The 72,089-nt window shown below is 45.7% G+C and overlaps 1 protein-coding gene and 2 long non-coding RNA genes across 4 annotated transcripts; 1 reads left to right on the forward strand and 2 right to left on the reverse strand.

Annotated features, from left to right (window-relative positions):
- Positions 1 to 797: 797 nt before the first annotated feature.
- Positions 798 to 9,297, reverse strand: LOC139061375 (uncharacterized). Its single transcript, XR_011515411.1, has 2 exons — positions 9,155 to 9,297; positions 798 to 1,273 (listed from the first exon to the last, which is right to left on the reverse strand). It is a non-coding gene; the product is annotated as an uncharacterized lncRNA (long non-coding RNA).
- Positions 4,003 to 7,425, forward strand: LOC135902293 (uncharacterized). 2 transcript variants are annotated; one of them, XR_011507053.1, is made up of 4 exons: positions 4,003 to 4,081; positions 4,184 to 4,313; positions 4,948 to 5,010; positions 7,205 to 7,425. It is a non-coding gene; the product is annotated as an uncharacterized lncRNA (long non-coding RNA). The 2 variants fall into 2 exon arrangements; XR_010564481.2 differs by lacking the exon at positions 4,003 to 4,081 and having other exon boundaries at positions 4,088 to 4,313.
- A 1,286-nt stretch (positions 9,298 to 10,583) lies between the features above and the next one.
- Positions 10,584 to 18,576, reverse strand: LOC135902251 (uncharacterized). The gene is made up of 8 exons (XM_065432239.2): positions 18,421 to 18,576; positions 15,157 to 15,346; positions 14,880 to 15,086; positions 14,725 to 14,775; positions 13,419 to 13,514; positions 13,066 to 13,119; positions 12,167 to 12,369; positions 10,584 to 10,790 (listed from the first exon to the last, which is right to left on the reverse strand). Exons 2-8 carry the CDS (start codon positions 15,344 to 15,346, stop codon positions 10,584 to 10,586), a joined length of 1,008 nt encoding a protein of 335 aa, XP_065288311.2. The 5' UTR covers positions 18,421 to 18,576.
- Positions 18,577 to 72,089: the final 53,513 nt, after the last annotated feature.

The following is a 72,089-nucleotide window of genomic DNA, read 5'->3' on the forward strand; positions in this document are numbered from 1 at the left end:
AAGAGGGAAAGGCCTGTCCAGCATTTTTTGCAATGAGTGGCTGGCCTTTACTATTTCCAGTAAGGTCCAAGGTTTAGCCCACTGGTAGCATGAACACACCAGCATGTGTTTCCACAATAGTACACCACAGTGACGTTATCACACAATAGGCCAGTATGTGTTCATTTCACAGATAGAGCACGGCAGAACACGACACTAGCATAATGCAACAGGAGCAGCTTGTTTGCTATACATATGCACAGCATGCTTCAGTGACGCCCGTATATGTCGGGGTCAGTCCAAGCTGCAATTGCAGGATAAAAAAGCTAACATATTTATTTGGTCTTTTGAGGGTTCCTCTGAATCGCCACTAAGGCATGCGTCGCAGTCTTTTCATTCCTTGCGCTCAGAAACAGGAAATGGCTGGGATTCTCACAGCCATGCAAAGAGGACAGATTGTGGACACTTCACAGTAGGGCTACAGTAAGCGTGGGATTTATGCAACAGTGAATGTGCCACTTACGACGGTGGCCTACAGATACAAGCAAAGGATTCAGGATCCTCCTTGCGAGCTAGGTCTCAGGCAGATGAGCAAGACTGCAAAACAGTCAAATTTATTCCTGGCAAGCCAACCGCTTCTGTGCAGAGAAATCTGGGCAACGATCCCACGGAATACACTGCCTTAGCGTTTCACACATGCATGTGGTTTTTGCCGCTTGTGCACTGCATTGTGCACGAACCATGCACTGGTGTGTTTATGCTAACAATGGGTGGACATGTAGATGCACATACAGAACAAACAGAAATACTATGAAATATTGAGGTAAAAAAGATCTTGCGTCTAATGTAAGTATTTCGCACACAAGTTTTGTACAGTAGCAGAATAACAGCATTTCAGAAAACCATGGCTTTGCAATGGTAGCAATTTCACCAATACAGAAGACTGCCATGACATTAAAAAACAAAAACAATAAAAAGTTCTCGCACACAAATTCTGCACAAAACTATATTGATGGAGCCTAGCAAGAGCATGACTTTGCAAGTGATTTGACAATGCAGATGACAGGCACAATCCTTCCAATGCATGAAAAAAAATTCTGCAATTGCACTGTGCAAAGTTAAAAAAAAAATCCCTGAGTAGCTGCCTCTAGTCCACGAAACATGCCTTGGCGTAGCCCAGCAGATCCCCTAAGTTCCACCAGATGCACACGCCCACAACCAAGCAGCCTCTGATGCCTGTGCAGTCTTCAGGTCATAGCTGCAGTGCTTTACAATGGAATGGCCTCCACTTATTCTGCATGAAAGTAAAAGAGCAGAATGATAAAAAAATGTGAGGTTTGGGGAAACAAACGAGTACAAGCCTGCTTTGTGGATAATGATCAAGCCATTGCAAAATCAACATCCTGCTCATATGAGTGGCAACCTGAAGGGGCCAGCCATGCTGTAGACAGCTGGTTTTAGCTTTCAAAGCGCACTTTTGCAGTCAAATCAGATGCAAAAATGCTGTGGCACTCATAGGAAACGTGCATGCATACAGCATTATAATGCATCGCACTGGTCTCCCACTCTGTTCTAATCTAGTGTACGTCCCTACATTCACTTCATTCAGGTACACCTGTGCTATGAAGATTGTTACTCATGGGAGAGCTTCCTGTTTATACAGCAGAAGTGGTACCCATATTTAGAGATCAAACCTGCATGCCAAACCTCTGTGGTGCATCATCTAAGCTGCTGTATTCATGTACACTTGGGATAGCAGTTGGCAAGGGCATATTTAAGAAGTATGTTCAACATAATCCCTCTCCCAATCCCTTTTTGATAAACCTGTTAGTGCTGTGAGTGTTCGTCCCACCCACACAGCAAGTTAGGCTTATGTGCTACGAGTATGACTGCAGCATGATCCTAGGTAATACGCAACTATTAGGTCTTTTTCTTTTCATTCTTAATGCAAAAAATGCACAGGCTTGACTTTAATACACCATTTATCACTTCTAACCTAAAATCACAGCTGATGCATGCTGAACTAGAGCTGTCTTTTATGTCAGCTACATTCACGGAAGGCTCCTCTAAAAGCAGAGACTGAACTATGTACACATACATAAATGAAGTACAGACAACAGTAAATTTTTAATTCAGAAAACCAGTTAACTACTAGCAGTGTAGTCATACTGGCCTACATTTAGGCTGCTTTAAAACATCAGTCTTGATCACAATGCAGAAGCTTGAGCTAAGTATTAAACAGTTCCAACTGAGCCATGCAACTCAGTTGGAGAAACCCATGTCCATTTCTAGTGGAAAGCCACTGTGGCCACTATTATGATGTGAATTCATGTTGCTAAGTGGTAACTTAATTTACTTATTTCATTTTTTGAGTTTTTTTCTAAAAGTGCCCAAGAACAGCTATTATGCCTTAATATTGTTGCATTTCTGTTACACAAAGAACACAAAACCAAAAAATAAAACATCTCAAACAACAGCGGTACAAAGTGCAACAAAAAATTGAATTAATCAAATACACGAGCCAGATAATGAGCAAATAGTAGAGCTAATATATCAAGATCACGATGCAAGGCACTTTGTTGTGTTACAAGAGATTGTTATAGCGTTAGAGGTGCAAGAGGAATTCGCATATAAAATGCTAGGATTAAGCAATTTAGGGCGAGGCATGCATAACGTTACAGCTCACAGTAACTGCGGACAGGAGAAGTGTTTGTGAAGTAATCACGGTATTTCCGCCTTATTTGTAGGGGTCTAATAAAATACATGCGCAGTACACACTCGTAGGCATAAGATACACGGCGTCCAAGAAATGGATTGTACAGGACACAAATGAAACATCACTGAACACATACAATTTTTGCAACATTAGTCAGTCAAATTAATACAGTTCCATACAACAGAACTAAACTTTAGCTTCGAGCGGACAAACAAAGAATACGAGAGAATAACACAGCTCACATTCGTAAACTCTTTACTCTATTTACTCGCATAATGATCGCACCCCTGAATTTTGTTGTCAAAATTTGATTTTTTTCTTTCCCGTGTAATGATCGCCCCCTGAACTTGTCACAGCGATATGTTGTGTGCCAAGTCCAGCTAACGATGATCGTGCTTACCATCTGTCGAATGCTATGTGAACAACTCTTGAAGACATACCAAGTGATCTGCACACACCCAACTTTCTCTTTCTTAACAGATGCCTCATTTCATTCCTTTCATCACTTTCCACACTTCCTTGAAAAAAAAAAAAGCTACAACCAAACTTGTCTCGGCTTTATTATTTGTAGGCTTCATAATGGTTTTGGTCAACAACAACACAAACGGCGCCTTTCGATTCTTCTCGTATGCACTCGTAGGCACGCAACAAATCGCGAGTAGCAACAATAGTGGTCACGTTTGCACTGATACGTTAGAAGTGTACCCTATTAATACACCGACGCTCGTAACGCAGCTAAGATATTCGCCCACCCCACGAAACACAAAACCTCTTAAAAACTTCTTGAAATGGCTACAAACGGCTATAGACGTCTTGGTCTATGATAAGACTGAAAATAGAATTTCTTCTAAACATAACCTCAGCACTTGGAATATGCTAGCATATATTCTATCTGCGGCAAAACCCACTACGGGTGTCACTAGAGTCTGTTTTGGTAAACGCATTCAGAATGTCTAACTCAAGAACTTTTCTAGATCTTTTTGTCTAAAAGTGCATAAAATGCCAAACGACGTGTTAAATGTGCGGTTACCGTCAGCCGTCGACGTTAGCGAATAAAAGACGCCTCAGACAAATCGAACTCGTTCGAAGCAACATAAGTTAATTGGCTTTAATATTAAATAATTTCACACCAGAACTTCAACAATCAAGGGCGTGTTATTGTTTTCCATACAGGGCGCGCACGCGACGCCTGGAAACCATTCTATGATCGCGCAGCAGCAGGAGCGAAATGCCGGTGTTGCACAGCGGTGTCACAGAGCCACCGCGCTGCGACCACTTCGGCGGCACAATCTAAATTTGTCGGACATCTCATTCTGTGCTGGAAACACTGGGAGGCAGGAAGTTTGAAAAAAACGGCCACTCCCGCCCGCAATGTCTCGGTCGTGGGTTCGTTATGCCATTTGTTCAAGCCGTTCTGTACATTTATACTGGACATTAACTGGAGTCATTTAGCTGTGCTGATGCTGTTTGCCGTGTGTTTTGCATCAGTGCTTCGTGACATCGGCTGTATTGCGTGTTTTCGCCGACGGCTTACTACCACAATGGCGGGATCTGCGTTCGCCGCCTTCGTGTCTCGGTGCGTCTTTGTACGTCGCACGTTCGGATAACACTTTTTCCGGTAAGTGAAATGCATTGCGCTTCGTTTTTCGTCAACAATGTGAATATGTTTAGGTGTTACCCGCGGCAATTCTTGATATATGGGCTCTCCTGCCCTGCGAGTTTTCGTCATTACTTTTATACGAGGGTTCTGCTTGTGTTCAGCCGTTCAGCACTACCGCGCTCCACGACTTCCGCAACAACAGTCAGAACTTTGCCCTGCTTGTTAGCCTGTGGTTAACGTAGCACGAGCCAACCGAAAGGAGTGCATTCGAAGATGACGCGCTGGCTGTAATACTGAACCAGACTGAACTCGCCTTATTTTGTGTCCTTTTGTACTTACGTGTGCGCGCGTGTGTCAGTGACTATGCAGTTTGTAGCTATCACACTTTATAGCAAAACAAAAAATATAACTGTAATGTTTACTTCATCTATACAATTCCAAATTAAATCGTCTGCTGATGTACAAATTTCACTTGTTTTGTTCTAAATAAGCAGCAAAACCTTTAACCTAGTAGGTGCTTCATCTGGGAGTGAAATCACGACAGCTTAGCATTTATTAATGAATGAATGTGACTGGGTCACCTTATGTGTAATTGCAAATCTGCCTTTCAACTGACTTGATGCTATCTTATTTTGTCCCTTTCACTCTATAGACGGCTGGACATCCTTCTTGTACCTTGGCGCTAGCTGGATGACGGGACCTCATCATGATCAGTGTAAGCCAATGTACTGTACCCTCTCTGGTCCTCCCAATGCTTTTTATGTGGGTTAAGGCCAGGGAGCGCTTCGTGGTAAAATAGCTAGTTGGTGTCACACCAACGGCCATTTTTTAGCTCTGGTCCATTATAAGCTGCCACTATTATAACCAATTTCTCAGTGCCAGTGTACATACACAGTTCTACTAATAATTAGTTTCCCTAAGCCTTACAAAATTTACCTGTAGGTAGTCATTGCTATGTAAGAACTCACGAATTAACTCTGCTGTGTCATAGAAGTATTCCATACATGAGTAAAAATTTTCTACAACAGTGTACATTATACCTTGCTTCCTTAATGCACAAATGTATTCAAGCCAAAAGCGTAGCAGTTTGGGCGAGTTGGTATGTCATGACTGTTTTAGGCTTGTAGCGCAGCTCGGCTTGTAGCGCTCACTCTGTTTTCCCGTTCCCTTTGATTACCTCTACCTTATTCCTTTTTTGCTCTTCCGAGCTGCGCTACAAGCCTAAAACAGTATTCAAGCCAGTATTTGATTAGTTTGGTATTCTAAATGTTTCCTGTGTGATTTAGTTCCTTTACAGGAACTTACTGTACAGCATCAGCAAGCAGTCTCATTTAAGATTTATGTGTGCTGTAAAAGGTGTGCTTTGCCGCTAGAATTGATAAAACATGGGCCAAGGCTTCCATACAAGGACAAACTTCAATTTCGTTCTACCACCATAAGCACTTGGCTGGTGCTTGCAAAATGAATCGCATCAAGTAGCTTGTGCCAGACTGTTTTTTAACCTTATTGTGAGGAGATCACAAAGTGATCTGTGGATGCGCGTGCGTCTGAGATATAGATTGCGCTGCAACATATGTGCGTGTAGAACAGGCATGATGCTGAGGGTTCCAGCAGTTTGCAGAGGTGCTTTTAAAATTTTGTCATGACTGCAATTTTACCTGTGCTGTTTTTTATCACTTATTTCAATAATATCATTGGATGTGTTATCAGAATTTATCAATCTATTTGCCCTGGCCCATTAGCCTGCCACATTTGCCTCTTCACTAGGTGGGCAATTATTCTGCATGGACCATTACTTGAATACACCTTTTTGTGTGCAGTAGCTTCTCAGTTGCAAGTCAGCATAGATGCTCAGAATTACCTGAGAGTATAGATACACTGATAATTTGCCACCTATACGAATCACTTCGCACTTTCTCACGCAAACAGCATGTTAACACTTCCAAGTCAGCGGGCAATGTTATCGTTTGATCACATCATGAGATACTTTCAACTTTGTATGAAGCATCATCCAAGGTGTTGCATCATTTGTGTGAGGTATTGCCCGAAGCCAATTAGGGTCACTTGAAAATTTATCAACAAAAGTGATTGATCCAGCTAGGAGTGTTACTTTGGAACACTACTTTATCACCAGTCCTCCTTTGCATGCTACCTGCTTACTCTGTACTGTGTCATGTTTAAGTTTGAAAGAAAGGCAACAGCTAGGCAGCGCAAAATGCCAAACTTGCTTTTAGTTCAACAATATAAGACGCTATTTAACTTAATTAAGTTAGTACATCATTTACCTGCAGAGTGAATTACTGTTTTAAACTGATTATATTTTGCAGGAAGCTTCTCAGACTTGTTTGACAGTTGATAAGTGGCTTTTTAGCCACAAAACACCATACAATAATTTAAAGGCTGATTTTGACTCTGCTATGCAACTTAATGACTATATGCCAGGAACAAGGCCTCTGAGTTGAGGCGCTGGCTAACACTCCCAGTGTTCTACTAGGACACATAAATACCCAAGAAAGTGGATGGGAAAACGACGCCGCTGTAGCTCAATTGGTAGAGCATAGCACGCGAAATGCGAAGGTTGTGGGTTCAGTTCCCACCTGTGGCAAGGTGTTTTTTCATCCACTTTAATTTCCATTAATTTATTGTTTATTTAATTTATTAAGCACAAGTAATTTCCCCTATGTTGTCCTTGGTGTCAGTGTTTGTTGGCTTCTCATGATAGGAAATATACTAGTCATTTTAAACATCATCGCATACATACCTTAAGATACCCGTAATTTAAGAGAAAGGAATGCTTAAATTTATTTTTAATGTGAGCCAAACTTCTTACGTAGCACATATTGCTAATTGAAGTTCCAATTTCAACATTCCCATTTCCTCCCTTGCCCTTTTCTTCCTGTTCTGTGCAGGTATTGCTTTCCTATGTCTACAAGAACCGTCACGGGTGGCCTGTGACAGCAAGCTTTTGTGGGCAGCCAGTGCTCTCCTACGAAGGCTGGCCTACTCTGGCAGCGGCGGCAATCATCTTCAAGATTTATCGATGATCACCTTTGCTGCTATTTGTCACTCTTCTTAATTACACTTTCTGCATCTTTTCTAATCTATTAGGTAATAAAGTATGAGTATGTGACATGGTGTGAAGTTGATGCCTTGCTGCATTTTAGCTTGCAATCACCTTTTATGCATGAAAAGCTCATCATACAATTTATGAAAAAAAATAACAGCATATTATGATTTATCTTTCAGTATCTTGTCACATGCAACATACAAGGAATTCACTAATGGATGGTATGCCGAAGAACTGGCCATTATTTCTGCGTGATGCTGTGCAAGCATTTGGCATTACCTTACAAGAGGCACCCGGAAAGTAAGTTACAATTTACTTTTAAATGAAGCATGGACATCAGAAAAAATATATTTATATTGCTAGTTAGAGTGGTTTGCAGAGTGTTTTTCCAGATGTGTACTATCCTTTATTTCTTAACTCATTGCAGCACAGTGTTCTGTTTCGTATACTGGTGTAAGGCTATTGTGCCCCCTGTAGCTGAAACCAGGATATAATTTTCGCCTGAACTGCAGCATCACTGACAAAATTTTTCTTTGCTAGAAACTATTTCAATTTGGTGGAGACCCAGCAGGGCGAAGTTTTGTCAATAATGGTGTGTTTCACGCAGAGATGTTCTTGTGTAGGTCAATGAGTGAACATTGGAAGTATATCAGCATACAATACAGATCTTATTTGATTTGCAAAATAATTCTGACAGGTGGCATTCAATTGATTGGTCTAATTAAAAAGCACAAATTGACCAATGAGGCTGTACTACACTATTGCCATGTTTCACATCTGGAAAAAATACCTCTGCGTCACTCTATCCGACAATATAAACTATTTTTTTTTCTGATGTCCATGCCTCGTTTAAAATAAATTGTAACTGTGGGCAAACGTCGTGTTACTGTAAGAGCTGCCGCAAAAATTTGAGGGAATGTCTAATAAAAGTCTTCAGTTGTTCTTGTCAAGCTGTCCATTAGCCAACTTTTAGCGTAACGTTAGCAGGGCTAACTGAAGTACTTCTAGACGTCCATGGCTACAAAATGTCTTGATCAAGACAGCTACTAGGCTTTTGAATTAGCCGTTGAAGACATCTTTTAGACATCAAATAGCTGCTTGCGTGTTTTGTGGGACCCTTAGCAGAAACGTGCCGTATTAGGATAGCAGTGAAGACAAATGCTGCAGTTTCCACAGCGTGCCCGCCATGTGTTTCTATGTCACTGGCAGCTAAGCGTGCCCCTCTCTGTTTCTGTCCTCTCAAATTGGACATGGCTACGCTACTGTCGCAAACTTGCCGATATTAACGATATTATTCATTACTGATACGGAAGAAACTGTTTCAATGCACGTTAATGTACTCACAAGAAGAAAAATAATCCCGTTCAGCTTCCTCCGCCGGCCACCATTTTTGTTTTGATGTCCCGAACTGACAGCAGCAGCTGCCTGCTTGTCATCCCGCAGCAAATGCGGGATGAAAAAAAGAATTCTTTTCGTGGGAAATTTAACCTGAATTGCACCCCTGAATTTGCATAAATTTTTTTCACAAAAAAGTGCGATCATTATACAAGTACGGTCATCTTTGATATAAGGCCTAACTTTCTGTAGAATGCATTAACGATGCTTGAAGCATGTTCTTCGAAAGTTAGCCGGAAGTCAACCAACATTTTTTAATCACGCTTACAACTCGCTCTTCTCTAAGGAATGTTATCAAGTGAATATTCGGATAGTAAAGGGTACATTCTGCGATTAAAGAAATCAACATGCGGCACCGCCTCTCAAGCTGCTGAAAATCGGTGGGGTAAAAGCATACCTTGAGGCAGGCAGACCTCAGCGCTTGGCTTCTTATGGCTGCCGGCCCTTTCTGGAGCATGCCTTAGCCACGATTTGATGGTGTCTTCAATATCGTTAGTGCTGCCTTCTGTCATCCGTCTTGCAGCAACTGAAATAAGCAAGTTCCCACTAATGGTGAGAATAGCAAATATACCTTGGGATGTTAAGATGAAGCTTTACTTCACTAAGGTATCGTATGCGCCTTGTACGTCCCATTGTTTTTTTGTGTGTCCATGTCCTTTATGCACAACTGTACATACGAAGCTATAGCTCGGGCCCAACTCTAATGCTGTGAAGAAACACCTATGAAGCAGCACCTAGACTGTTTTGTATGGGGTTTATTGAATTTGCGAGAGAAAATTAAGGTCTAGTCACTGCTGGAAGCAAAATTTTGATTTAGGGTGTAATTTTTTACAAAGATTTAAAAAAAGCTTTACAAATATATAACTCTGCATCAGACATATCGCATTTCAGTAAATTTTATTTTACATAGATCACCTAAAGCAGACAAAGTTGAGGGAGAAATTTGCAGCAGCTTACATGAACTTGTTAGAATGTCTACACGGGTTTTGGAAATGTCCTATTCACTAATAGGTAGTATATTTGAGATCGATGTGAAATGTAACAATTTTGTCTGATTTAGGCGTACCGTTAGGTCCAGCTTACAGAATTGCAATAAAATGAATTGCTGAGATACAGTTATGAACTTCACAGTTTAGTTCAAATTTTGTAAAATTTAGGATTCTTGTAAAACATTTGACGCCATGAATTTAACTTTTTCCTTTAAAGGTAACTTCATGAATTTCATTGCAGTGACTGCGAGAAAAATGATTTCTGCTTTTCCATGTAGTTAGATAGCAGCACCCGAGCGAAAGCTTCCCTTTAAGAAAAATGCATAAAAAGAACAAAACACATAAAAGGCAGACATCACTGTGTAAGAAATGGAACTTGAAAAGCTCTAATGAAATCCCAACAAGCAACGCTGGTGATATCTTTTAGACTTACTGACAACTATAGACTAGGTAGCAAAATAGAGAGCAGAATGCAACTAATCCTTACTAAAATACCTCATGCTAGACACTATATTATTTTCATCAGCCACCACCAGGTGATCGACAACACACCCAAAAGCTATCATTACAATAGCTCAGTGCACTGGAATAAAAGAACTTGTGTGGCAGCAAAGGTGATTGCTCAACACCACCAGCCTTCGCTAACATCGTGTCCACTCATATGAATCGCTTCCCAGTAGCCAGCGATATACGAGGACCTGGTGCAGCAGCAGTGATGCTGTAGTTGACCCAAAGCCACACTGCGCTTGGTGTGTACTATATTGAACTGTTTGCACTAAACCAAGGTGTAATAAAAGGCTTAATAGCTGTCTATCGAAAGCATAAATTAAGTTCATCCTAGTGCTCGTACTCATTAAAAGATATAAACAGAAGTTTCAACTCACCAGTAATTGCAGCTGTAGTCTTCAGACTAGAGAAACTAAGTTTCCCCTTTCGGCCAACCCACGAAAAAAGTGTGGCCAGGTCATCATGAAGGGTGTACGCAAGAATACGCTTTGTCGCTGCACTGGCATTCCTCCCTCCAAGGTCTGTGAACTCGTGAACCTGCAAAAAACAGATTTCGAGTAAATGTGTGCGATCACAGAAAATGAAAACTAAATGTATGGCTATACCAGTTGGAAAACGCCTGCTGCATGGCATCGTTGGCAAACATGTTCACAAAAGAAGCTGTCATGCAGCACTCTCATGCCATAGAAACAGCAAGTCTTAGTGTTATTTTCTTCAGCATACAGCAACTCCAAGCAAAGAGACCTATAAGAAGTTACGTATTCATTAACATGGCCTTGTGGTGCAGAAGACTAGGTGTGTCTTCTTTGCACTCTGCCAAGAATAGCTGCTGAAACCATTCCACTGCACAATCAGGCTATTACACAACTGCCACAGTGGCAGAGACTGGTCAGCGGCTTCCTGTTTGCTACTTTCCACTAATGTAGCCACATTTCTATGCAGAGCATTATGCATATGCATCAGCTCACACCTAATCAACAATACCATGCCATAGGTAGGATGACACAGTTGATGCAGCTAAGCGACATGTCAGGGCTTAAGGTCTGCATATTCCCCAAGCAATTTTCAAGAAAAATTGCCAATTGGAAGATGCAACTCTAAAGACACGGGGGTAAAAAATAACTAAATTCTGGAGTGTTATGTGCCAAAACCACGATGATTATATGGCACACCGTAGTGGGGGACTCCAGGTTAATTTTGACCATCTGGGGTCCTTTAATGTGCACCTAGCATAAGGTACATGAATGTTTTTGCACTTCTTCCCCTTTGAAAACACCTGGATAAGGTCAATCAGACCACCTGTGATCAGTTCACTGTGTAGCTGTGTTCCAAGACATCAGCTTTACAGAGTAGATGGTAGAATAGTGCAATGAAGAATACCAGCGCTGTAATGGAGGGGTGTGACAGATTTTAATTTCAGATATGTAGAGATGTTCTTCCTTTGCTGGTAGAAATTTTAGCATTCCAACAAAGCAATAGCTCATAATTATGAATTCAAGTGTATCTAAGCTCAGAAGTTGCTGGAAGATGTTTGTAAAATGCAACCTTGCCAGTAAGTATTTTGTGCATTGGGCTTATCTCAAGTAGGGTTTATGTTGGCGCATACTGTCGTGCATACTTTAAGTCATTCAGCATATATTAGTCGTAACTGCAAATGGTTTTCAGTACAGACACAGAAATCTCATTCTTAAGCATACATTCGGCAATTGCAGCGTGCATTGTCCCTGTGCAAGTTATGTTCGCAAGATTATTTCTGTACAGTTACACTAACCTCATATACACTGACCTGTTTCATGCAACAGCATGCAGTTGTAACTACAAGCAACAGGGGCGTACACCACTGAATATATATCTTTTTTTTTTGCATTCAAGTGCTCTCTATTGTCTATGCTAAATTCAGGAAAACTACGTACCAAACTCGCAGTCTTCTCTTTGTCCAGGCTTTCATCAAAAGCCATAAAATCTTCCAAGCTGCGGAAGGGGCACTCGATGAGTGGATCAGTTCCACCAAGAGGCTGCTTTGCATACATGTTGCACAACTTCTCAAGCAAATCCCCATGGTGTTGTTGCGTAAAACGTACGATGTTGAGCAGTCGGAGCACATGCTTCTTGAAGCCTTCAAACACAAAAGGAAGGAAATGTGGCAGTCAGGAACCAAACCAGGTAGGCATTTCATAGGCCATTTTTTTTCTCATCACAGATTACAGGCAATTATTTTTGCAAGGTATGTTGGAATGTAAGAGTGTCTTTGATTAGTACACTTTAGGTAAAGAAATGCCCTTTCATAAAAACATGTTGATGTGCTACTAAAATATCAGACAATTTTCTAACTGCTAGCAATTTATTCTGAAACAAAGAACATTGCATTGTCCTAGAAACTGGCAGCTTCTCACACATCAGCAATACAAAATAAGGCACAATCAAGTTGCAACATATAACGAATTTATAATGCTTTGCACCATGCCTGCTACATTGAACCTAATGAGACAGATGCACCCTTCCTTTGAATGGCTTGAGGCCATGGAACAACATAGATTTGAAACAGGGGTCTCAATAAATAGCCTCTTTACAACAGTCTGAACACGCACACATTGCCTTTGAAGCTTTTGTGGCTGCAGGTATGCGCTACTACACGAACTTCAGAGCAAGACTCAATGCAACAAAACAGTGTTCATGCAATGGGCGTTTAGGCACACAGTGAAAAAAAACTGCGTATTTGCAAGTTTATGTAAGTAATGCCATCACACGTTAAAGTACATTCACAACTTAAAAAAATTTTGTAGTGAAGTATTATAGTACAATGAAAGCTTACTATTGTTTGAAAGTTCGTCAGGGGAACCTGAGGGTACACAAGTCCGTTGGTCACCTGCACAGTAAAGAATAGTGAGCATTTAATGCATGCTTGTACTTTGCACTAATATCAAAGGCTGTCACATTGTGGGACCCCAGCCCATTTAACATTCTACCAGAACTGCTCATCTCCAGGTTGTCGCTAGCAGCTGCAAAGTGCATTCCAGTTGTGAAGTTAGGAACAAGCCACAGATACATCTTAGAAACTTTTTTGGCTTACATACACATGAAGTTAAACATATGACAGAACTGCCACATTAAAAATTATAGCCCTTCACTGAAAAAAAAGTAAAAGCAAGATTTATCAAAACTCACTGTGTGAGCTAGAGCCACCTGCAGTGTATGATCTGGAGCCATCTGCACTGTGTGAACTAGGGCCACCTGCACCACCTTGCGGCATGTCATTCACATCTGCAGAGAGTGATTGCAGTGAACCTGTGAATGCATAGCTATAGTGAACATATGTCATGTTATTGATACACATATATGGTAGACATTCCATAGGATGCTCCAAAATGCAAGAGTGCTAAGCAAATGATTGCAGTTGCAGTCTGCATTTTGTTTACATGTTCAATATCATAGGTTGGCATACCAACTCATCAGTGCATTAACTTGCATTCTCTGTGGTCACTTTACAGGCATGATGTAAAGCTTTAGTGAGTTCACAATTTGCTTGCAACACACCATGGACATTTCAATTTTATAAACTCATTTCTTTCTTTTCATGGTGTTTTATGTCCCAAAGCTACATACCATCTATCAAAGGCACTGAAGTATGTTTTCTGAACTTGGGCCACCTAGGGTCCTGTAATGTGCACCCAATGCGCAATGCATGTGTTTATGCATCCCGCTCCAAATCATATTGCAGCTCAAAATTGAGCCTGCAACCTCATGCCCAGAACAGTTTCTTTTTTACATTCTAAAGGTGTAATTTCACACCTGCGCATAGCTATGCAAATCGCTCCTCTAATACATCAAGACAGTTTGCAAATGAATTGTAAGAAGGTAACCTCAAGCTTTAGCATTAAAACATTCAATGTACATAATAAATAATGAAGCAAGTCAGCTAACTATATGACATGACCCATTATCCAATTCAAAACTAAATCATGCTGGTTTATCAACATAGCTGCCAAGAGCCTACTTCTCACTTGAACAGAAGTTTAACACCCTAACAGCATAAACTGAAATTCAAACAGGAAATAACTGGCCAGAACGCTTGCTTTACATTGCTATATAGATGTGTCATGTACAATGACTTGCAAGTCTGTTTATGAGCAAACAGTAGCCACAAGTGTACGTTCTTTAATGCGGGTGAACCTAGAAATGAAATAATACACTGCTGTCACAAGTGCTTAGGTTTGAATTTATGCCAAAAGTAGACGTTAGGTGGCCATGCAAAATGAAACACAAACCAAAATCAACAAGGAAACGTATGACCATTCCTTGATTTGTCAGCCCGTATGTCGAAGCCCTCACAGGTGACAAGAACAATTCAATTAATGGCTTATATTACACAATGGGGAAGCACTTTATTCTTTGTGGATTAGGAAGCTCAAGCTAAAATAGATTTGCACTGTATTACCATTGAGGCACTATCTATAAAATGTCAGTCACATACCTTCAGACTCTTCACAGCTGTCTTGCTGCACTGCAGAAGCAGAAGAGAGGCCTGGGAAATAATAACTCACCAGTAAGCAAAATATATTAAATTTACTTTTTAACTGCTAAGTGTCAGGATACCATAAGTAGTAGAAACAAGTATTTTGAATTCACCTAGTGGGAAGTTGCTTGGTGGAGCTGGAATTTGCTTGCTGGAGCTTTGCTTGGCCTTCTTGGGTGGCGGTGGTGTGTCAGGCTCATCCGAGTCAGACCACTGAGCTGGTGGCCTCCTTGTCCTTCCTTGAGACATTTCCGATCCTGTGCCCAGGTCTGATGTATACTGGCTGTCATTAAGTTTGGCCCTTGCTTGTTCATATGTTGCTAAAACAAAAGTTCAACATTCAACTGATTTGTATAGAACAAAAAAGGCTTTTATGTACACGATACATACCAAATACCCCTTTCACTGCTACGCTGTAGCACTTCCAGAAGGTGTCTGGTGGTACAGATTTCTTTACTAAGGATGTCACTCTGTTGACTTTGAGGTTGTCGGGCCACGCACACTTGTCACCCTCCACCCAGGTCACTGGCACCACCTCCACCTGTTTGTCCTCAACGAACTCAGCGATCACATAAGCCATCTGAAAAATGAAGCGTCAGAAGTATTCAGTGGTGGCGAAACAAGGGAAGCCTCTGCCTGGAACCAGTGAAAAAGCATTTTCCCAAGGGACTTGCCTTCACCATAATGACATGTCTTCTTTAAATGTTGGCTGCAGCCAAGGACAGCCGTTTTACTAAAGTTCAAGTATTTCAAGCCCTTTGGCTAGTTTGAATGTCGGCTGTAATAAGCCACATTATGGATCGTTGCACCTATGGACCAACTATCCCAGCAGCAAGTTGTGATGGGAGCGGTATGTGTCACCAAGCCATTTAATCTTAGTGCCAGTCAAAGGCCATTCCCAATGAAATCCGATTATCCTTGCCCAACATGATCTGGCTCTCCATCCTATGCCTGCGAATTTTCTAGTGGCATCCTACTACTTTGTCGAAGTGTCCTACCCTTGGCACTCATTTTGCTACTCTTATAGACCAGCTATCTGCGCCAAGCATTAATCAGCCACCAGGCTCAAGACCACAAACCACATATGACAGGCATTTGTCATGAACAGCCAATAAATAACCTTGAAAATAAAGGCATAACATGGCAGCATTCTGCCAATAGTAACCTGTGGAAATATGGTTGAGCAGAATAGGACTGTGCGGTGAACTGCCCTACAGTGAGTGTGCACGGGTTAATTACAGGATTATTTGAGGCTTATTTCTTTCATTGCTCACTGTTACCCTCCTTTTCACTGCATGTTTCACAAATAACTAAACGTTACGTAAGGTAAGCCACTAAGGGCTGCAAGAACTTCAGGATTATTAAACTGCACTACACCAACCTCTATAAATTTGCAGATATTATTTGAAGTTTCTGCGAATGCTAGCTAAATCTAGGCCTTTAAATTGTGTGAAGCTCTGGAATAACCAGAAACTTTCCATTCAGTGGCAGCTTCACCATTTTTTGGAGGTTGTGCAGGGACCAAGGCTTCAGGCCCGATAGCCCTGATACAACATAAATGCCCATTCTGGAAGACTCAAAGGGTAAAGAATAGAAATCTTCCTTGATGAGAAACTCTTGGCCAATTATGCATGGCTGCTTAGACCCTCTGATATAGGCTATGTTTTTTGCCAGAACAACATGGCCATCCTGTGCAAAGCAGTTGTCTCTTTTAGACAATGCAATTGTATATGCATCCCATGACAGCCTTTCATATTCAGGAGGGCAGCATTCCGGCAGCAGTTCTCCTCGACTGTGAGGACGGCTAAAATGTACAGGAATTTCATCCCATGTCTGTCTGCGTGTCCAAGACTGGCTCTCTACCATCCTGTTGCGCAGCTGCTCCAAGGGTTTTCCATGCTTGCGCAACTGCCTCTTGAGCACCTGCATGTTGTTCTCAAATGGGAAGGCACTGAAGGAGTCTAGCTCTCCATGTATTTTAACATCAGAAGCAAGATGTATGAGGCTGTGCACGTTGAAAGAAACATGCTCGTCACCATACAATTCGCGGAAATGTGAAACAAAGCATCTCAAGAGCTCATCGGCATAACCAGCATGCTCACGACACAGCTCCTTGTTTGCAAGTATAGATAACGACGCATGGAGCAGCAAAAAGTGCTGGTATAGATCATCTCGAAGGCAGAACTTGAGAAGCAACGGGCCTGTGTAGAATACAAAAAGTCGGAACTCAACCGCCTTCCAGCGGTCGAGCTCATCGAGTCCGCGTGGCCTACGGGGAAATTCACTAGGGATGTGAGGATTTAGCAGCTTGCTCTTCTCATTGAATGTGTGCCTATCCAGAGGTCCCAAACGAACCCGCAGTGGTCCAGAAATCCACAACTGGAGCAATTTCCGCATGACACCCAGTAATGCAAGATGCATGTAATCAAGTGGGAGGTCATTTACAATGTCAATGGGCAGGTCCAACAGGCAAGATTCTCCCTTGTGATGTTCAACATCATGCTGCTCCCTGAAACTCTCATCCGTTCGTAACGGACAGTCCATGTCGCAAAATACTACTTTTCCATTGATGTAAGATCCCTCGACTGTACACTTTGCGCAACCACTGTACCCTCCATGGCCTTTTGTCATAGTAACGAAAGCTCGCGCTGGAGCATCACAGATGACCGAGGCAACTGTCACCTGAACAGTGTCGCCATTGATATTCACACCTTGCACAAGCAAAGTTAGCAGCTCTCGAACAAAAGGCCTCAGGAAATCATTAGACGAGGATGCCTTAGACTGTCCAGCAAACGCACCCACAACAAATGGGGGCACATTGCCGCAACCACGGGGTAAGCACTGTATGGGCCACAGTTGCATTTTGGAGCTCTTTGACAAGGGGAGGCCATCTACATTAAATGAGAGTGGAATTACAGCTGGCAGCTTTTCTACATGAGACAATGAACGCTGAAGACCCACAGCAAGTCCGAAATGACAATACTTTCCTGGCGCCAAAGCACAAATGGGAAATTCATCCAGGTTTTTTCGAGGGGTCTGCATAAGTGTACGACCATCCTCCGGTAACTGATGAAGTCCCCCCTGTGTCCTTAGCGTCTTCAGCAAAGCTGTTAACGCCCTTCTTTTGATACCATATTCGTTTGCCCATTCACGCAAGGAATCCTGCAGTCCGTCATGTACGCTTGTGCGCTCTTCACTATCACTTTCACTACTACCAGACTCAAGATTGACTTCTGCCCACTGTTCCCTGTCATCTGCGTCTACGGACGTGAGGTCTTCGTAACAATGCTCTTCAAATCCCGCGATTGAGCGATTTAAGTTTTCTAAGCTGTTCCCACCGCTGTCACGTGGTGCTTCGAGAGGTTGAACAAATGCTATTTGCTCCGAGTCATGCCGGCTACTTTCACAACCCCCCTGAACTCCTTCTTTCGCAAAAACATTAATAACTTTCCTTGTCTCCCTGCTTGCCTTCTCGCAAGCACGCCTGTCGGGTGGTCGCGACATTCAGTGCGTAGGAAGCGAGAACAAAGCAGTTTCACTTGTACGCAATAGGCCTACTAACAATAGCCCTAACCGCACTTTGTGAAGAGAGTCGGTACAACCCGCGCAGAAACTGGCCCTCGGATCACACGCACGGAACAAAAGATCTCTCACCGCGTTTCCAAAGTGCAAGGTCGCAGTGCGTCACTTGAAAGGCGCGCGAGAAAGGCACCTGCATTCAATAATATAAAACGCGCCACGGCACCCGCAGAAGCCAGCGAATCGGCGCGCACGTTTAGTGACGGGGCACGAATGGGGCACGTTCGTCGCTTTTCACCACACACATTGATGACTATGACGATTGAAGGTGCATATTACAAAAGAGTAACGTAAACTACTGAAACCGAAATGCCACAAAGCCTATTAAATATTCAAAATACCTTCAAAAAATTTTAGTAGTTTGAGCAGAATACAAATGCGCATAATTCATGTTGCTGAAATAGAATGAAAAACAGTTCTAGTACGACGGTACGGCTTGGTGAATAGAACAGGAACATCGGTTTTGTTAACAATACAAACATTCATTTGCTCAGAACAGAACAGAATAAACGCGTGGACTATAGCATACTATTTTTTATAGAATGATGCCCTTGTACTCCACACTGTGGACGGTGCGCGAGGCCGCACATGAAGGTAAAAATCCGCACGCAAGTGCTAGGTCAGATTTTCTTTAGCCCGTGTTCAAAGTCCGGGTTCTTAAATAAAAAATTAGTGAATCAGCGAATTTCGTCTTTTCCCGAGTGTTCTACCTAGGAGATTAATATTATGGAGGCGGTATATATATATAGCTCGATTTGGGAGATATAAATATTGAATTAAATCATCGTAACCATCGCCTGTAGCTTCGCATCTGTGCATGCTTATGTCCAGGGCATAAATCAATGGACGTTGCAAGGCATTCCTAGGCGGACATCCGGGGGACGTACACCGCTGGTCAATCCATAAACAAACATCCTCTGGACGTCCACCGTATCAAAGTATGCGGACATTATGTTACGTCCCAAGAACTAGGTCCCCTGTTCGTACCACGGATATTGTTTTCCGGACGTGGACGTTCGGATCTAAATCGGATATCCACTGGATATCTGTGGTCCATTGGGATCCATCTTGAAGGCCTAGTCCTTGAAGTGAATGGCGCATAGAGTGCAGACTTATCTTGCCACCACAACGATGACTGCTCCATAGCTCACAAGGCTGGGATAGCAAGTCTCATCGGAAGGCTGATCGTGCAGGCCTAGCCCTTGAAACCACCAGCTGTGTGTCTGCCAGTAATCTGTGCCTTCATCGTGATAGGCTCTCCAAGGTCTGCAAGGCTGGAACGCTGAGGTCATCCCATCTGAAATTTGGAAGCTTTGCCCTTCAAGCATCCAGTACCACCATGGCAGTATTAAAGATGGGTAGAACTGCAAGGATCACTAATGTTTACTAACAATTATGTAGAATCCTTGTCTGTGCACTCACAAGTGCCCTAGGGACCTAAAAGACTGAAATATGGGACATTGAGTGGCTGAGAATTATGGGAATATTCTTGCACACTGACATCAAAGAAAAGTAATAGAATACTTACATCTATGTCACAAATAGTTGTTAAGTTCAACTTAGTTTGCTTTCAACGAGAGTTACGTAGAGGCTTGTGAATACATTGAATTGGACATCTGCTGCAGTAAAGTGAAGCTCGAGGTCCGATTGACCAAATTAGACAAAAAAGCGTGTTACACATCCGCCAAGCCAACAGGGATTTTAATAAGCAGGCCATAGAGCTGGGTTTGTTCACATGACTAGAGGATGCCCATTGATAAAGCTAAGTAACTCGGTCTAAAGAATGCTGCAAGAATTTAACACTACTTTAGTAGCGATATTCTCACAGCAAACAGATGCGTTGCAGAAGCAACAGTCATAGCTCCAGAAGCACAGAAACTCTGAGGCGAATCTGAATTTGTGCCACAAAAGCCATTCTGTTCTCTGTCAGCAGGTCTGCTATGCTGTGTCGGTCAATGGGTGCTGTGTCTGCCCTGAAGACGGCGACAGCTTAGCTTTATCTGGGACTGATAGCCCATCTAGCACCACTGCTAAAGTAATGTTAAACATTTATCCTAAAGACAAAAACGCAAAACAAAGCAAGAGGGAGGGGGGATGAAGCTTGCAGAAAAACAAGACAAGGATTCTTTGAGATAAGGTGTGGCAGTCATGATCAGAACCAGAACGATAAGTCAAAGGAGAGTTTTTGCACTTTCGTGTGTGATCAAACGGACATGCATCATACTGAAGGCGTCAAGAGGAGCACAAGGATGAAGCAAAGGCACTTGGCAGCTTGGAAAGACAGTCACGCAATTGAATGCAGAAAAATTGCGGGAAACAACTCAAGCACCCGAATGCAAGAAAAGAGTGAAAATAATACGTTATGTTAAAGAAAAAGGATTTCCTTTTGAACACAATATTAATATAACACTGCCCCACTGTACGATACATCAAACATTATACACAGCTTCAAAATTGCATAACTGTGCAAACTCAGCCTGAAATAGATGGAATAGAATTTGTTCCTTGTGAGCAAATCGGGATTGTGACTTGCATAAGCTGAATGTGTGCAGTTTTTGCTTAGCAGAAAGGTTATTAATTAGTCAAACTTCTATAGTGGTGAACAAAATAGGAGTTCGGCAATGGGAAAGAAAAGAACATTAACATTTGTGTGCAGTAGTGTGAGAGTTAACGTGGGCAGAAGTGCAATGTGTAAATAGGGTCTATTTTGGGCAGATATACCGAGATATAAATTGCACTGGTATTGTACTGAATCAAGTTATCTTGACATGAAGCAATAGCCTGCCCTTTAATTTGCATAGATTTTGCCATACAGTCTTGCATGGCTGTTAGACTACTGCATACTTTGGCAAAGCCAAATAGCTGTCATGCTAAATGTCATGTATAAGGCAGCCATGTATGTCTATCCACGAGAAGGCATATCTGTATTTTATGACTGTGCGCAAGTTTATTGTTGACAGATACCGTATGTTGTGCATAACATAAAGTATGTCCTTGCATTCATAATGGACGGCAATATTTTTCAATTCTACCCTGCCCCCTCACTCTAGGTCTTTGTCCAGAGAAGGAATGCCCACTGCTTGAGTGCCCGTGACACAGTCGATGCTGCTTCAAGCTTCAACAATTGTTGTGTCAGTTACAGCTATGCAAGCCAATATTTGCACCAAAAAGATGTTACTTAGCTCCTTCAGGTTTTTTAAATAAAGTACTTTACCAACAAAACTATGCCCGGGGGCTGTCCCCCTTTGACTTTTCTTTGGCATTTACAACACATCCTAAGACCATAAATGCTTATTCAAAGCACCCAATATACTTTAGGCCGAACATTATCTGCAAAGTTCCATTTGAAGAGGTACTGACATGATATCTTCAATTATTCCTTTTTTTCTCTCATTAAATTAAGGCTTTAGAGCTCTAAAAATATAATAACAAGCCTTGGAGTGGCGTGATTTAGTATAATAGCTTTCCTGGAGCCGGTTTCAGTTTTGTTTTCTGGGAGGATACTATGTAGTGACATCACAACACAGTATGTGGTCATGTGAGAAAAGGACATTGCAATGTTTTGACACTCTCTTGAGGCCTCCGGCTAGCTCAGTCGACTTGTGCACTGCAAATTTTGAAGGTCAATGTAGCAGCACAGTGGACAACTGAATGAGCTAGAGCGAGTGTCATAACATCGTAATGTCTTGCTCCCACATGACCATATACTGTGTCGTGACATCAAGGCATAGTATCCTCCTGGAAAACAAAAGTGGCTGTAAAGAAGCTACTATATTGAATTATTTACGGTGTTTTGAGGCTTCACCCCTCAAACGCTGTCTGTCGTCTTCTCTCTGCCACTCTTCAGCACTGATAAATTCAATTATAAACGTGCACTAACCAGCTCAGTTAAGCACACTCGTGCAGTATGTACTACCAAGCGCTTTTTTATCCCCTTCCATGTCGCACTGTTACCCCGATGGAGGCGAAATGAAAAGGCACCCATGTATTGTGCATTTGGCGCATATTAAGGAAACCCAGATGGTCATAATTAATGCGGAATCCCCCACTACGGTGTGCCTCGTAATCATATCATGGTTTTGGCATGTAAAACCCCATAATTCATTTCATTCTGATGAGAAGTGGCTAATGTATTTTTAAAACCTCAGTTGACAACGTGTTTTACCTGCTCGGAAAGAATAAATTTGCTTCTTCTTGTGCTGTCCCATGGATTATGCATTGCCTTCGATCAAAAGCCTGACTAAGCATTGAGACACATCTTGGCTTGTCCATGGCAATGCTAGAGAATGCGAAATACTGTTTATGAGCTGAGCTTGTTTTTGGCCGTTTTTAGCAAAAAGCCACGGACGAACCTAGCTCGTCGAAGGCACGGAAAATGTTAAACATACCACTGTGTGTACAAGTATTTCATTTCAGAATCAAGTAGGGGAACACAAGCTGAACACCTGGCAAGTATTGCTTGTACAATTGACGGAAAGCTAAGTCTACCAATCTTGCTAGAAAGCACGCCTGAAATGATGCACGTCAGCAATTCCAAAACTAGACAGCAAGGACAAAAGTCTAAGAATGCAAGGCATGCGGTGAAAGATGTTGGGTAGCTTTTGCAAAGAAACTGCGGGTAAATTATTAGGCTACTATGAAAATGCCTTTGGCAGACCAGTTCTTTTTAATAAGCTTGATGACACAAATTTGCATTGCTTAGACAAAGGAATACTGTTAAGAGCTTGGGGTCATATGGCTTTCAGTGAAAGGCAATAATGAAGAACAAGTCTTAGCACAGCCACCTACATGCTCTTTTTGTTTGGACAATGATTTAAAGCAAGGGGCCCGGCCCGGGTGGGGGGCTCAGAAGCAGATTAAGAATGATGTATGTAGGACATGCCCACACATCATTAACAATGGCAGATGAGATAGGTGATATTTCTGGCTCCTGTTCCAGACATTAAAATATGAACCAGATTCTCTCTACAATGACTGCTTTATCATCAGGTTTATAATATTACCCTTTTCTATACACCTAAACTTATAAAAAGGAGCTGCAGACAGGCTTCACACAAATCAGGTAGCAATGTCTTTTGACAAATTGGCTTAATAGCATCAGCATCAGGCATATACTTCCACAATCCTGTTCGTTAAGTACTACTTGGAACATATGCAGAGGAAAGGTCACTTATATTGATATTAATTAGAGCTGCATGAATCTCGGAACTTTCAAGCAACCAGAGGGGCTCCATGCTGTAACGTCTTCCTAGTTGTATTAGTATGTATGGAATACAGGTTTAGTCAGATAAGTACACTAAAGGCAAAACATTTTTCTTAGTGACCATGGTTCTTTCTTTTGTGTTTCTTTCTCAACTTGGAAGGAGAGAAATGAGTGCAAGATGATGGTTGTCAGTACATTTAGATTGCCACAACAGAGTGATTAATAAAAATGGAGTTGCCGTGAACCCGTTAAACGCATATCCAATATATAAAGAAGGGAACCTTAGCAAAGCTGCACAACCATTAGTCAAATCAGTTCAAGTGCATATACTAGTTAAAAAAACAAGCTTAGAATATAATGTACCAAATATTAATTTAGCCGTCATGTATACCACTCATAGGTGCTAGCGTGGCTGAGTTAGTGATCAGAAATGATCCTACAAAAAAACCATTGTTGTAGAAAAAACAAAATCCGTGTTCCTGCTAGGGTTTGAGTTCATGACTTAATTTATAAGCCAGGTGTTCCATACATGACATGGCAGCAGTTTCATTCTTTTCTTTCTAATGTAGACGCAATCCAATAATTGTAACCCAGTGTACTTGACCACATTTGAATGTTTCAACAATTCAAATGCTGAACTCTTAAGAGTACTAAAAGTGAAATATTTTTATGTGGGTAGTTCCATCAGTCAATACAGTCATCCTTAGTCCACTATAACTGCTGTTGTCTTAAATATTAAATGGTGGGCAATATTGGGAGATGTTGAACAAGTAAGCACCATCGGAAGATAAATAATTTTTGTACACCACAGGTCTTAGAACAGTTATCCATTGACAAAAAGCTAATAAAATTGACATTGTGCTTAAGAAGCCCGAGTATGTGAAAGTGAGCAAAGGCTTAGCAAGTTTAGGAGCTGTCCATCAAGAAAGATGTGTTTTCAGGTAACACTATATCCTAGTAAATACGAAGGGCAAGTGGAAAAGTAGGAGCTCCAGATTATATTTGGTCATGGCCAGGACATAACGTGAAATGATTATGAGACTTTCAGCTGTCCACAGAGTTGACAGTGCAAGCCTTACCTTAATTAGGTTTCCCTAAAAGGCTGCCACAGTAGGTTGACGCCTACTTGTATGTAATGGTTCATTTGAAGTTTTGTGGGTTGTTTTCGTCACTCCACTTGGAAGAACCCTTAGCACACCCCTTTTACTATTGCAAACTAATCCTTGCCTTCAAAGCCTTCCACTTCCCCTTTCCACAGCCTTCATTTTACTCTTACGCACCTGATATCCTCCTCGACCCTTGCGAGCGATGAGCTATGTGGAAATCAGTTTTTAATAAGGCAAGTCCCTTTGTCCAAACATTGACTCCAGGCAGAAGATTCTTTTGTTCAGTGACTGTCAGTCATTTAACTTATTGTGTGGTGATCTACTTTCTCTACACAAAACCTTGCACAATAAGGTGTAATTTAAAACCACCATTAATTTCTGGCAAAGTGGTACCTTAGTTGGCCAGGCCATTGCAGCTGACCAAGTGTGCTGACCAACTAGCTATCCCTAGTTAAGTACAAGGGCATCTCAGTCATTCAAGTGAGTATGGGAAAGAACATTTCAACAATAACTTTGGTTTATTCTCACATAAGAATAAGTTATGCAGACAGGGCTGCCTTTGTGGAATCGCTGGATCAAAAAAGCACACATGCATGAATCACGTGCATGCATACTTTCATATGAAAAGCTGACATTTCTATTGCGTCATTCTTTCACGCTACAAGTAAATGATATATTTCATTAATGTGGAAAGCTGGGCTAGTTGCTGATTAATCATCATACCTTGCAGCTAGTGTCATAAATTCTTAGGTGTCTTCGCCTTGTCCTTGTCAGTGCACTGCTTCACCTCCAAGATATGATAATCTATTTCATGTTTTGCAAAGGCTAACTATGAAGCTTTCGATGACAGTAGATACAGAACTATCAACTGACAACTCTGACTACCTAAAAGATAGACCATCAGAACACCAACATGATTGGGTAAAAAGGAAGCAGAGCAGTTCCTGACTGCCACCTTTGTTTCCTATACTAGCGAACGTGCCACAAATGTCGGACACGTAAATTGGGCAGCCACAACACGACGGCTCCTGAATTTCACAGGTGCAAACACCTCGCCAAAAATTCTAATGTGTAGTGCGGAAAGACATTTTTATAGTGTATTCTGTATGTATTGGTAGTGCGCTATCAAAGAACTGCGGCGCAAAAAAATCGTGAAGCTATTACGAAATCATCTATATTTATACATCCTTCACTGCAACCAAGAACGTTATACCAGAAAGGAGTTCCTGCCGTTTACACATATAACCGAAGACAAATTCAAAACCATGCATGTTTAGAGTGTTCAAAAAACAGAGCTATCTTAATAAATTTACAAGTACCGCATCGTTAGCCTGCACAACGCCTTGTATTGTATTGGAAATAAGAAAGGAAAAAATTTAAAAATGTAAATACAACACATAAAAATGAGTAAATCATTGCATATTGTCCCAGTTTCTAAGTACTAACACATACAGCTTTAATGGACGACTGCAAACAGCAGACAGAATGAATCACTGATTGGTAGCGCACACCAAAAGACACGTAGTATGAGCTGAATGAGTACTGATTTGCAGGAACTGTGAGATCACTGTGACCATTGTGAATATGGACAGCAGTTCATGGCGAGAACCACTAATTTGTTAGTCACTGTGCAACGAGTAAAGAATATGTACTTCTGACATGCAGCTTCTTTGCAGTACAACGTAATAATGAACCTCACTGACAAAAAACTAGAAAGTTGGAAACATCTCACTCGCACGAAGACATTAAAACTACGAAACTCAAGCTAAACAGCTATTGGCTTAATTTTGTGGATGGTTTATTGTACCAGTGCAGTCGGATATGCATATGGTACACGTCGAATACATTTTCACTGGAGCAAAAATTTTATGCGATGAAGCCGATAGATTTTGGTGTAAAAGCTAGTTCGTCGCAGCCACTGCAACTGCTGAGAACATATCGTAAAAACTTGATTTGCACACACACACACACACACACATATATGTGTGTGTGTGTGTGTGTGTGTTTATTTATTTATTTATTTATTTATTTATTCAGTACCCACAGGCGCCAAAGGGCATTACAGTGGGGGGAAAGGTTTAACAGAACAGGTATAAACTTTCACAAAATTTTTTTTTTACCCGACGTGAGAAAAAACAACAAAAGTTCAACAGAACTTACAGAATTTTCAAAACACGGTAACTTATACATGGGCAAATTCAATCTAAAGGTAAAAAGAAATAGGCTAGTTGAGTCACTTCAACAGGGCAAAAAATACATCATTTGACACGACGTTGACGACACTGGCAGGTAACCTATTCCATTCCTGTATAGTTCTTGGAAAAAATGTCTTCTTATACAGTTCTGTCTTGCATGGAACTTCTCGTACCTTTAGCGCATGATCCACGCGTTGTGATCGGTAATGAGGTGGCATTATGTATTTGTCCCTTTGTATACCAATTGTACCGTAGAATATGGCATGGAAAAGTTTCAGTCGCAGCCTTCTGCATCGTACCTCCAAAGTATCCCATTTAAACTCTTCCTTAGCACTTGTAACGCTGAAATTAACTTTGTATCGACCTGACATGTACCGCACACCTAAATTCTGTACCCTCTCAAGTTTATTAATGTCACGTGCCGTCGGAGGGTCCCAAACTACACAGCCGTACTCAAGGACGGACCTTACGTACGTCTTGTACAGCAGCTCTCGTGTAGACGTGCTGAATGCTCTGGAGTTCCTACGAAGAAAACCTAACATTTTCCCTGCCTTAGCGGTTACATAGTTAACCTGCTTCAGCCATGATAATTCTGGGGTGTACCAAACACCTAGGTATTTAAACTGTGTTACTTTAGCTATTAAATTGTTATTCAAGGTGTAAGAGAAATTTATAGGGTTCTTCTTTCGAGTAAATGTCATGTTGACTGTTTTGGTTAGGTTTATCTGCATGCGCCACTTAGTGCACCATTCACTAATTTTATTGAGGTCTTCCTGAATCAGACTGGCATCATCCGTGTTGTTAGTCACCCTATATAACAAGCAGTCATCTGCAAAAAGCCTTAGCTGCGAAGTAAGGCCTTCGCCAATATCATTTATATACAATAAAAAAAGTAAAGGCCCCAGGACGGAGCCCTGGGGTACACCGGATGTAACTGCTTGCGGGCGCGACTGAACCCCGTTTACGACCACGACCTGCCGGCGCAGGGTAAGATATTCTTTAACCCATGCGACAACCTGCGGGTGAATTTTATATTTATGCATTTTTTCTATGAGCAATGAATGGGGTACCGTGTCAAAAGCCTTTCTGAAATCGAGGAAGATACACTCAACTGAAAGCCTTTTATCCAAAGCAGAAGCAATATCATTTGTGAATTCTAACAACTGTGTAATACAAGAAAACCCCTTACGAAATCCGTGTTGGGAGGGCGTAATCACAGAATTAGTATTCAAATGAGCTACAATGCTCGTGAATAGAATATGCTCTAGTATTTTACATGCGATGGATGTCAATGATATTGGACGATAGTTTGAAACGTCGCTTCTAGGGCCAGACTTATGAACAGGGAACACAATACCTGTTTTCCAGTCATCAGTGTGTGTGCAAATCAAGTTTTTACGATATGTTCTCAGCAGTTGCAGTGGCTGCGATGAACTATGTGTATATATATATATATATATATATATATATATATATATATATATATATATATATATATATATATATATATATATATATATACTGGCTACCTGCGAGACACTGAACATTGCGAAAACATGATGAAGCGCAATGTGTTTACCGGAGTTTAAAATTTTTACGATAGCGCTTCACTGCATAATACTTAATGCTGCTGTAAAGCCCATTTGCAGACAACAATTATGCATTGCAGCGAATAGCTGGGTTTATTAGTTGGCTTTATTGTTGTTCGCGAGCGGTTGTGTAAAGAGGGCGCAAACAGAGAGGAATCCTGAGGGCAAGAAAACGGTTTAAAACACCACACCAGAAACACCTCTGAATGCATGTCGGTACACATATAAGATGGTTCTGTGCTCATACTGTGACCGGAGACGACGTGTACGCACGTGTGTAATTAGGGACTCTTATTATAGTCCCCGTGAGAGTTGAACTGAGCCCCCTTTCAATCTCAGTATGCTTCACAGCAATTCAGTTAGTTTGTATAACTCACCACATAACTTGTCTGTATTGTGGTGAAGATAAAGCAAAAAAACAACCATTAAGAAACACATACAAGACCTTTGCCCACGTGTAGGTGTGTGTGTGTGTGTGTGTGTGTGTGTGTGTGTGTGTGTGTGTATATATATATATATATATATATATATATATATATATATTAGCACATATGCTCCTCTGCACTGCATTTTGTACAATTTAGCCCACAAGATGTCTATGTTGCGGTCAAGTTTGCCCCCTGTGGGTTGTATTTTGTCCCCAAACAATAATCGTCATTTATCTTGCCCACATTTCCTTTCTTTAATGCTGCGAGGCCGGTACTTCCTAGTCACGAACGGCTTGTGCGTAATCAGCTTGACACAGCAGTCTCAACAGTAAAGTATCGAGCACCGAGTTTTCAAGAAAGGAAATATGCAAGTAAGGCAGATATGACGATTATCGCTGTAGGACAAGACAAGCCCTAAAGGATGTAAACTTTTTTTAGAGTGTACTGTGGACTGTCAGTGGCTGTGAAATCTTCAACGTCTAGCTCTTCTCTCTCTTTCGAGATAAAATTTAATTGCATCTAGAGAAGCCCCAGCCCCCGGCTTGGAAAACTATTCTCCATGTTAGACGGCAAGGGACTAAAGAAAGGAAGTGAGCAAAAAAAGAAAAAAAAAACACACTGACTTACACTTACATCCGTGCAAAATGCATTATCGCAAAAGTGATTTTCTCATTGCCTTTGTGGAGCACAGCTCACATATATTTTTGGTTGCACCACAAATCGTGTATTGTGTGGCTACTGAATTCCTAAAGACAGCCCTCACTGTTACAAAGCCTCTGCAAATATAAATCAATGGTCCCTGTCCTAGTTAACACAACAGGCGGGTACATGTATGGCATACGCTAGACAAATAATTCTAAATAAATCCCTCTTGAGCACATGGCCGTTAACGAGACCTTTAGCATTTTGAAATGCAAGTTTAGCTCTGAAGTGGTTAAATTGGTGATACAGCCATGGTACGTCTCGAGGTAGCATTTTCTTGAATGTACTGTGTGTAAAACACACTCACGATTGTTGACAGTTGAATTGTTACAATTGCAATCAGCAGAGAGACCTAATCTCGGCCTACATAGCTATACATACTAAAGGGCTCAGAGCACATATTCAACATTCCACCATCTTGCTTGAGTACCATCTCGTTTGCTTGAAAGTGGTGAGCTCTCAGGCTACATTTTCAAGAACCATTGTTACTCACTAGCCTCCACTTTCAAAGATGTTTGCACGTGCTGCAACATCACCATTTCCCCTTCGAGGTGAGAGAAAGCTCTATTAGAACTGTTTATGACATCTGGGCCTTCTTTGTAACCCCTGGTAATTAGAGGCATACTTGATCAAGTGCCTTTACAAATTCACTGTCCTTCGTTATTAAATGTGACCACTGTAACTGCAAAAAGACCATTGAACACCTCCCCTGTCAGTCTTTGATATCCAATGTCAGCCCTTTTAGAGTTTACCCACGCAACTGGATAGTCGACCTTTCACAGAGGCTAGGATCCTGGGTGCTTGGCCATATTAATGAAGAAAGCTATGCATACATGCTCTTATGACTTTCTAAAATAAACGAATCTGAAAAGATACTTATAGACACCATCTGTCTTTTGTGCGAGTGAACTGTCTCGACTTGCCTCCTTTTTTTTCTTTTAAACCCTCATACCCTCACCCCCATGCAGGGATAGCCAACTGGATGTATGTCTGGTTAACTTACCCGGCCTTCCTTGTTCCTTTCTTTCTCTCTCAAATGTAAACCCCATGCAGAAAAACCAAAAACCACACAATATCTAGTCAGCCATACCTGTTGAAACTAAGATGCGACATGCTTAAACAATTTCAGACATGTAAATGCACCTAAAATACAAGTACAAAAGAAAGGACAACACACATGTAGCACATGCACTACTGATTCTTGTGCTTTCTTTTAACTGTCTTTGTATCTTATATACATTTACAAGCCTACAATGCTGAACCAACTCGCCCAACTACCTACATTGCTTAAACCAATTCAATTAATATTTTGGTTAATGTATACCCAAGAATTCGTGCGATGACTGGCAGATTCTTCTCTTGCAGAACTTCATCCGACCAAACACCAGAGAAAAGAGTGATGCTGATACAGACACACAAGTTTTTTTGGCAGTGGAATATGTTAACTGGACAAACTGCTGCAAGCATTGCATAGCAACATGCATTGAAGCTGGTGAGCAAGTTGAAGTGCATGATCTGCAAATTTTCTGCCAATAATTTGCATTGTCAGACATCTGTGACGAAGGTGCAGAAAGGATTGCTGGCATCTGGACCAGGTTCTTGCTAAGTTCGTAGCAACTGCTATTACACTGGAGGACAAAATAAAGCAACCACTGGGCCACATGAAGCAGTATTCTCGCTTGTTGCTTAATCCAGCAAGGACAGAAAAAGAGTGGAGAATGCTGCCTTCCAAGCTTAATTACAAGCAATGCAAAAGCAACCTTGGAAATCGAATCAACTGCATCATTCTGGGCAGAAATGGGAGAAGTAAAAAGATAGGATGACATGCAAGAGTACAGAAATATCTGTACATTGGCCCAGCACATATTAATTTTATATTATTGCTGCAGCTGAAGGAAGCTATGCTTAAAAAAAGAGCAGCAGCTGGGCTTGGAGTTTAAAAACTGCATGCCATAATCACAATAATATCAGCTTTTGCCATGACTGGCAGGAGCTATGTCAACGTGTACAAGCAGCAATGACCAGCAAATTAAAGTCCACCAAACAGGAAGTGGACTAAACGAGACATTTGCTTGAGCTTTGGCAAGTGTTATCACCTGGCATTTCTACTTTCATGGCCTCATCAATAAAGTAATACGCATAAGTAATACAATATTGCTTTTGCTGTAATGGACTTTTTATTGTGTATTTGCTTATGTTAGTATACGTTTTTTTGATGTAGTTTTATAGGTGCAACAAAGCACAAAATTTTTTGTTATAGTTTGTATTGAAAGATTTCAATAATGGGGTTGTTACTCTTACATGTTTTTATGACATCCCAGTAGCCCAAGTTGTATATTAGCTTGTGCCACTAGATGTGTGGATGTGTTATGTTTGTGATGCCATTGTGTTCGCTGCGTTGTCGTCATTCCAGCTTTGTCATGCGACTCTCACGCTACCTGCGTTGGAACCAGATGGCTCACATGAAAAGATTCAGGTGTCTCTGCAGCAGCACACCCACCCGTTGTTGGTCACCTCCATTTGAAATTCAAAAGGAAGTTTCACACGAGTGTTCATTTCGAATCACCGATAGCAATACCTCACCTTGGCATAGCCAACTACCTGTAAAATACTTCACATAACATCAATTTTCACATTGCGTGGGATTTACGCAAGTTTATCTCATAGTTTTCATGTAGAGCCTTTTGGACCTTTATGTGGGGGATAATAAAATGGCTTTTCAAGTCTAGCTCCTCTGAAATATATATAATTCGACACCTTGCATGCTAAGCTGCAGCTTCTTAAGTTCCAAACTGGCATCAAGAAAGCCAGGACTGTAAAATGATACTGGGCTGGACAAATCAGTTTCCAAAGATTTATGTTACGTTCTTGACCTCCTTTCCAGAGTTCCTGTGATAAGTTTGTGTGAAAAGACATTCTCAAAGCTAACATATGTAGAGACCAGGCTGAGAAGCTTTATGTCAAGAATGGCTTAGCTGGCTGATGGTGCCTTTGGTGGAGCAATGAATTGCAATTTTTTTATGATGTTATGAAGATAAATAACACCATAGCATGCAGATTTATGCTGCAGAAAGAAAGCAAGAAGCGAATGAGTAATTGCAAAGTGATCTGCATATTGTATCCCAGCTGTATTGTGCATGCCACATTACCAGAGAATCCTGCTGACCTTTAAATAACCTTTCCAGCACAACATGTCTTTATCAAGCCATACCTTTACATTGGGTTGATATATGCAGGGATGCCCTTTCACCTTCATGTAAGCTTAGCTCTGTCAACAGCAGATGCACTAAAGCTGAACACTCTTGCTACCTACTTCACATACTGCAACTGAAATGAATGAAACACAAGTCTTAACAGTAAACTTTTAAACAGTGCATTTAAATACTTGTGCAACCTTCTTTTTGGAAAGACCATGTGGTGCCTAGAGATGTAGCTTGACAAGTAAGAAACTGATGTGCTTTTATCTAAAAATAGAATTGATTGATGTTTTGTGGGACAGGGTGCCTGGTGTCTCAATGAGCACACTTTATGGCTGAGAATATTTTTGCCATTGTGTCAGCTTTGAAAACTTGTCAGAATCTTTAATCTTGGTGCATTAGAAAACACCTTGACACAAAATGAATGTAACCCTTGATGTCATTGAAAGAACAGTGCTGAAAACAATTCGATAAATACAGCAGAATGAAATGCAGAGAACTTAGGTGGGAAATAGGTAAGCAATTTACCAACCACATTATCAATGCAAGCAGCTGACACTTAATAAAATAAGAAAGCCCTGGAGCAAGTCTCTGGCTTGCAGTGCAAGACCTGTGCACACTTATGATGATACTGCAGTATTCATGGCAGGGACGGGACCATTCAACCTTACGCACTGTAACACTCTGTATATCTCTCTGAAATCTTCTTGTACCAACATGTACAAGCTGCATGTTGCAAACAGCAAAATCATTGCTATTGTCCTACAGACAGTTTCCATGTTTATTGGATTCTCATTTTAACAGCTGACTTTAAGCTTCCATACTGAGAGCTGGACGAGTTAGTGCGTTTTTGAAAGAGTAGAAACAGCACACAAAGTATGAAGGACAGTGAAAACGCAACAGGAGCACTGACTTGCAACTGAATTTTTTATTCAGGTATACATACAAGAATAATATGCACACACCATGCAATGTGAAAAAAAGCAAGAAAATGAAGTGCAAACTATTAATCATGATTGACATTGCTAGAAAACACAAGCATGAGTGACGTCGTGAGTTAACTGCGACATCATAATAAATCCATGCAAAAAACCATGTTAGAACTTACATGGGCATTATGCGATTCAATGAATTCAACAGTATGCTTATAACCTATGTATTCTAACATTTTACTTGAATAAGGTGCTAAGAAGATCAATCTATATATAGCTACAAATGCCTTAGTCACCAGATTTGAAAAGCGGGAGGACTTTCGTTTGTTTCAGAGATGAAAGAATACCTGTTGTGGGAGAATGCTGAGAAATAACAGCGATACTGAGGAGTCCATTGGGAATAATATAATGTACCAACATGCATTAGGAATTACGTCAGGATCTCAAAATTTATTAAATTTGCAGACATACTTCTATATTTTAACAATATTATTAAGGCATACAAATTTTAAAAAGAAATGCCACTACGTTAGTATTTGCCATAGCAAATGATTTCCTAGGGGTGCATGTACAATGGCACCCAATTGAATATTGTACAACTAAAGCTCTACCACATGTGTTTGACCCCTGTTGATTGCAAGTCGCACAAGCCTGTTCCCTTAGTGAGTGAAACTCAGTGAAAGAAACTTGGCCTTCTTTGTGGAGCAAAGACAGTTGGCAAAAATGAAGCACACAAAGGTAGAGAGGTTTTGGTATAGCCTGCACAGTGAAAGATCCACTCAAGATCCAGGTGCTGTACCGTATCTTCAGAAGATAAAGCATTCATCTAAACACAAGCACAGGGTGTAAATGATCGCACTCCGATGCATGTGATACATAATGACAATCACCACGAAAGCCTATCGCATTACTATTACTTCCAAAGGTAATTTTCATGGCTGCTATGGAATGGCTGTCTCGCTGCACCACAATCTATAGCAACTAATAGACTGGGATTTCAAATGGTTCATGAAAGCGGGTTGGGCCCTGGCCAGACTGAAGCAGCGGCACTCGAGAGACACTTTTCAACGCCCAGCCTCGTGTGAGTCACTTGACACTCGTCACGGACACTTGCTGACATTGCCTTCAGGCGGGGACAGGCCTTTCTGTTAGATTCACGTTTCACGTCCAGGCTTTCGTTACTAGGCTTCTGCGTGCGTAAGGCGACGCGAAATGTTTGAACGCACTTTGCTCATCGACAAAAGGCGCCCTTACTTTGCACAGCGATTTGGAAATGTGTATGCACCCTACATCGACGTCAATGCCGACGCGCACCACTTCTGCGTTTTCGAGCTCGAGAGCAGTGTGTCGACGTGGTGTCCAAGGCCAAATAGGCATCCGACTTTGCCAGAAGGCGTACACACAACTTAAAGAATCGCTACATATGACACACCCTGCAATATGCATGATCCGTGTCGGCACCATATGCAGTCGGCGCTGTGCTACCACGACTCTTCGAAACCGACAGTCCAAATGAGGCGACATGTCGTGCTATTTCGTGGATGCAGCACAGTTCGTTCGAAGCTTCTGTAGCTTCGTAACGGCAGCGTTATTCGTACTCGCCGATATTACACAGTGACCAAATATGCAGTCGGCGCTGTGCTACCACGACTCTTCGAAACCGACAGTCCAAATGATGCGACATGTCGTGCTGTTTCGTGGATGCAGCACAGTTCGTTCGAAGTTCTCTAGCTTCGTAACGGCAACGTTATTCGTACTCGCCGATATTACACAGTGATATGTACACACCACACAGCCACAAGGAATCGCAACGGTCCTCCCACTGCGTGCACGCGTGTAGGCCATAGATGTGTAGGCGCCGACAGTCATTTTCGATATTAAAACGCTACACAAAAAAAGTGCTTTATTTATTTAGGCGTAGTGTATTTAACAACAAAACGATAACGTTAGCATTTTATGTATTTTTTTCTAAGTTTGCTTTTTGTGACGTCATCATGCGTGGCAGCAGCGAAATCCACTTGGGGTCGTCTGCTGCCACGTGCGTGCACCCAGCGCCGGCCTTTTCCATTGCCCCGTCTCGACCGAGAAAATCGGCGGTGCGCCGGGGTGCAATCCCAGCAAGCACTGCGGGACGAGCGCGCGCGCGCGGCCGACTCGCGCGACGACAGCGCGCACTGCTGCCCCAGCGAGCGAGCAGTGCAAAACTGGGGATAGATGGCGCCCGCGCCGCCAGGCGCAACCAGTTTGCAGGCGGCCACTGCACGTGCGCGCCCGCGCTATTCAGTCGAGCCGGGGCACTGGCGCGTCGCGCCGCCAGCTGGGAACGTTGTCAATAGGCTTCTTGCGCGAAGTTGACTTTCCACAATGGCAAAAGCAGCCCTGCCGAAGCGAAAGCGCGGTCCGAACTACTGCTGTGTCGTGGGCTGGTGCGTCGTAACGAGCCCCTAATTCTCGTACCTTCAGTACTGGCACAGTTACTTCACGGAAGCAGTGCATTCTACAGCATGAATATTTTTCTAACTCATTTGGGAAAAGGTCCGAGACATCTTGTTCTAGGCGTCTCTTTGGCTTTCCGCTTGGCTTGCCCCATTTCTGTGGCTGGCTGATGCACGAATTTACTTCTTTATTGTTGACGTAAATGCACACCGCAGCTGCGTGCTTGCACTGAGCCGTAATGCCAACTTTGCAGGTGCATCTCTTTCTCGAAAGCAAGAATTCCTCTTTTCATGGCACGACCACTGCAGCTATGAAAGAATGAAAATAAGGGTGATATAGTGAAGCCATTTGCCACTACTTTTCAAATGCAGCTGCCTTCCCAACTTTCCTCTACAAATATTCAGCAACATGGCATGGTGCGCATTTCCAAAGCTACTCCAAGTTTGCACCTCTGCCACAATACTCCAGGCTGCCCTATAAAGCGAAAATAAAGGCAACATAATATGCTTACGCTTACTAATATAAACATTCAGCACAGTGTTTCGAGTGTGCGTTCACTAGCGCGCTAATTACGCGAGCGCATCACACGCACGATACCATATCGCGCCTTTAATTCTGCATCACTCACACTGAACTGCGTTCGCGCAGCACGTTTTATGCGCCTGTAAAGCCGATACTTTCACAAAACTCGAGTGCAGGCATGACGCGACCACCGAAATCAACGAGGTAAGTAGTTCAACTAGCTTCGCAGTGCTTAAATTCCAGCTGCCTCGCCACCAAGTCAGTGGGTGATCCTTCAACGGGCGAAGCACAAGTGTTGTATCTTCCCAGGCTTTTCAGTGGGATGCCATGGCCGTACAATTATTTTTTTTCGCACGCCGCAAACGTTCGACCCCGACAGTAGACGACAACAACTGTAAGGCTGCCATATCAAAACAACTAAAGCATACGCTTCATATTCGACAACGAGAAACATCGAGAGTGCGCGGCTTCATTTCGCAGTGTGTATAGACAATCAGTATTTTTTAACATATGACAGAATGACCCTCACCTCGAGGTACACGTCGTACACGATGTTGTCGCTCACTTGGGAAATAATACATTTTGCATTGAGCTGTGCATCGTTGCCGTTGATTGTCTGCTCCACAGAGTTTACGTGACTGACGAGCTTTTCTTCTTTTAACAAGTTGGCTTTCCTGAAATAGCTGGCCGATCTTTTTGAAGCCGCACTGAAGGCGATACATTGTGACGCGCCGCACGTGCAAAGCGAGGAGAGGGCCCTGCACGTGCACAAAAAGCGAGCGGCTGCAGCGCGGCGCAGCAGAAATGCGCAGTGGATATTCCCTGTTTCGACATTTTCTGCCACAGATGGCGCTACCCGTCAGGAGCAGTGCATTTTGTGGCGGATGGACGTGCGTTTCGGGGCTCCTTGGCGACGACGAAATCATAAGTTTTTGTGCATGCTTTGAGCTTGCTTCTGTTTTTATTTGCTGTTTTTTGTATTTAGATAGTAATTGGGCGTGCGGACGCACCTGTGTCGAGGCTTCAGCGACTTCGTTCGTGGCTAGGTGGTCTTTTTTCTTCTTGTTGGCTGATGTTTTTGAAGAGTTTTGTTTTGCATGGAGCGGGGGCGCAAATTTTGAATTCGTGGTAAGCGTGGTAAACGTGCCGGCTTTGTCTGGGTCTGGCGGTTTCCCTCGTTGGGCCTGGGTGCTAGGCGGTACCTGTTTGATAGGCCTATGTAACTATCTCAGCTAGCTCTTCGAAGTGATTTGGCGGACGTGCTCGTTCAGCCTGAGGAAGTAGGCCTGGCGATGAAACCAAACAAAGGGAAGGCCGCGGGGGATGCGGAGCAAGTGCAGTGCGACGAGTGCCTGCGCTGGTGCTCCCTCGACGAGACCAGTTTCCAGAGCTTAGCAGACGCGGAGGAGTCTAGCTTTACGTGCAGGCTGTGCGAAAAGGTCAGGGAAGCAGTCCAAAAACTGGAAGGAAATTGGACAGCCAAGTTCGAGGAGCTGAAAGCAGACCTGAAGGAGGAGCGGGAGAGCCGGTTAGCTTTGCAGGCGAAAGTCGCCGAGTTGGTCAAGGTGGAAGCGGTGCAGGCCGCGCAATTAGTAAGAACCGTGGCCGAGCTTGGAGAAGAGAAGGAAAGGAGGGCAGAACTGCATAGGCGTCTCGATGCGCTTGAGACGCGCGCAGCGGAGAATGATGGGTCGGGACACCAAGCCGGAGGCAAAAGCACAAAAAGTAGGGTAGACCCTACATGCGAAGTCGGGGGCAGGGGGGCAGAGCAAGCGGTAGTCAGCTCACCGCCGGTGAATCGGCGTAGTTATAGCGAAGCAGCGCAACATGCCCCGCGGGAGGCGACGCTGCAGCCACAGGGGCGCCAGCGAGCGCGAGGAGAGGAGGGGAACAAGCTAACCCCAAGAAATGAGCTCATAGCCAATGATAAGCACAACCTGGAAGTTAGGAGGGAGGGAAAGAATGCCCTAGTACTTATCGGTGGTGATTCAAATATGAGGAGGTGCAAAAGAGCTATAATGGAGCGGGCAAAGGGTGATAAGCGGGCAGCAGTCGGGACGTTCCCAAGCAGGACAATGGACGCAGTACTGAAGGAAACAAAAAGCGAGCTTTCTGAGAATGTTGCAGAGTGCAATTTGGTAGTGGTAGCGGCGGGGCTAAATGATGTGTTGAATGGTGAAGCTGCAAAAGTAGTGGAAAGATTAGCGGAGGGAGTTGACGATTTAAGGGCGATAGCACAGCAAGTCCAGATCGTGGTATGCACAGTGCCGGAGGTGCAAGGAAGGAACGGAGCAATTGCCAAGGACGTTGTGGCTGTAAATTGTGAAATAAGAAAGCTAAGCCAGGAGAAAGGATTTGAAGTGGCAGATATAAACAGAGAAGTGCATAGAGCAGGCTCTGGCGGAGGCTTTACACGAGATGGCATCCACTTTAAAGGAAGGCTAGGAGCCGAGATCGGCTGGCGCCTGGCAGGTCGGGCAGTAGCTTTTTTAGGGGGTCCACTGCGCCTCAGGGCGTGGGGGTAGGTAGAAACAGTGTAGAAAGTTCAACAATAGAGGCTGACGCCAATAAAATGGTCACTAGGAGGCCCAGGAAGAAAACTACAAATAAGTTTAACACCAGGATCAGGTACATAAACATGCAAGGCGGTAGAAAGAGAGCGAGGTGGTTAGAAATAGAACAGCAGTTAAAGGACGAAGAAGTAGGTGTATACGCGCTATGCGAAACACACCTCAGGGATCTAGAAGACCCACCGCTGATTGAAGGCTACGTCTGGGAAGGGAGCAATAGAACAACAACGGAGAGGAAGGGAGGAGGAGTAGGTATGCTCGTACACCAAGGAACAAATTGGCAAAGAATAAAGTTAACTTGCAAAGAACATGTCTGGGTATCAGGTACAATTGCCGGTAAAAAGGCATGGCTAGGAGTAGTTTATTTAGGGACAGGGGACAAATACAGGCAAGAGAACAAAGATCTAGTGAAGTGTCTCGATGACGATATAAAGCAGTTTGGAGAAGGTGCCGATATTTGTCTGCTGGGTGACATGAATGGCCACATCGAGGATCTGGATGGATACACAGATTATAATGGGAAGTTGATGCTAGACTTCTGTGAACGACACAACCTAGTTATAGCGAATAGAGAAACTAAGTGTGAGGGACAAATCACGTGGGAGTCCCGTAACAGACAAACGACCATTGACTACTGCTTAATGTCGCAGGGATTGTATAGCAAGCTAGCAATAATGGAAATAGACGAAGAGGGGAAGTACAGCCTCGGAAGTGATCATAAACGTATTAGTCTACAGTTGGGAGCCCTACTCAAAAGAGAAATAAGGGGAAGCCAAAACGAGTACGCAAAATTAAATGACGCGCAAATAGCGGCTGGCATAGAGGAAGCAATAAAGAAATATCCCATGGAGAGGTGGGATTATAATCAGTTAGAACTACTCATTAGTACAAAAATAAAAGAGGTAAAAGGAGTAAACCGCTGGAGAGGAAAGGGGAAGCCACGAAGTTGGTGGAATAAGGAAATTAGAGAGGCCATCGAAAAACGACGGTGGTCATCTCGGGAACACAGAGAAGCAAAGAGGGCGCAGTTATCTGAAGAGGAAATAGGCCAAAAATGGGAATATTATCGACAAAAGAAACAGCAAGTGCAGGTCCTCGTCCAGGCAAAAATAAAGCAGTCCTCTGATCGCTGGCTGGCTGAAGTTCGCGATGCAACTAAAGGGGGGTCAAGAAAATTCTGGAACCATATAAGCTGGCTGGGTAAAGCTAATCACAGAAAAGAGGAACAGATTCACGATACCGAAGGAAATTGTTTAGAGGGAGATGACGCTGTGAACTACATTGGTTCAGTTATAGCAGAGTCATTTAGGAAAGACGATAGGGTAATCACCCCAAGTGAGGGAGCAACGCAGAATAGCATAATAGAAAACAGCTTAGAATTGACCAATCTTAACTGGAAAAAGGCGGAAGCAAATGTTCCAAAATGCACGTCCGCGGGGATAGACGAAATTCCAATCAAGTTAATTAATGAACTTGGCCCAAGAAGCAAGGAAACGCTGATAAAAGCATTGGAGGCAGTCATAACAAATAAACAAATTCCGCACAGCTGGAAACAGAGTAAAATGAATTTGATTTATAAAGGGAGAGGTGATAAGAAGAACATAAAATCTTTTCGACCAATTACGATAACATCAGTTATATATAGGCTGGCGATGCAGGCGGTGAAATTAAAAATGCAGTCATGGGTAGAAAGTAATGGAATACTTGGAGAACTTCAGAACGGGTTCAGAAGTGGTAGGCGCTTAGATGATAGCCTGTTCGTGCTTACCCAGTGCATAGAAATAGCTAAGGCGGAAAATAGACCTCTGTATTTAGCCTTCCTGGACATAAGTGGTGCGTACGACAATGTGAACAGGGAACTCCTGTGGAACATATTAAAAGCTGAAGGTATCGGTAATGAGGTAATTGATTTTCTACAGGAACTATATCGAGAAAATAATGTTGAAATAACATGGGAAGGAATCAAGAGTACGACAACTGTCGAGGTTCACAAAGGATTAAGGCAAGGTTGTCCTCTATCACCACTGCTGTTTATGCTTTATATGATAAGCATGGAAAGAAGGTTACAACGAAGCAATCTAGGGTATAATCTGTCGTACAGATTAGGCGAAAAGGTTGTTGAGCAACGACTACCGGGTTTAATGTATGCGGACGATATTGTACTGTTAGCAGATAGCCAGGAAGATTTGCAAACTCTGGTTAATTACTGTGGGGACGAAGGAGACAGTTTAGGTTTAAGTTTTAGTGCAGCTAAGTCCGGTGGGATGTTTTTCAACGATACAACTGATCAGGAGCTTACAATACAAGGCCACGAAATACCCCGAGTGGCCGAATACAAGTATCTCGGGGTATGGATAAACAAAGGGCAGATGTACACGGAAAAGCACGAACAGTCTCTAATAGCAAAAGGGCGAAGAGATGCCGGGATAATGAAACTTAAGGCATTGTGGGGTTACAACAGGTATGAGGTACTGAGAGGCATTTGGAAGGGAGTAATGGTGCCGGGGCTTACTTTCGGGAATGCGGTCCTGTGTTTAAGGGCAGAGGTTCAGTCGAGACTAGAAGTAAATCAGAGAGCTGTGGGAAGGTTAGCACTAGGTGCCCACGGGAAAACCACAAACGAAGCAGTACAGGGAGATATGGGCTGGGCATCATTCGAAGCAAGGGAAGCTCAGAGTAAAATCCTATACGAAAAACGTCTGAGGAAATTGGATGATAACAGGTGGGCCGCCAAGGTGTTTAAATACCTATACAGAAAGAGCGTTGACTCACAATGGCGGAAAAGAACTAGGAAGCTAACCAGTAAGTATGCCAGACACGAGGACGAAAAAGGACAGAGCATTAAACGACAGGTTAAAAATGCAGAAGGTAAAAATTGGATAAATTCAATGGAAAAGAAGCATAGCGTAGAACTATATCGATACTGGAAACAGCAGATCAGGCAGGAAGCGTTTTATGATAACTCAAGAGGCAGTGCCCTACTCTTTGAAGCTAGATCAGGATGTCTTAGAACACGGAGCTATAAAAAGAAATTTAACGAAGAAGAAGACACATGTATCTGTGTGTGGTAAATATGTAGAAACAATGGAACACCTCATACTAAAATGTGATGGTATCAATCCCGATGTCGATGCGGCCACAGTCACCCTTCCTGAGGCCCTAGGGTTCAGAGATAATGATCGTCATGTAAATAAATGTGCGGTGGAAATTAGCAAAAGGCAATTGGAGGATTGGTGGCTCAAAAGCAGAGAGGTGACATAAGGTTAAAAGGGTAGGAAGACGTATTTAAAGAAAATCGAGAAATTCAATAACACGCAACACAGATAAAAATAAAAGGCGAAATAAAAATCTGAGCATGGTGGCAACTGCCATCGCCCCGTTTCAAAGGGGACGCTCCTACCATCCATCCATCCATCCAGTGGCACCGCTCGCGGTGCTTGGGTAGCCTATAGCTGCGGTTGCAACGGAGTTGACGGAGTTAGCCAGTGGAGATGTCGGCAATGAGAAAGGAAGCGCTGCTAATTGCCGCAATCGATGAGCTTTCTTCAAGTTCGTCTGACAGCGAAGACGGCATGCTTATCGACCTCGTCCAAAAACAATGTGGTGAAGAGCGGCCGAAAGTGGACAGGTTCATTGAAAGGGTCGTAAGGAACGGGTCGTCAGGATTAATTATAAGATCCATTGGTGTTTGCTTGCAACCAGGTATGTCGGAGCACGCAGTTTGACAAGGTTCGAGCGCTTGCCGCAGATGCTCAGCACCTGCAAACAACAAAATGTGCGCGCGCGCGTGTTCGCGCGCGTCTTGCGCGCCAGGGGCAAAGTAGCGCTGCATGCAAGCACCCTGCAATGGGTGCAGTTTTGTCCTCGATGTTGACCCTCCGCAGTGCGCCACCACGGCGGTGCAAGGCGCACCATTCTAGTTTCGGGGCAACCCCGGGGCAAGGTGATCGAGGACGCTATTAGTGTTAGAAAATCAGGTGTTATTCTATTCAATGAAAACAGTGAACAGACAGTGGAGATACAGGGCCAAGAAATACCTCGGGTAACAGAATATAAATGCTTTGCAGAAGGGTTAAAATCTGGGCCAGTTGGTACATACTTGAACGAAAAAACCAGTCAAAAACACAAAGGACAAGAGGAGAAGTTCACATCACAACGACTGGTGTGATGTGAACCAGTCGTTGTGATGTGAACTTCTCCTCTTGTCCTTTGTGTTCTTGACTGGTTTTTTCGTTCAAGAATATAAATACCTTGGTATATGGATAAACGAAGGCAACGGATATATGGAAACACAGGAAAAAACCATAACAGTCAAGGGGAAGAGAAATGCAGCCATAATGAAGCACAGAGCGCTATGGGGATACAATAGGTACGAGGTCCTCCAAGGTATGTGGAAAGGGGTAATGGTTCCAGGACTTACTTTTGGAAATGCGGTTGTTTGCTTTAAATCAGGGGTACAACCAGGACTCGACGGGAACCAAAGGTCAGTGGGTCGCCTCGCATTGGGCGCTCACGGGAAGACTACAAATGAAGCTGTGCAAAGGGATATGGGCTGGACTAGTTTTGAAGTGAGGGAAGCTCGCAGTAAAATTGAGTATGAAGAACGGCTGAGGAATGTGGAGGAAAGTAAATTGGCTGGGAGAGTGTTCAGGTATCTGTACAGGCAAAACATTGATTCACAGTGGAGGAAAAGAACTAGGAAGCTTACCAGCAAGTATGAGGCCTGTGGGGTGGGCAACGCAGCAACAAAGAAGGTCAAGCGGAAAGTCAGAGAGGCTGAATTAATCTCATAGGTGGCGGCAATGGAAAAGAAACCTGCCATGAGTAACTACTTAAGGGGAAAAAACGAAATTAGGAAAGAAACCATTTATGATAACTCAAAGGGAAGCTCATTACTTTTCGAAGCGAGATCGGGATGCCTTAGAACACGCACCTATAAAGCGAGATATAAGAAGGAAGAAGAAGCATGTGCTTGCTGCGGTAAAGCTAGGGAAACGACGGAGCATATTTTATTAGAATGTGAAGACGTCTATCCAGCGGTCGATTTAGGCACCACTGGCCTCCTTGAAGCCCTTAGGTTCAGCGGGAGCAGTGGTAAAGCAAACAGGTCCGCAATAGACATCAGTAAGAGGCGATTGGAGGATTGGTGGAAGAAAAGTAGGGAAACGACAAAGGACGGAGACGTACAAAAGCACAGTTCGCAATTGGGTATCAGAAAATTTGGACGTGGTAGTTCATAGTGTTTTTTTTTCATTGGTTAACCTAGGTAGGATATTAGGCAGCATAGTAGCAAGAGCTTGGTGGCGGAAGCCACCGCCCCGTTCCAAAGGGGACGCTCATAACATCCATCCATCCATCCATCCTGTACGACAGAAAGCATCTCGAGAGCACAGGCATGGCCACGACCTACTGTATAAAGGGTGACCTGCGCATCCCGTGGTCGCCTACGGCAGCGCGCGGCCGAAGAAATACCACGTGATCATTGAGTAGGGACCAATCGTGCGGGTAGAGGCCGCCAGTGCTCACCCTCACAGCAACGTGCGAAACGCTCCGGCCCTGCCTTAAGGAGTACGGCGATAACGGTAAACATTCGCAGAGGAGCTGCAGTAAACTCGGCATTTCACATTATTGACAGGGTGCGGCTAGAAAAATGCGCGTGGATACATGCGGTACATGCCCCAGATATTTGGTATCTTCGCTGTGCAGTGCAATGAAATTTTGAACTACTTTGAACGCGTGGCTACTAGGATTGAAATAGTGTAATCCCTTAAAGCTTTTTTTTCCCTCATTGTCTGCTAAAATGTCGGTTAGTGCTGTGGTGCCAATACGGTCTGGTGCGCACTTTCCGCGCTAGCCGAGGTCTGAGCGCGCCCGCACTTCATTCTCCCGTAGGTTTCGCTAGTCCCGAGCAGGACGCAATGAACGCACTACGTACCGCTTTGCAGGGCCCACACGTTCCTTTGCTGCATTCGGCACGTTCACTGAAGTGACGTGCCGTTGAGAGCGCGGCAGAACGTGAGTAGTTTTAATTGCAGTGCATGCCACAATCGTAAAAATGTGCTGTTATTGACGTATTTATTTACACCACTTAATTTACCAAATGATAACGAAAGTCTAGCTTGAAAAATTCCAAGGGCGCTTTATTGTGCCATCACACAGATAGTCACTACACTTTAAGCACTTTTCTGGAGTTGGGCTTTTGAAACGAAAAGCTTCGCTACGCTAGTCAACACCGCGCTTCGCGCGAGCCGGCGCATGTCGGAATTGGCTCCGTAAGCGTGTTCGGAGTCGGCGCAGGTGGCCACTGCCGCGCGCTATGCGTCGTCGTTTGACGTTCGCCGCAAGTGCGTGCTTATCGCGGAGGCCGACTATATAACCGATTGCCAGAGAACAGGCGTGCGCATTCAGCATGGAAGGAGAAGAGAGTGATACTACCGATACAGAGAGCTGTGTTTATGGCTGTGCAGAAATCGCAAGACAATGCGCCCAACAACGATGAATAAAGAAGATTAATAATCCTGCATAACTTATGGTATATATCATTCATAAGCAATTTGCATCACTACACAAGGTACACGTATAGCATAACCATAAGCTTACCAAGGCATATCCATAAGTGAAACCGTAAGCATATATAACCATAGGCTAAATCATAAAGCATAAGCTAAACCGTAAGCATATATCCACAGGCTAAATCATAAAGCATAACCATAAGCTAAACCATAAGCATCACCGAACCTTTTCGCTTCGAGATATCCAGGCTTAACCTTAGCTAAGCCCCAACCAATTTTTTTCTTTTGTTCAGGTTTCAACCATTGGTTTCTGTTGTGTCGGCAGCGGCAGGCAAGTGGGGGCCAGCGAACGCGCGCGAGCGCCGGCGCAGTGAAGGAGACTCGGAGCTAATTAACTGCTCCCGATGAAAACCGGAAAGAAGACTCAGCCGACCCGCGTCCGTTTATTATTAAAAAGGACTTCACATGCCAGATGACACCTTCTGATTGGTCCCAGCACGTCACATGACAGAAGTGGGGTGCGCCATCTAGCTAAACAACTACAAAACATACATGTACGATGACGCAGATATCTGACAGGGGGCGACACTATACTATGTCATCCCCCTCCTGGAAACAAAGCAAGCATACAGTGAAACCCAAAGGCAATTTCGATCAGTTCGTTCCCGCCCAAGTTCACACACACACGCGCACCAGTCTTGGGCACCAAAACACAGGCAGTCACTCAAACAAAGTCTGACAAGGAATACAGCACAAAACTCACTGCACCGCAACAAGGAGCACTTTATACTTGTGTTAATGAAATATGTGGACTGTCTCCTAAATGTCACAGCGAGGCCCCTAGCCGTGGCATTTCGAAGACGACAATGCGCTCTACACTACAGAAACAAAATCATCGAGCCACAGAGGCCGTTTTCTGTCACGATGAGGACGCATGCGTACCTCAGAAGGACTTTGGGGCTTGCGATGCGTATCGGTCGACTTTAACGACCTAGTCGTCCCACTGCTATTTCCCTCCCTCTGGTTGGACAATTGAACGTGGTTGTTGCGCAAAGCTGGAGAGGGTTGCCCAGGAAGCTCGTCTCGACGTCCCAACAAGTCCTGGGAGGCTACCGATTCCCCCACGGAATCAGAGACGACTGCTGACTGTGTAAACTCGGAAGTGATACAGTCAGACAAGCTACTTAACTGATGCTTATGAGAAGACGATGTCACTACAGACGAGTCATCGGAATGACTATCCAGGTTTGAATATGAGTACAAAAAATCTTTATCACTTGTACACAATGTACTACCTGCTGGATCCTTCATCACTAGGGTTAACTTAGACACATGCCACGTCTTCCCATCACTGAGTACAAAAGTAGATGGTCCTACCTGGGCCTTGACTTTACGAGGTTTACTGTACTGAAAAAATCCTTTCCTGTTAAATCTAATTCTGACGGTGTCTCCCACCTTGATACGAGTTGCCTGAGCACCTCTACGTTTGTCTACGTATTGTTTAGTCTGCCACTGTTTCTGCAAGACCCTTTCTTGAACGTGAGGCACAAGACTGTCCTGTTCCCGTAGATCTACACAGAGCCGCATGGTTCGATCCTTCTTGCGCACCACCACGAGTGGAGACACCCACTCAGAACCGTCGACGCGCTCGATGACGTCGCAGTCCTCGAGACGTCCTACTTCATTTGTGACCTGGTCACGGAGAGCCAGGGGTAGTCTGCGCAACTTTGAAGATACTGGTTTCGCATCTTGCTGCCAATGAATTCGGTGCACAAGGTTGTTTACGAAACTCAACTCGTCACTGAAGAGGTGATCAAAACCCGGAGGCACACCTGTGGGGCTCTGTACTGAAGGAAGCGATGGTAGACGACATGTCAGCGACGTACCGTCGATCTGTATGCCCAAGCGTTGGATGGCGTCTAAACCTTGCAGTGATGTTCCTGTAGTCGTTACGTGGAACGTGACGGAGCATGACCTTTGAAAAAACTGGACAGTGGCTTGAAACAGGACTTGAATGTCGATGCGTTGCTTGGAGAAATTCCTCAAGTCCACTGCTGTTTTTGACAGTCTGTGCTGTCGACCAAAGTGCTTTCCAAAATCCTCGGCCGTCATCAATGAGACAGACGCCCCTGTGTCCACGAGCAGCCGCATGGCGACGTCGTTAACCACGACCGGGACTTGTAAATCCTTTTTAGCTTCCAAAGCGCTTACCGTCAAGACAGACGCGGACGGCTGCCCTGCGGAAGTTGAAGACAGCGTCTCTGCGGAAGAGACGTGTTTAACAGTACGGGTTTTTCGGCATACTGATGCAAAATGGCCCAACGTGTGGCAGGCGTTGCACCGCCGGTTCCTTGCTGGACAATTCCTGTACGTTGCAATATGTTTCGTGCTGCCACACCGATCGCATGCACCACGGTTCCCGGAGGAGCCATGTGCGAAATGTCGGCCCTCTTGGCGGCTTCTCGGAAGAAGTCACGAAACACGCAAGCAGCTATTTGATGTCTAAAAGATGTATTGAACGGCTAATTCAAAAGCCTAGTAGCTGTCTTGATCAAGACATTTTGTAGCCATGGACGTCTAGAAGTACTTCAGTAAGTCCTGCTAACGTTACGCTAAAAGTTGGCTAATGGACAGCTTTACAAGAACAACTGAATACTTTTATTAGACACCCTCAAATTTTTGCGGCAGCTGTTACAGTAACACAACGTTTGCCCACAGTTACAATTTATTTTAAATGAGGCATGGACATCAGAAAAAAAAGTTTATATTGTCGGATAGAGTGATGCCGAGGTAGTTTTTCCAGATGTGAACCATGGGAATAGTGCAGTATAGCCTCATTGGTCAATTTGTGCTTTTTAATTAGACCAATCAATTGAATGCCACCTGTCGAATTATTTTGCAAATAAAACAAGATCTGTATTGTATGCTGATATAATTCCAATGTTCACTCATTGACCTAAACAAGAACATCTCTGCGTGAAACACGTCATTATTGAGAAAACATCGCCCTGCTGGGTCTCCACCAAATTGAAATAGTTTCTAGCAAAGAAAAATTTTGTCAGTGATGCTGTGGTTCAGGCAAAAAATTACATCCTGGTTTCAGCTACAGGGGGCACAATAGCCACTGTGCTGCAATGAGTTAAGAAATAAAAGATAGTACACATCTGGAAAAACACTCTGCAAACCACTCTAACAGCAATATAAATATATTTTTTCTGATGTCCATGCTTCATTTAAAAGTAAATTGTAACTTACTTTGTGGGTGCCTCTTGTAAGGTAACGCCACATGCTTGCACAGCATCACGCAGGAATAATGGTGAGTTCTTCGGCATACCATCCATTAGTGAATTCCTTGTACGTTGCATGTTACAAGAACTGGAAGATAAGTTATAATATGCTGTTATTTTTTTTTCATAAACTGTATGATGAGCTATTCATGCATAAAAGGTGATTGCAAGCGAAAATGCAGCAAGGCATCAACTTCACACCATGTCACATACTCGTACTTTATTACCTAATAAAAACTAGAAAAGATGCAGAAAGTGTAATTAACAAGAGTGACAAATGGCAGCAAAGGTGATCATGGATAAATCTTGAAGATGGTTGCCGCCGCTGCCAGAGTAGGCCAGCCTTCGTAGGAGAGCACTGGCTGCCCACAAAAGCTTGCTGTCACAGGCCACGCGTGACGGTTCTTGTAGACATAGGAAAGCAATCCCTGCACAGAACAGGAAAAAAGGGGCAAGGGAAGAAATGGGAATGTTGAAATTGGAACTTCAATTAGCAATATGTGCTAAGTAAGAAGTTTGGCTCACATTGAAAATAAATTTAAGCACTCCTTTCTCTTAAACTACGGGTATCTTAAGGTATGTATGCGATGATGTTTAAAATGACTAGTATATTTCCTATCATAAGAAGCCAACAAACACCGACACCAAGGACAACATAGGGGAAATTACTTGTGCTTAATAAATTAAGTAAGGAAACGATAAATTAATGGAAGTTAAAACGGATGAAAAAACACCTTGCCGCAGGTGGGAACTGAACCCACAACCTTCGCATTTTGCGTGCTTTGCTCTACGAATTGAGCTACAGCGGCGTCGTTTTCCCATTCACTTTCTTGGGTATTTGTGTGTCATAGTAGAACGCTGGGAGTGTTACCCAGCGCCACAACTCGGAGACCTTGTTCCTGGCGTATAGTCATTAAGTTGCATAGCAGAGTCAAAGTCAGCCTTTATTTATTGTATGGTGTTTTGTGCCTAAAAAGCCACTTATCAACCTCTCAAACAAGTCTGAGAAGCTTCCTGCAAAGTATAATCAGCTTAAAACAGTAATTCACTCTGCAGGTAAATGATGTACTAACTTAATTACAAAGTTAAATAGCGTTTTATATTGTTGAACTAAAAGCAAATTTGGCATTTTGTGCTGCCTAGCTGTTGCCTTTCTTTAAACTTAAACATGACACATGCGTGAGAAAGTGCAAAGTGATAGGTGGCAAATCATCATAGGTGGCATAGGTGGCAAATTCACCATTGTATCTATAGCCTCGGGTAATTCTGAGCATCTATGCTGACTTGCAACTGAGAAGCCACTGCACACAAAAAGGTGTATTCAAGTACTAGTCCATGCAGAATAATAGCCCACCTAGTGAAAAGGCAAATGTGGCGGGCTAATGGGCCAGAGCAAATAGATTGATAAATTCTGATAACACCTCCAATGATAAAAAACAGCACAGGTAAAATTGCAGTTATGACAAAATTTTAAAAGCACCTTTGCAAACTGCTGGAACCCTCAGCATCATGCCTGTTCTACACGCACATATGTTGCAGCGCAATTTATATCTCAGACGCAGGCGCATCCACAGATCACTTTGTGATCTCCTCACAATAAGGTTAAAAAACGGTCTGGCACAAGCTAATTAATGTGATTCATTTTGCAAGCGCCAGCCAAGTGCTGATGGTGGTAGAGCGAAATTGAAGTTTGTCCTTGTATGGAAGCCTTGGCCCATGTTTTATCAATTCTAGCGGCAAAGCACACCTTTTACAGCACACGTAAATCTTAAATTAGACTGCTTGCTGATGCTGTACAGTGAGTTCCTGTAAAGAAACTAAATCACACAGAAAACATTTAGAATACCAAACTAATCAAATACTGGCTTGAATACATTTGTGCATTAGGGAAGCAAGGTGTAATGTACACTGTTGTAGAAAATTCTTACTCATGTATGGAATACTTCTGTGACACAGCAGAGTTAATTTGTGAGTTCTTACATAGCAATGACTACCCACACGTAAATTTTGTAAGGCTTAGGGAAACTAATTATTAGTAGAACTGTGTATGTACACTGGCACTGAGAAATTGGTTATAATAGTGGCAGCTTATAATGGACCAGTGCAAAAAAATGGCCGTTTGTGAGACACCAGACACCAACTAGCTATTTTACCACGAAGCGCTCCCTGGCCTTAACCCATATAAAAAAGCACTGGGAGGACCAGAGAGGGTACAGTACATTGGCTTACACTGATCACGATGAGGTCCCGTCATCCAGCTAACGCCACGGTATAAGAAGGATGTCCAGCCGTCTATAGAGTGAAAGGGACAAAATAAGATAGCATCAAGTCAGTTGAAAGGCAGATTTGCAATTACAAATAAGGTGACCCAGTCACAGTCATTCATTAATAAATGCCAAGCTGTCGTGATCTCGCTCCCAGATGAAGCACCTACTAGGTTAAAGGTTTTGCTGCTTATTTAGAACAAAACAAGTGAAATTTGTACATCAGCAGACGATTTATTTTGGAATTGTATAGATGAAGTAAACACTGCAGTTATATTTTTTGTTTTGCTATAAAGTGGGAACGCTACAAATTGCATAGTCACTGACACACACACGCGCACACGTAAGAACAAAAGGACACAAAATAGGGCGAGTTCAGTCTGGTTCCGCATTACAGCCAGCGCGTCGTCTTCGAATGCACTCCTTTCGGTTGGTTCGTGCTACGTTAACCACAAAGACCAACAAGCAGGGCAAAGTTCTGACTGTTGTTGCGGAAGTCGTGGAGCGCGGTAATGCTGAACGGCTGAACACAAGCAGAACCCTCGTATAAAAGTAATGACGAAAACTCGCAGGGCAGAAGAGCCCATATATAAATTGCCGCGGGTAACACCTAAATATTCACATTGTTGATGAAAAACGAAGCGCAATGTATTTCACTTACCGGAAAAAGTGTTATCCGAACGTGCGACGTACGTACAAAGACGCACCGAGACACGAAGGCGGCGAACGCAGATCCCGCCATTGTGGTAGTAAGCCGTCGGCGAAAACACGCAATACAGCCGATGTCGCAAAGCACTGATGCAAAACACGCGGCACACAGCATCAGCACACCTAAATGACTCCAGTTAATATCCAGTATAAACGTACAGAACGGCTTAGAATGACGCACAACAAGATGACGAACCCACGACCGAGACAGCGCGCGGCAGTGGCCGTTTTTTCAAACCTTCTGCGTCCCAGCGTTTCCAGCACAGAATGAGATGTCTGACAAATTTGGATTACACCGCCGAAGTGATCGCAGCGCGGTGGCTCTGTGACACCGCTGTGCAACACCGGCGTTTCGCTCCTGCAGCTGTAAATACATGCTGCGCGAGCATAGAATGGTTTCCAGGCGTCGTGTGCGCGCCCCGTATGGAAAACAATAACACGCCTTTGATTGTTGAAGTTCTGGTGTGAAATTATTTAATATACGAGTTCGATTTGTCTGTGGCGTCTTTTATTCGCTAACGCCGATGACCGACGGTAACCGCACATTTAACACGTCGTTTGGCATTTTATGCCCTTTTAGACAAAAAGATCTAGAAAAGTTCTCGAGTTAGACATTCTGAATGCGTTTACCAAAACAGACTCTAGTGACACCAGTAGTGGGTTTTGCTGCAGATAGAATATATTCTAGCATATTCAATAAGTGCTGAGGCTATGTTTAGAAGAAATTCTATTTTCAGTCTTATCATAGACAAAGACGTCTATAGCCGTTTGTAGCCGTTTCAAGAAGTTTTTAAGAGGTTGTGTGTTTCGTGGGGTCGGTCGTCTCGGCGGCCTCTCGGAAGAAGTCGGCGATCTTGGCGGTCTCCCGGACTACATAGAGTTTCCTACAAAATTACTAGAGGGAACTCTGGCGCTAGTGTCTACGTGAGCTACAATGGGAGCGGTTGTCCCAGCATGGGAATTATGGGAAGTACATGAATTTGCCTAAACTTCGTCCTTTTGGCTTCAAACAGCTTTGTGACTTTGTAAACTCGTCATTTTCTACAGTTTATTGCGTAATAAATAATTAAATAAACATCATTAAAATTGCCGGACGGCAGGATTCGAACACAGGGACTCTAGAACAGAAGCCTGATATTGAAACCATTAAGCCACGGATGCATGTATCGACAAGCGAATGAAACACACTTATGAACTTATCGCGGGCATGCCAGTGCTTTGAGACGCTAGAGACGCTTGGCGCGTTTCGATTTGGGCACATAGACAAGCTCAATCGTTGCAATTAATAGCAATTGTACGCGTTCCTGGCGTCTTCTGCACTTCGAAGAATATAGATTGCGCTGAAATATACGACAATAAGATTTATATAGCGTAATATACAAAGCCACAAGAACGCCTGAATCCATAAGCACGAAGATCAGACAAATCCATGTACTTCCCATCGTACCCATGGTAGGACAACGACTGCAGCGCCAGAGTTCCCTCTAGTAGTTTTGTAGGAAACTCTATGCCGGACTACGTCGGCCATCTTGGCGGCTCCCCGGAAGAAGTCGGCCATCTTGGCCCGTCGACGGAACGCCAAGTTGAGATGCCTCGATTCTTCGTACATTTTCGGAGCTGAACGCGCGGTTCGCTCGATGCAAGGCTTCTAACGAGCGTCCAATTTCTTCTGCCTTGTCCAGGGACAGGGTTTCGCCAGACTTAGAAGGCGGAATATCTGCGTGAAGTTGTTTATAGTTGGATGGGACTCATCTCCACCGAAGGAACGCACTAGTCCAAAGTGTCGCTGAAAAAACACGAGTGTGTGAATTTCCTAGCAAACAGTGCAATGTGAATGCAGTCACAACAAATGTGAACAGTGTGCCTTATGGATCTTGGAATGGATCTTGATTTAACTTGGCTGTCAAAACATAGAGCGCACCTTGACGCAGCACATTATCGACAATGTTTAAATTCAACATCAGAGTTACTCGCAGCGACTCTGTCGTTTGTTATGATGCAAAAAGCTTCAGGTTCTTTTGAATTGCATTCTGTTCTATCAGGCTTTGATGGCCTTTGATGAAATCTTTGATGGCCTGAAATGATTAGTGTAACAAGTTTATAGCCCTTAGGAAATGCTCGCCAAGTTCAAAGGTGGTGGTCTGGTACACTATTTCGTCGTAGAATGCTCGCAAGGTTTTATTAACACAAACAACAAACAGGAGTAAAAACAGACAAAGTGATAGTTAGGAAGGGCGCTGCACCCTCCCTAGCATTCACTTTGTTTCTCGTGGTTTTTATCATTTCATTGTTTCATTGCAGGTATGTTTGCTCACAAGACGAGCAGCATTTCCTGGCACATAAATAAGAAACACGAGCAAAACGTGGCACGCTGCTGCACGCATCGGCGTCTCTGTCCGCCCGCACAAACGTTGCTCGCACCGCCCGCCTTCGGGCCGACAGTGTCGCGCGCGCCGCCCCGCGGGCGCGACAGAAAGGGGCCAGGCGCCGCGGCGGAGTTTGACAACTGAAAATAATGTAGTGGGCCGACAGTGTCGCAAGCGCCGCCCCGCGGGCGCGACACAAAGGGGCCAGGTGCCGCGGCGGAGTTTGACAACTGAAAATAATGTAGTGGACCGACAGTGTCGCACACGCCGCCCCGCGGGCGCGACAGAAAGGGGCCAGGCGCCGCGGCGGAGTTTGACAACTGAAAATAATGTAGTGGGCCGACAGTGTCGCAAGCGCCGCCCCGCGGGCGCGACAGAAAGGGGCCAGGCGCCGCGGCGGAGTTTGACAACTGAAAATAATGTAGTGGGCCGACAGTGTCGCAAGCGCCGCCCCGCGGGCGCGACAGAAAGGGGCCAGGCGCCGCGGCGGAGTTTGACAACTGAAAATAATGTAGTGGGCCGACAGTGTCGCAAGCGCCGCCCCGCGGGCGCGACAAAAAGGGACCAGGTGCCGCGGCGGAGTTTGACAACTGAAAATAATGTAGTGGACCAACAGTGTCGCGCGCGCCGCCCCGCGGGCGCGACAGAAAGGGGCCAGGTGCCGCGGCGGAGTTTGACAACTGAAAATAATGTAGTGGGCCGACAGTGTCGCAAGCGCCGCCCCGCGGGCGCGACAGAAAGGGGCCAGGCGCCGCGGCGGAGTTTGACAACTGAAAATAATGTAGTGGACCAACAGTGTCGCGCGCGCCGCCCCGCGGGCGCGACAGAAAGGGGCCAGGCGCCGCGGCGGAGTTTGACAACTGAAAATAATGTAGTGGACCAACAGTGTCGCGCGCGCCGCCCCGCGGGCGCGACAGAAAGGGGCCAGGTGCCGCGGCGGAGTTTGACAACTGAAAATAATGTAGTGGGCCGACAGTGTCGCAAGCGCCGCCCCGCGGGCGCGACAGAAAGGGGCCAGGCGCCGCGGCGGAGTTTGACAACTGAAAATAATGTAGTGGACCAACAGTGTCGCAAGCGCCGCCCCGCGGGCGCGACAGAAAGGGGCCAGGCGCCGCGGCGGAGTTTGACAACTGAAAATAATGTAGTGGGCCGACAGTGTCGCAAGCGCCGCCCCGCGGGCGCGACAGAAAGGGACCAGGTGCCGCGGCGGAGTTTGACAACTGAAAATAATGTAGTGGACCAACAGTGTCGCGCGCGCCGCCCCGCGGGCGCGACAGAAAGGGGCCAGGCGCCGCGGCGGAGTTTGACAACTGAAAATAATGTAGTGGACCAACAGTGTCGCGCGCGCCGCCCCGCGGGCGCGACAGAAAGGGGCCAGGTGCCGCGGCGGAGTTTGACAACTGAAAATAATGTAGTGGGCCGACAGTGTCGCAAGCGCCGCCCCGCGGGCGCGACAGAAAGGGGCCAGGCGCCGCGGCGGAGTTTGACAACTGAAAATAATGTAGTGGACCAACAGTGTCGCAAGCGCCGCCCCGCGGGCGCGACAGAAAGGGGCCAGGCGCCGCGGCGGAGTTTGACAACTGAAAATAATGTAGTGGGCCGACAGTGTCGCAAGCGCCGCCCCGCGGGCGCGACAGAAAGGGGCCAGGCGCCGCGGCGGAGTTTGACAACTGAAAATAATGTAGTGGACCAACAGTGTCGCAAGCGCCGCCCCGCGGGCGCGACAGAAAGGGGCCAGGCGCCGCGGCGGAGTTTGACAACTGAAAATAATCTAGTGGACCAACAGTGTCGCAAGCGCCGCCCCGCGGGCGCGACAGAAAGGGGCCAGGCGCCGCGGCGGAGTTTGACAACTGAAAATAATGTAGTGGGCCGACAGTGTCGCAAGCGCCGCCCCGCGGGCGCGACAGAAAGGGGCCAGGCGCCGCGGCGGAGTTTGACAACTGAAAATAATGTAGTGGGCCGACAGTGTCGCAAGCGCCGCCCCGCGGGCGCGACAGAAAGGGACCAGGTGCCGCGGCGGAGTTTGACAACTGAAAATAATGTAGTGGACCAACAGTGTCGCGCGCGCCGCCCCGCGGGCGCGACAGAAAGGGGCCAGGCGCCGCGGCGGAGTTTGACAACGGAAAATAATGTAGTGGGCCGACATAAAGTCCCTTGATAATTTGAAAGTACCGCCACTCTTTGAACTCTGCCGCCGCCGCGCGACCTCCTCGCCCCTTGCGTGTCCCCCCCGCGGCAACCAGTTTTGCCCCCGTTTTTCTGCACGACGATTGGTCTCCCTGCCGTCGCCCTTGGAAACGCGCGGATCTTGAGTTTTGCTTGTGTTTTTCTTTTTCGTTCGCGCCATTTTCCTCCTGAGCACGGCTCACTCGGTGCTTTAGCTCTCGGCGTAGCGAACGTTGTGCGCACTGTTTCTGGTCTATGTGCTAGCGCTATGCCGGGCTGTTGCGCATATAACTGCAGCAAGAAGCCTGAAGATGGTTATGCCGTTTTTATGATACCACAACGAAAGCGTAACGGCTTGCGTAGGAAGCAGTGGCTGCATGACATTGGCCGAAGCAACTCTGTTCTGACAAAGAACAGCGTTGTTTGCGAGCTGTGGAGTCTTTCTTATAGCTCGTAGCAAAGCATCCCGTAATGCTGCATTTTTTTATCATTCTTCCGGCCTGCTCCCCAGCGGTTTGTTGCGGTTGTCCTCAGTATGCTTAATATTCTGGGGCGGCTCCATCACTTCGCACGTCGCTAACTGTTGTTATTCAGTCGGAAGCGCAGTATTATTGATCCTGCAGTAAAGTTTTAGGTTTCTTCTCTTCTTCTTCCGCCGGGTTCTTCTTTCTTTGTGGTTGTTGTTCGCTCTCGGCTCTTCCTGAGCCGAGGCTCTGCTCTCTGCTTCGGTATCTCGGCACTAACGATGCTTGATGTCAATAATTTGAACTGATTTATTTACAGGCAGATAGTAACGGTTACAAGGAGTCTATGGAGTACAAGGAGTTACAAGCAAACAAGGAAAACGGCTTCACATTTACGAATGCGGCTGAGCAAGGCCTCGGAGCAGTCCGTCGCTCCGATCGGGCACCTGACGAGAACGGTCCGTCGTCTCTCAGGCCTCAGCTCACACTCGCTAACTTCGCCACAACTTTTGCGCCGAAAGCTGCCACTAGCGTCACATTTCCCATCTCATGTTTCGCGCTTTCGGGCACGGCACTTTCTCTGAGCACCGTAATCTCCGCACCCGTGTCAACCAGTGCCTTAATGGAAGCATCGCCGCACCTTAATCGGACATACTCCACAGCAGGTATATCGCGTTCTCTCTTATTTCTGGTTGATATGCCACCGCAGGGGGGCCCAAGCTTGCTGCTTTCGAGTGACACCGCCTGCTGATAACCGAGCACCACCTCCGATTTCCGGTCTTTGCCGACCCGGTTCACGGTTTTTACCTGGGTCGCCGCTTTGTTGGGGCAGTTTCGCGCGAAGTGCGGTCCATTGCATACAAAACACGCGACCTGCGTTTTCTGCGGAGCGGCTCCCCTGTTCACCGATGGCACACAAGGTGCAACAACCCTCGCGTCATTCGTTGTGCTCGCCGTGCGCCCGTATTCTCCCGCCGTGTTCGACGTTGTCATCTGCCTCCGCGCAGACCCCTTACCCTCGATGTCTTCGTAAGCTTCAATGAACTTTGCAATTTCGTGTGGCGTTGCCCACCCATTACCCTCTGTTCTTCGGTGGACGGCAGTGGCAGATAGGCGGTAACTGTTCGGAACTCACGAAGGTGACAGAACTGCGACGACGTCACAGGTCTGCGACGACTTCATCTCTGTGCCTGGGTCAGGCGAAGAAACGGAAAGCGAGGCTGCTGCTCACGTGAAGGCAAGTAGCGAAGATAAGCGTCAAAGGGCCAACGGACCGAGCCCGGACAGTGCGTCGACGGACTGGCGCACGGGGAGCGCTCACTGATGGACTTGTGAGTGCGCATCGGACAGTGCAGCTCACTGATGGACTAGTGACCGCACTGCATCACCCTCTGATGGACTAGAGTAAACCCGTGGAGAGCTGCGTGGTGGTGACGACCTGGAAAAGCGACTACTTTCATCGGCCTTCAGATACTGGAAACAAGGTGGGTGACTTCCCTGCATGGTTCACAGAGACCACTAGCTGTAATCGGGGACTAGTGCGTGCTGATCATGAGTAGTGACGGGGAAGCTGCGGGGCCGAGTGCTGGGGTAGGGTCGGGCACAAGCGCAGACAGGCAAGAACTCGAATTTCAACATGAGACTCAGATAGCTTCAATGGAATTGGAGCGTTTGAAGCTTCATTTGCAAATTGAGCAGCAGAGAACGCGGCAGCTCGAAATGCAAGAAAGTATAGATGACAGAGCAATAAACAGGCATCCGGAATCCCGCGAGGAGACCCTAGGGCACTTTTCCAAAATGCTAAGAAGCTTTCTAACTCCAATCCCATCGGATCCAGAGGTACCGGTGTGGTTGGAGGGCATTGAGGGCATCTTTCGGTCGTACGGAGTGCCAGAGAGCATCAAAAGTCACCTGGTACTGCCGCTGATCGCAGGGAGGATTCGGCACATTTTTTCGAAGCTGTCGACTGACGAACTGAACAGCTACGCCAAAGTAAAAGAGACCATTTTGTCCGAGCTGAGGCTGTCGCCGGGCGATTATCTCAGACAGTTCCGGTTTGAAACACCGATGCGAGACGAGACCTGGCAGCACTTTGCGTCTAGGCTCGAGAGCTATTATGCCTTCTGTACGGCGGCGCGGGGCGTAAAAGCTTTCAAAGATCTGTTTGCGCTTCAAATCGCTGACCAAATCAAACAAACATTGAGCCAGGAAGCGTGGAAGCACGTTAAGCGTGAAGAGGGTAATGGGTGGGCAACGCCACACGAAATTGCAAAGTTCATTGAAGCTTACGAAGACATCGAGGGTAAGGGGTCTGCGCGGAGGCAGATGACAACGTCGAAAACGGCGGGAGAATACGGGCGCACGGCGAGCACAACGAATGACGCGAGGGTTGTTGCACCTTGTGTGCCATCGGTGAACAGGGGAGCCGCTCCGCAGAAAACGCAGGTCGCGTGTTTTGTATGCAATGGACCGCACTTCGCGCGAAACTGCCCCAACAAAGCGGCGACCCAGGTAAAAACCGTGAACCGGGTCGGCAAAGACCGGAAATCCGAGGTGGTGCCCGGTTATCAGCAGGCGGTGTCACTCGAAAGCAGCAAGCTTGGGCCCCCCTGCGGTGGCATATCAACCAGAAATAAGAGAGAACGCGATATACCTGCTGTGGAGTATGTCCGATTAAGGTGCGGCGATGCTTCCATTAAGGCACTGGTTGACACGGGTGCGGAGATTACGGTGCTCAGAGAAAGTGCTGTGCCCGAAAGCGCGAAACATGAGATGGGAAATGTGACGCTAGTGGCAGCTTTCGGCGCAAAAGTTGTGGCGAAGTTAGCGAGTGTGAGCTGAGGCCTGAGAGACGACGGACCGTTCTCGTCAGGTGCCCGATCGGAGCGACGGACTGCTCCGAGGCCTTGCTCAGCCGCATTCGTAAATGTGAAGCCGTTTTCCTTGTTTGCTTGTAACTCCTTGTACTCCATAGACTCCTTGTAACCGTTACTATCTGCCTGTAAATAAATCAGTTCAAATTATTGACATCAAGCATCGTTAGTGCCGAGATACCGAAGCAGAGAGCAGAGCATCGGCTCAGGAAGAGCCGAGAGCGAACAACAGCCACAAACAAAGAAGAACCCGGCGGAAGAAGAAGAGAAGAAACCTAAAACTTTACTGGCGCAGCCGACAGGATATCTGTTCTTCGGTGGACGGCAGTGGCAGATAGGCGGTAACTGTTCGGAACTCACGAAGGTGACAAAACTGCGACGACGTCACAGGTCTGCGACGACTTCATCTCTGTGCCTGGGTCAGGCGAAGAAACGGAAAGCGAGGCTGCTGCTCACGTGAAGGCGAGTAGCGAAGATAAGCGTCAAAGGGCCAACGGACCGAGCCCGGACAGTGCGTCGACGGACTGGCGCACGGGGAGCGCTCACTGATGGACTTGTGAGTGCGCATCGGACAGTGCAGCTCACTGATGGACTAGTGACCGCACTGCATCACCCTCTGATGGACTAGAGGAAACCCGTGGAGAGCTGCGTGGTGGTGACGACCTGGAAAAGCGACTACTTTCATCGGCCTTCAGATACTGGAAACAAGGTGGGTGACTTCCCTGCATGGTTCACAGAGACCACTAGCTGTAATCGGGGACTAGTGTGAGCTGAGGCCTGAGAGACGACGGACCGTTCTCGTCAGGTGCCCGATCAGAGCGACGGACTGCTCCGAGGCCTTGCTTAGCCGCATTCGTGAATGTGAAGCCGTTTTCCTTGTTTGCTTGTAACTCCTTGTACTCCATAGACTCCTTGTAACCGTTACTATCTGCCTGTAAATAAATCAGTTCAAATTATTGACATCAAGCATCGTTAGTGCCGAGATACCGAAGCAGAGAGCAGGGCATCGGCTCAGGAAGAGCCGAGAGCGAACAACAACCACAAAGAAAGAAGAACCCGGCGGAAGAAGAAGAGAAGAAGATACTGGAAACAAGGTGGGTGACTTCCCTGCATGGTTCACAGAGACCACTAGCTGTAATCGGGGACTAGTGTGAGCTGAGGCCTGAGAGACGACGGACCGTTCTCGTCAGGCGCCCGATCGGAGCAACGGACTGCTCCGAGGCCTTGCTTAGCCGCATTCGTAAATGTGAAGCCGTTTTCCTTGTTTGCTTGTAACTCCTTGTACTCCATAGACTCCTTGTAACCGTTACTATCTGCCTGTAAATAAATCGGTTCAAATTATTGACATCAAGCATCGTTAGTGCCGAGATACCGAAGCAGAGAGCAGGGCATCGGCTCAGGAAGAGCCGAGAGCGAACAACAACCACAAAGAAAGAAGAACCCGGCGGAAGAAGAGAAGAAACCTAAAACTTTACTCCTGCTTTGCGCCCAGAAAAAATTAGTGGCAAGTATCCCCGTAGTATTGTAGGTGACGAGCGTTCACTAGTCAAAATTGAGCTTTTTTTTTTAGTTTTAAGGCAAAAGCCTTTAGATTTTTATGTTTCAAGGTCGCGTTCTAAACTGGAAGTATCACGTGACCCAAGGAAGGCCAGAGGGGACCCAAAGCATGTCCACCCCTGTATGAGAGAATAATTACCCAAGTTAATTAATGAATAATTAGTGGTTGACATAAGGTGGATTAGGGAGGATTAAGGTTGATTAGAGTGTATTAAAGAAGATTAAAGTGGATTAGAGTGCATTACGAAGGATTAAGATGCATGAATAACGATTTAGGTGCGTGGAGGAGAATTGGTTGATTTAGGGGAAGTGTTGATGAAAGGGTATTAAGGCCGATTGGGGTGGATTAGGGTGCATGAACAACAATCCAATCACTAATCAATCATTACTTTGGTAATCATTAATCATCTCTTATACGCGGCTGCACATGCTTTGGTTCGCTTCCCGCCTTCCTTCGGTCACGTGATATTTTCTGCAGCTCACTACGGGACCTTGAAACAGAGGTCTAAGGCTTTAGCTTAATAAGCCACACACAAAGGGATGTGTCACAAGCAATACTAGACCAGACGCACGAAGTAAAGCATCTGATCATGTGGCAGAAAAATTGTCTGGAGTACAGAACTCGCCTCAAAGCTCCCTTTAAATCAGTATACCCCGTTCATACGGCTTTAAGAAAAAAACAACCTCCAAAACCAGCATTATCGATGCTGTTATTAGCATTTCTCAAAATTTTCAACCCACTGGGGCGCACAACTGGCCCAATATAACACGCCTCCATAGAATCCTGCGGCCCGTCCGCGGGAGCCCAGGCGGAATAGCGTGCCGTGCGCAGCCGGTGGGTGAGGAGAATCGAGGAGGACAGCGCCGTGAGGAGGAGAGTCGCTACTTTCAAATTATCAAGGGGTTTTAGGCCGACAGTGTCGCGCGCGCCGCCCCGCGGGCGCGACAGAAAGGGGCCAGGTGCCACAGCGGAGTTTGACAACTAAAAATAATTTAGTTGGCCGACAGTGCCGCGCGCGCCGCCCCGCGGGCGCGACAGAAAGGGGCCAGGTGCCGCGGCGGAGTTTGACAACTGAAAATAATCTAGTGGGCCGACAGTGTCGCGCGCGCCGCCCCGCGGGCGCGACAGAAAGGGGCCAGGTGCCGCGGCGGAGTTTGACAACTGAAAATAATCTAGTGGGCCGACAGTGTCGCGCGCGCCGCCCCGCGGGCGCGACAGAAAGGGGCCAGGTGCCGCGGCGGAGTTTGACAACTGAAAATAATCTAGTGGGCCGACAGTGTCGCGCGCGCCGCCCCGCGGGCGCGACAGAAAGGGGCCAGGTGCCGCGGCGGAGTTTGACAACTGAAAATAATCTAGTGGGCCGACATAACGCCCCTCAATCTCCCAAAGTAGCGCCATTCACTTCCCTCCTCCTCGCGATGCTTTTGCAAGGCTCACCATGACTTATGGATGCAGTTTTTTAGCTTCTAATGTACGCCCGCATGTATTGATTTGGTTTGTGGTGATTAACCTTTTTAACGTCCCGAAGCGACTAAAGCTCTAATGGAGGTCGTAGTGCATGGCGCGGCCTCGACGGTGGCGCCGCCGGTGGTGGGCCTGCCGTAGCAGATGATGGCTAACACGCTACGGGAGGAAATCCGCGGAAAAGTTCGTTCGAGTCCTGCGGAGCAGTTTTTTCAATCTAGATCTTGCTTTGTCAGTCGGTAACTGGCCTTAAGAATGTCGTGTCGGATTTGCGGAAGAAATAGAGAAAAGCACCATTATGCAAGGCGTATTTAGGGCGTAAAGCGCGCGCACATTGAAAGTTCATGTTGCTGAAACACGACACAAGCACGTGGTGTGCTCAGACACGCGAGTAATTACCAGAGTTTCAGGTTTTGACAGAGTGAAAGTATGTGCACATGGTTTCGTAGGTTAGTTTACGTACCTGCAGGATGCTTTTGTTCGGCCGGCGCGTGAGAGATTCCGACTGTCTGCGGTCAGCAATGCCTGGCAGCAGGGCCGTTTCTGTTCCGCGCCTTCTACAGATGTACGTAGCTCATGCACAGGTTGTGTTGGCCATGAGCAACGTTTCCACACATAGGCGGTATAGACAATTTGAACAACGTACCAGCATATGAAATCGTTATTTATTTTATACAGTGCAAATGGTTAGAATTTGATAGAAAAAAAAAGAAGGAACTTGATGGGACAACTGGAAAGAGGTTCAGAAAGTAATTATCCCCCTCCCCTCATTGGCACCAGAAACACTTTTGTTGAAGTGCTAATTTTATTTCTGTATACTACGTGCGTTTGTATTCTTTTGCGTTGTAAGTTTTCACAAGGAAGCAGTGTTGCGTTAACTGGAACAGTCAAGGCACACAGGACAGAAAAAAAGTTGATTCTTGGGTTTTACATCCCAACACCACGATCTCATAAGGCACGCCATAATGTGGGCTCCGGATTAATTTTTTTTCAGCTGGGGTTCTTTAACGCGCCCTCAATGCACTGGACACGGGCCCGTTTTGACACGGGCGTCAAAAGAAGAGGTTGGAGGAGCCGTGGCACTTCACAAAGCCGCGCGTTCTTTGCCACTTGCTCGAAGTCAGCCCGCCCGATCTTGTGAATCCACACTTTTCTTCGTTTTGCGTTGCGCCCGGCGGATGGTCAAGCAAAAAGCTTTTTGCCGTCACTGGGTCTGTTGTGGCAACCGTAGGCGCAGCAGCACGGCATCGCAATTAAGCACTCGGCCCTAACGCATTCAAATAAACTACCGCGCTCCTTCAAACCGCCTGCCGTACTTTCGTCGCGCAGGCCCAAGAAAGGGGGTCGCGCGCGCTGGAAAGAAAAGATATACAAAAGCGCGGCGCCTGCTCTGCGCCGGAAAGAAAACAATATACAAAAGCGCGGGGCCTGCTTTCAGGTGACACAGATTGGCCAATGGGGGTGCGGAGGAGGCTGGGGCGACAGGAGGAGTGGAGGAGGAAGCGCCTGGGTGAGCGGGGTGGCGGAAAGATCTAAGAATGGCGCTACTTTTGGAAAATTGAGGGGCTTTAGGCCGACATAGAGTTACTGTATATGTTACCACAGGTAGCTACCTGTGGTAGCATATACAGTAACTCTAGGCCGACAGTGTCGCGCGCGCCGCCCCGCGGGCGCGACAGAAAGGGGCGAGGTGCCGCGGCGGAGTTTGACAACTGAAAATTATCTAGTACGTTGGTTTCCAGGATGGTGCGCGTAGAGCGCGCTCCGCAATCACGCTCCGGAAGTCGCTTTTTAGCCGTTAAGCTTAACAGAGCGTGCTCTGCTGGCTAGAGCGCGCTCGAGCGCCTTAACTTAACGCACCCCCTGTGTTCGAATCCTGCCGTCTGGCAATGTTAATGATGTTTATTTAATTATTTATTGCGCAATATACTGTTGAAGATGACAAGTTTACAAAGTCACGAAGCCGTTTGAAGCCAAAAGGACGAAGTTTAGGCAAATCCATGTACTTCCCATAATTACCATGCTGCGACAAGGCGTGCGTCTATTTGTCGTACAAAAATCCCCAACGTGACCTGATCCAAGGTGCCTAGGGACAGCCTCGCTTATGGATTTTTGAGAAGGCGCGATGCTGGCTCCGAGTGACGCCGTGGCGTGTTCTTCCTCGGCCCGATCGTTCTCTGGACCACGAAGCCATCCTGACAGGACTAGACAACCTAAATGGCGGCATGAAAATACACAGCTACGTCAAGGCATTTTTGTCCAACAGAACAGAAACAATCGGCCTGGGCGAGCTGAGATCCGAAAAGTTCAACACCCCAAACAAAGGCACACCGCAGGGATCGGTCATCTCATCCATCCTGTTCAATGTTGCTCTGATTGGACTGGCCCAACAACTAGACCAAATCGACGGCGTACGCCACGCCATGTACGCCGACGATATCACTGTATGGGTCACCAAATGCTCACTGAGGGAAAAGGAAGAAAGATTACAAGAAGCTGCGACATGCGTAGAGAAATATGTCAAGGCAAGAGGTCTAGCCTGCTCAACGGAGAAGTCCGAGCTCCTAAGAGTATGGCGAGGTAAGAAGAATCGCACCGTCCCAGAGGAAGTAAACATGAAGTTGAACATCCACCTCGAGGGACAGCCAATCCCGGAGAAGACGCTCATCAGGATATTAGGAATGTGGATATAATCGAACCAACGATGTACCCACACCCTAACACTACTTAAAACTGCAGCCAACCAAGTGGCCCGCATGATAACGCGGGTCTCGCGGAAAAGACACGGCATGAAGGAAGCAGACACACTCAAACTGGTCAGAAGCCTGGTAGTCAGTAGAGTGACGTACAGCCTCCCGTACTACCACTGTACGAAGCACGAAATGCAACAAGTGGACGCAATCCTGAGGAAAGCCCTCAAGACGGCGCTCCACCTACCGCAGTCAACATCGACCGACAAACTCCTGGCCCTGGGGCTACACAACAGTCTCGAGGAGCTCCTTGAAGCGCAGATAATCGCGCAAATGCAGACTAAGGCTATCGGCAACGGGCAGAAGACTCCTGAGCAGATACGGCGGTGAAGCTACCATAAAGGAGACACAAAGCACGGAGACGATACCGGACGAATACAGAAACACCATCAAAGTAGCACCGATACCCAGCAATATGGACCCGAACCTACACATGGCACGAAGACAAGCAAGAGCAGAGTATGTACAAAGAACACTGGCAACTAGACATGACACAGTGTACGTAGACGCCGCTACCTACACTCAGGACAAAAACCACAAGAATAGCAAAGTCGCAACGGTGATCAACTCGGACCTAAAGGAAATCACCAGCGCATCAATTCGGAACTGTACGGTAGTTGAGGCCGAAGAGGCAGCCGTGGCTCTAGCGGCAGCGGAGGGCTACCGATCCAGCAGGTCCTTAACCATACTCACAGATTCCCAAGCAGCATGCCGCAACTACCTAAACGGCAAAATCAGCCACAGCGCGCTCCGCATCCTCCGCTCAAGTGGCAAAACCGTCAACAACCAGGCCAAACACACGATAGTTTGGGTGCCGGGACATACCGACATTACGGGAAATCAAGAGGCCGATAGGATAGCTCGAGGGCACGCAACAAACCGAGCATCCAACATTCCCGACTGTAGTGTCCATGTATGGCACTCTTTGGAATGAAGGAGGGCAACCCTGGGGTTCAAGAGAGCTTCCAAGATGGCTGCAGTTTCGTTGAAATAAATGTGTGTGTGTGTTCCCAACAGAATCGGCCGTAATCAGTCTCAATACTCGAACTACTATACGTTACAATGGCGACGAGGATGCGTCTGAACTTCGCGAAGGCTGCCAAGCAACGATTTTAAGCAGAACGAAGATACCAACACACATTGTCGAAGCTTCTACTTTGCGGTATGGCGCACAACATGCTTCCATCATTCCCTTTCTTCGACGCGCGTGCCACTGACGCCAACAACGTCGGCACCGAGTGGTTGAAGTGGGTGAAACGCTTCGAAAACTTCATCGTAGCCTGCGGTATCACAGCCGATGCCCAGAAGACGGCCATACTACTACACTACGTGGGGGAAGAAGTGTATGACATGTGCTGTGCACTACCCGATCCTCCCGCAGCCGCAGCTGCGTCTACCATTTCAAGCACAGGTGGCTCCAGTAACGCAACCCCTCTCTACACCGCAGCACGTAGGAAGCTCGATGACTATTTCGCACCCCGAGTAAACACTACCTTCGAGATTTACCGCTTCCGTCAAGCCAAGCAAATGGAAAACGAGTCGCTCGACGCATTTTACGCCAGGCTACGACAGCTTGTTAGGCACTGTGCTTTCGCCGATGACAACACCGAAATCAAGAATCAAATATTGCTGTCTACAACGTCGACACGTCTACGCCGGTATGCCATGCAGCATGACCTCGACTTGCAAGGAATTCTCAAACAAGGCAGGTTATTTGAAGAGGTCGAGCACGACATCTCCGTGATCGAACAAGAAAGCCGGAAGTGTAAGGAAAACTCGGCGTCAGCGTCTACACTTGCAGTAAACTCCGAGCGCACCTCGCGACCTCATCAGCCGAAGCACCATGGGAAAGAGCCGTCACGGACTCGTGAGCCTCCGCGCCATCAACGGGCAAACGCGACATGCTACAACTGCGGAAAACCATGGCCTCACAGTAAGGGACGCTATAGTTTCCCCGCTCTCGGCAAACGGTGTACTGCGTGTCACAAAACTGGACACTTTGCGAGTGTGTGTCGATCAGCACACAAAGCCGTACACGCAGTCGTGCGCGACAGCAGCCCTGACAGTGATGAACACGTTTTCATGACCTCCTCTCACTGTCACGCAGTCACGGGATCTCCACAGGTGGACGTTAAACTTGATGGCGAGGACGTCCGTTTTACAATTGATACTGGCGCTACCGTGTCTGTCGTCGGTTCGAACAGCTTAAAAAATCGTCTAAGCGAGGAAACGCTGTCCAAGACATCTAAGTATTTGCTTATGGGGCAAGTTCTCCTTTACCGCTACTTGGAAAGCTTGATGTTGTCATGACCTACAAAGAGAGCAGCAGCCATGAAACTCTCTACGTTGTGTCTGGAGACTGTGCACCACTGCTCAGTTTCTCTGCAGCTTCCCGTCTAGGACTAGTCCAGATCACGTATAGTGTGGGAGACGTTACCAACAGACTGGATCCGAGGATGGCCTACCCAGACCTCTTCAAGGGAGTGGGCTGTCTAAAGGACTTCCAGGTGCACCTCCATGTTGACCCCAGTGTTCAACCAGTAGCCCAACCTCACAGACGCATTCCCTTCTCTATGCGAAAGCCACTGGAAAAAGAGCTCGAAAGGCTACAGTCCCTTGGCATAATCGAAAAGACTGAAGGACCAACCCCCTGGGTATCGCCAATTGTCGCAGTACCGAAGCCACATGACCCCGAGCACATTCGAATGTGTGTTGACATGCGCTGTGCCAACCAAGCTATCCAGCGTGAGAGACACGTCACACCCACAGTGGACGACATCTTTGTTGCTTTGAACGGCTCCATCTTATTCTCTAAACTCGATCTGAAGATGGGTACCACCAACTAGAACTTGACGCATCATCCCGTGTGATCACCACTTTCTCCACACATGCTGGGCTCTTCCGATACAAGAGACTCAACTTCGGAATCAACTCGGCAGCCGAAGTGTTTCAGGACACCATCCGTCAGGTTCTAACTAACATCCCCAACGTGCTCAACGTAAGCGATGACATATTGGTGTATGGAAAGACTGAGAAAGAACATGATAAGGCTTTGAAGGCCACATTGGAATGCCTACTTGCAAGTGGTCTCACACTGAACGTCAAGAAATGCAAGTTCTACCAACGGGAACTTACATTTTTCGGGCATGTGTTCTACAGCAATGGTGTGCAACCGGACCCCACTAAGGTGTCTGCGATCTTGGGTGCATCACCACCTTCCAGCGCCACTGAAGTGAAGAGTCTCCTCGGGCTTGTTAACTACTGTGGTCGGTTCATACCCAACTTGGCCCACCTCACCCAACCACTCAGGAAACTCACGGCCAAAGGAGAGGACTGGTGTTGGACAGACATACAGCAAGACGCCCTGGACGAACTGAAGAGAAAGCTTTCCGAGGCCACAACTCTCGCCTACTTCGATCCAGGAAAGAACATCACACTCATTGTAGATGCTGCTCCTCATGGACTTGGTGCCATTCTCACGCAGACATCCGGAAGCGAAACCAGAGTGGTAACATATGGGAGTCGTGCTCTTTCTCCTGTGGAGGCACGCTACTCTCAAATTGAACGGGAAATGCTGGCCGTGGTGTGGGGAATTGAGCATTTTCACATCTACTTGTATGGGACAGCATTCCGCCTACTGACAGACCACAAGCCATTGGTCAGCATTCTCAGCAACCCTCGCTCCCTGCCTTCAGCACGGCTGGAGCGTTTGGCACTTCGAATTCAACAATACACCTATGAAGTGCAACACACTAGTGGTCCAAGTAACCCATCTGACTACTTGTCCCGACACCCAGTAAACTCCACGTCACCATATCGGTGCATGGAGTCTGTCGCCGAACAGTATGTGAACTTCATTGTGTCTCATAGCCTGCCTCGTGCCATGACCAGAGAAGAGGTAACCGAAGCAACGCTCGCTGACCCGGTGATGAACTCGCTCAAGAAAGCCCTAAAGCAACCCCAGCAAAGCAAAGATTGGAAGACCACAACTCTGATGCCCTTCTCTCGCGTTGCTACAGAACTGTCAGTTTCCAAAGAAGGCCTTGTGTTAAGAGGCACGCGGATAGTACTGCCAGCACAACTTCACACTAAGGCAGTGCATCTTGCACATCGAGGACACCAAGGCATTGTCAAGACAAAACAGCTGTTGCGTGAGAAAGTGTGGTTTCCAGGGATAGACTCTTTGGTGGACCAGACAGTTAAGAGTTGCCTGGCATGCCAAGCAAACACACCAGTACACCATCGAGATCCCTTGCCAATCCAGGAGCTGCCTCGAGGCCCGTGGACTGAACTGTCGTTAGATTTTGCTGGCCCTTTCCCTGATGGCAAGTATGCCATGGCAGTGGTGGATGATTTCTCCAAGTACCCAGTTGTTAGCATCCTACACACTCTTGCAGCACCTACAGTCATCAAGCAACCGCGCACTGTTTTCGCTCAGTTCGGCTGTCCAGAAGTTGTAAAGTCAGACAATGGCTCACCATTTCAGAGTGAGAGTTTTGCAGAGTTCGCCAGTGAGCTCGGGTTCAAGCATCACCGCATCACTCCACGGTGGCCAGAGGCTAATGGGGAAGCAGAAAGATTCATGCGCACCCTCAAGAAGTCTATACTCGCAAGTCGTGTCAGCCACTTGGATTGGACTAATGAGCTTCAGTCGTTCCTCCTGGCTCATAGGTCCACACCCCATAGTTCCACAGGAAAATCTCCGTTTGAACTTCTGTTTGGGAGACCCATGAAGAATCTTCTACCGACACTTGTCGCTGGTACTCACAACTCGGCTCAGTATGAGGCCAGACAGAATGACACTAAAAGAAAAGCATACAACAAGTGGTACGTCGACACTCGGAGGCATACGAGTAACAACCAGCTGTGTGTTGGACAACAAGTCCTCTGTAAACAGGACAGGTCAAACAAGTTTTCGCCTTACTATGACCCACACCCATACATAATCACCAAAGTCAATGGCTCCAGAATCACAGCATCCAGAGATGGAGTGTCGACTTGTCGCAACTCAAGTTTCTTCAAAGATGCAAGCACAGTTCAAGTGGAACGACATCAGGACCCGACCGACATGCCATATCTGGATAATGAAGCTGTGCCAAGTAACAGTGACCTTCCAACCCTCAGCATAGCTACTCCTAGCCAAGCCATATCAGCAGCTCCCAAGACCGTCTCACAGCGGTACCCCCAACGATCCAGGCAACGACCTAGGCACCTGAAAGTCTTCGTGTTTAAGCAAAACTGATTTTTCCTTCCCTGAGGGGATGATGTAGTGTCCATGTATGGCACTCTTTGGAATGAAGGAAGGCAACCCTGGGGTTCAAGAGAGCTTCCAAGATGGCTGCAGTTTCGTTGAAATAAATGTGTGTGTGTTCCCAACAGAATCGGCCGTAATCAGTCTCAATACTCGAACTACTATACGTTACACCGACCCCGCTGAGGAATCCGAGCCGGTAGCCCAAAGCTATTCAGAGATACTAAACTACTACAGAGGCATCAGACGAAAATACCCGCCCCCTCACAAACAACTAAACAGAGAAGACGCCGTAGCATGGCAACAGCTACAAACGGGAACATTCCCGTGCCTAAACATGCTAAGCAAGATCTACCCCACGCAGTACGAGAGCAAGTGCCCATGGTGTGGAGACAAACCAACCCTATACCATACCACATGCTTGACAGAAAACAGAAGGGCTAGCCATAATAAAAAACCCGAGTGCGGAACAGTGGGAGAGGATGCTATCCAGCGACATCCTGAAAGTCCAACAAGGACTAGTAAGGCGTGCACGCAGGGCAGCTACCCTCAGCGGAGCCCTGGACTAGGGGAACCGACCCTGGAGAGAAGATGGAAGACTCCATCTGATGTCGCAAAAATCACTGCAAAATAGAGCAAATAAACGTTTTTCATCCTCATCATCATCTGGACCGCGCGTTGTTCAACATTGCTCATGTGATTGTACATGCGTTGCTTGTGTGTTGGTTGTAGGTTGTGTGTTACTTGGTGGAAAGCCGTGTGTAGTGGCGGTGCGGCAGTGCGGCTTTGGCCTCGATGAGCTCTGGCAGTACAGAATCTGCGATGTGTGACCCGTGCTTTATTGAGAACCCGGCCCGGCGGTGGTGACAATTGAAATATCGAAGTGGCCTAGCGCCTCGGTAGCGAAGTTCTGCGAACCGCGATGTGGCGTCACCGTGTCTGACTTTGCTTAACGGACATGGAGGGATGTGCTGCTCGCTACAAGTCATGTAAATGCAACTGCGTCGACCGCCCACTGTTCAGCGCTGAATGTGTGTTTGGTGTGCTGTGCTTGAAACGAGTGGGGCAGCCGCGCAGCGGGGCTGGTGGAGGAGCAGAGTGGCTTAGGGGCTCCGTTTGCGCGTTCACAGACATGTGCTCCCGTCTTGGTCTCATTAGCGGCTGTCGCGGGACTGTGGTGTGCTAGCTCCTTGCCTAGTAT

The sequence above is a fragment of the Dermacentor albipictus genome, chromosome 6 (assembly GCF_038994185.2).
Source record: "Dermacentor albipictus isolate Rhodes 1998 colony chromosome 6, USDA_Dalb.pri_finalv2, whole genome shotgun sequence".
NCBI classification, from domain to species: domain Eukaryota; kingdom Metazoa; phylum Arthropoda; class Arachnida; order Ixodida; family Ixodidae; genus Dermacentor; species Dermacentor albipictus.

What these genes read in the sequence shown, in the direction of transcription:
- LOC135902251 (XM_065432239.2), bottom strand. Translation starts at nt 15,346, where the DNA reads ATGGCTTATGTGATCGCTGAGTTCGTTGAGGACAAACAGGTGGAGGTG. An exon ending in AGGTGGCTCTAGCTCACACA is followed by an intron (nt 13,120 to 13,418) that starts GTGAGTTTTGAT and finishes TTTACTGTGCAG; the next exon opens with GTGACCAACGGACTTGTGTA. An exon ending in TGACGAACTTTCAAACAATA is followed by an intron (nt 12,370 to 13,065) that starts GTAAGCTTTCAT and finishes TTGTGTTTGAAG; the next exon opens with GCTTCAAGAAGCATGTGCTC.